Source organism: Heterocephalus glaber, unplaced genomic scaffold (assembly GCF_053883595.1).
Source record: "Heterocephalus glaber isolate CG9 unplaced genomic scaffold, H.glaber_assembly_v1.0 deba00001831, whole genome shotgun sequence".
Classification (NCBI taxonomy): Eukaryota; Metazoa; Chordata; class Mammalia; order Rodentia; family Bathyergidae; genus Heterocephalus; species Heterocephalus glaber.
In genome coordinates this window covers 1,437,604-1,509,692 of record NW_028258491.1, presented here as the reverse complement: position 1 = coordinate 1,509,692, position 72,089 = coordinate 1,437,604, and the positions used below count along the sequence as shown (strand labels likewise).

The 72,089-nt window shown below is 36.9% G+C and overlaps 4 pseudogenes; 1 reads left to right on the top strand and 3 right to left on the bottom strand.

Moving 5' to 3' along the window:
- The first annotated feature begins 3,579 nt into the window (after positions 1-3,579).
- On the top strand, positions 3,580-4,562 carry LOC147820635 (olfactory receptor-like protein OLF2; annotated as a pseudogene).
- Positions 4,563-7,755: 3,193 nt separating this feature from the next.
- On the bottom strand, positions 7,756-14,861 carry LOC147820634 (olfactory receptor 10AG1-like; annotated as a pseudogene).
- Positions 14,862-30,793: 15,932 nt separating this feature from the next.
- Positions 30,794-31,744, bottom strand: LOC101716176 (olfactory receptor 10AG1-like; annotated as a pseudogene).
- A 14,242-nt stretch (positions 31,745-45,986) lies between these two features.
- LOC101718590 (SWI/SNF-related matrix-associated actin-dependent regulator of chromatin subfamily A member 5 pseudogene) lies at positions 45,987-49,165 on the bottom strand (annotated as a pseudogene).
- Between the last annotated feature and the right edge of the window lie 22,924 nt (positions 49,166-72,089).

Below are 72,089 nucleotides of genomic sequence, written 5' to 3'. Positions count from 1 at the left end.
GGCTTTATAACAACTATGCAAACAAAATATTTACCACAACAACTATGATGGTTAAGTCCAAGTAGGATTTTGGTAGAAACACAAGACAACCTGAAGTGTCAGAGCGGACAACCTTGTATATTTCTCACACCCCCTTACTGTGGTTTTTGCATATTTTCATCAATAGGATTTGTGGCAGATAAACTGTACCTATTAAGACTCATGATATGTAGATAATGTTCATGATTATTTTACATTTTCTTAAATATCGACGGAAAACATTTGATCATCACAGATTAACTTATGCTTCTCAGTAGACGACAGAGACTCACATATTATGAAACATCCCTCAGCAAGCAGCCAGGGTACCGCACTCCCTAAGCTGTCAGGCTGTGCCATCCTGACGGATGATGACTTTATTTTCAATACAATTTCTGCACCTGTGCAAGCCAGCAGTCCTCCACATCACTTTCTATTCACATCTATATTAACAGGGTGAGAATGCCAGGTTCGTGTAAATAAACCCAATGAGATGCCACATGCCAGCCCTTCCTATCTGTGTGCTCTGCCCTCCTTCACCTCTGGGATCCTGCCTTCATTTACAAGTGCCCTTGACAGACCTCCGAGGACACAGTAGCTCCATAACTTTGTCCATCTTCAAACATTGCTTTAATGTACTATTATATCACGTGTGAAGACTCAGAATTGTTTGAACCACAAAGCTGTTTCTTTGCACTGGACAGAGCAATCTCCTGTGAGCAATTTTAATCGATTCATTGAGAAAATATCAATGAGAGTCTAGACACTGACTTTTCGCTTCAAGGTTTAAAATTTGTGTCAAATAATAATAAGGTTGCTAGGGACAATTAGGGACATATGTGGTATTGTGTAAAATATATAAAAATATGTGGTAATAGATAACATAAAATGTCTGTAATAAGAAGACAAAAACTGATCAAATTTTACGATCAAATCTAATACTTGTACTTATAGACTATTTCTTAGAATTTACTTCAAAGAAACATTTGTAAATAATACTATTTTGGATGTATGATTTTACTTATGACAGACATTTTATGACATGAAAAAATTAGATATAATACAAATGCCTATAAGTACAAGACAGGTTAAATAAATTAATGTACATAACTAGAAAGAAATACATTGTCTCTAGTTATAATATATACAGTTTTACTCTGACATCACTGTTTAAAAATTAGAAATACAGTAATACAGATAACAAAGCCTGGTTATCTCTAGTGTGTGAAATAAGTGTTGATTTTGCAGAAATCACAGCAGTCTTTGCAAATGTTTCTAGTGATGCGTACTTGTGCATGTGCGTCTGTTTGTGTGTGTACTAGTTTTGTACTTTGGGTTAAAAAAGGAAATACTCATTTAGGGACAGGTGAAATGGAAGTAAAAATGTTGCTTGAGTATAGTCATTTATTCTGGCTAATACGATGTAATAGTGAGCATGATGCTAGATAGGACTAAGAAAATATGGTTAAAAGGCATACACTTTTTTCTCAAACACCCTACTTGTAAGACACACTGGATGTTAGAATGTATTATTGGATGTGTCACTGATTCCTGAGAGACCCGATGTTCAACATGCAGGGACTGGGATAGAAGGGGTCTGGGCCCAGGGTGGGGAGGAGGCACCGCTGCTCCCTTTGCACTGCACTGAGCGCCCCATTTGCTGATGACATCACTGGTGCTGGATCAGGGACTGATGTTTCTTGGTGTTTTTCTCACTTGTATATTTTTTAGGGTTTTTTTGCAATAAACCCTGTTATAAAACCAAATGATACTACGAGACCATGCAAACATCAATTTTCATTACTTTACATATTAGCATTTTAATAGCTATACATAGATAAAAGGAAAGCAGCATTAACATGATTTCAGGGGTGAGAAAGCATCATATATTGTTTTTAATATGTTACTACTATTTTCATACATTTTAAAGAATGTAATCAAACTATAAATGGAATCATCAAAAGATCTGCCTATAGATATTTAAATGAGTTTATGTCAACATTTTGAGACTTACAATTAATCTTTGTATTAATATTTTATCTTTTTAAAATTCATCTTCCTTTAATTCCACCTTTCTTATGTGCCCCATAGACCAGAGAGGGACATGAATAGTATCACGTGATATATGATTTGATTTGTAAAATATAATGGTGAGTGCTAGAATTCATTTACTCTCTTAGGGAAAACTCACTGGTTTTACCTAAACATTGGCAGATTTCATTGGTGGACAACAGAAATAGGCATCAAAGCAAACAACAAAAAAATATAATATACTCTGGAGAACTACTAAAAGGAATGCCTCTTAGGAACAAATTTCTTGGAGGTTATGGGACAGAGAAAGTGTGATTTTTTTCCTGCATTGCCCACTTCTGATCTGTTGTGAATCGATCATGTGGATTTTAGTTGATAAGAGGGACTCATCTGAACCACAGAATTTTGCTGACATTTGCATCTCCTTTGCTACCAATATCTCTGCTATTAGGTTTGAAATATAGAATAACACCTGGACAACAGCAGCTTCAGAAGGGGATGAGGAGCACTAACATATCCATGCTGGCCTCTTAGTTATGCCTCATGGAGACCTCTCCATCTATTTCTAGAGTAAGCACCAACCTGCTTGCTCCAGCGGGTCCTGACCCACAGACACCATCCTTCCTAGTGAGGATGAGGTGCAGGCTTACTTCCGGGAGCTAGACAGGACCTGCATGTCCGATAGGAAAGAGTGAGGATGTAACAGCCAGGAATAGCTCTTCCTCAGCTCTACCTGCGCCATGATTTTAGGTATGAATTGAAAGAAGACAAGATGTATGCATTACATGCACTCCTCAATTAACTATACCTCTGTATGACAAGTGAGACAATGTTTCTACAAAACTGACAAAAACAGTCTTGCCAGAAGATGTGTGGAATCTGGAATAACTAATTATTAGAACTATTACCTTCACTTTTGAAGACATCAATTTCTTCAATTTTAAGAAAGAAATAAAAATGACCCTAAATAATGATACACAGTCCTCTCCCCTTCTCTTCTCTTCTCTTCTCTTCCCCTCCCCATTCCCCCTCCCCTCCCCCTCCTCTCCCCCTCCACTTCCCCTCCCTCTCTCCCTCTCCTGGTTATTGAATCTAGGTCTTTTCCACTGAATTTCATCCAGTCCTTATTTATTTATTTATTTATTTATTTATTTATTTATTTAATTTTGAGCAAAGGGATCCCTAATTCACCAAGTTGGGCTTGGCATTGTTATCCTTCTGCCTCAGCCTCCCAGAAGGCCTGATCACAGGCATGTGTCTCCATGGCTACACAGGTGTAAATGGAAATAGCATGATTGAATTTAGATGAATGTGTGCTACATCAACTACACAGAAGAATATAAATATATTTCTTTACACGAAAATGGGTATATTTCCAATAAGGGCAGCATACTTTTAAATGATTGTTCTGTCATTTGTTTTTGATTATGTAACAAAAGGACCAAAAATTAACTGTGCACACAGTCAGAGTATGAAAACCATCTCGTTGCCTTTCCATTTTTCACACCCAGGAACCTCCAGACCTGAGTGATGGCAGAGGAGAACTGCACTATGTTTGCTGAATTTGTGTTCTTGGGACTTTCCAGCAGAAAGGACGTACAGCAGGGACTCTTTGTGCTCTTTCTCTTTGTTTATAGTGTGACTGTGATGGCCAATCTAGGGATGATTCCTCAACTGTCTCTCCCAAGATGTTGGCTGATTTCCTATCAAAGCAGAAGAGGATTCCATATAATTTGTATGCATTCAAATGTATTTTCTCTGCACCTTTGAGGATGTGGAATGTCTCACGTTGACTGTCATGGCCTATGTATGACCTTTGCAATGCCATTTGCAAATCCACTTGTTTATACCATTGCAATGTCCAGAAGGTTGTTCACCCAGTTAGTGGCCTGTATCTATATTGTAGGCTTGGTGGATTCAGCCATCCACACTAGCTGCACATTCTGGTTGTCCTTCTGCAACACAAATGTCATCAATCACTTTTTCTGTGATACCCTGCCCTTGCTAGCCTGTCTTGCGCAGACATATCCATCAACAAAATAGTGATGTTCACTTTTATTGGCTGAGTCATGGGTTGCAGTGTTGTCACTGTCCTCCTCTCCTACAGCTCCATCATCACCACCATCTTCAAGATGAACTCAGCCGAGGGCAAACGTAAAGCCTCCTCCACATGCAGCTTCCACCCTGCAGCTGTGGCCGTGTTTCATGGTAACCTCCTGTTCATGTATTTCCATCTCAGCTCAAGTTACTCCATGGACACAGACAAGATGGCCTCTGTGTTCTACATGGTTGTCATCCAGATGCTCAACTCCCTGATCTACCGCTTAAGGAACAAGGATGTGAAGGCTGGTCTGAAACAAGGAATGAGCACCACATGGTGCTCTGGGCAAAATCACCTTTCCATACAAAATGGATTGAAAATTCAGAGAATAAATTTCAAGTACTTACTCGTGGTAGCTCACCAATCCAACCTTCAAGATATTTTCCATGACTTATTATGTTGCCTTTATTGAGTGTGAGGAGAAGTAATTTGACTTTGTTTTCCTTCTAAACTAAGGCAGAATAGAAAGAGCATCATTTCACTGGTTTGCAAAAAGGGTTTGGCATGCCTCCCCCATCACATAAGTGTACCCCAGTGAGGTGTCCCTGGGCTTTGCAAACTGCCCCCACACACAATTCATTATCTTCTTTATATGTTTGAAATTTTAAAAATGGGTGTAATACATAAAATGGCTGAGCCAGAAGGAATGTTCACAGAAGGAAATTTAGTTTTGTTTGTGTCCTTTGTATGAAAAATCACCTTGAAAATGTCCATTATAGCAAATAGAAATAAGTATGTAGAAAATAAATGAAAATGAACAAATGATCTCTTGCTTTAGACTCAAAATTACAGGAAGCTAATGCTCTTGCCTTTCCCATCTTGTACTGTTTGGTTTTGTTATCACGATGTTCTAGCTGATGAACATCTGTTCTGATGAATCCAGCTGTATTGTGTACATGTACACACTTCTCAAGATGGTTGTAAAATGCTCATACTGCAAACACATGCTAATTAAAAATCATACATCAAATAAAAACCTAAGCAAAGTTAAAACAAAACAGTCTCACTCTTTTATATTAACATTATTCAATATGAAGCATTCTACACTGCTTTAAAATTTCTTAATTAATGCATTTTCTTAGGGTTTGTTCTCCAAATTTCCAAAACTCTTGTTATTTTCCTTTCTTCTCAAATCCACTATACCTGTCCATTTGATGCCATCAAGTTTGTCTCATGTAAATTATTTCAAATATTAATATAATTAACAATATTTGACGCATACTTAATCTTATTTAACTTTATAAATAAGAAATTTAATAGATACATGATTATATAAAATAACATTTTGAGATAATGAATTCAAATTTTTGTGCTTTTTTGTTTTATTAGTTTGAAACCATCCTTAACAAAAACAGTCTCATATTTCTACCAGAGCTCACCTTCACAAATTCACATTAAGCAGTCTAAGAAAGTTAAATAATATTTTACCAATAAATTTGCATGCTCTTTTTCTCAGGAAGTTGCTTGAAGGCTACAATACTTGTGCTTATTTTAAGAACTATTCCTATTCTTAATATCCTTAAACAGGAATAGTTCCTCTTACCCTGGGGACTTTCTACTCTTGTGCGTCAGTGTATCTTCCGGAAGCCAATTTCTATTTGGTTATTGTTCTGGTTCATTATTGAGAGCTATTTTTTTAATAGAACCTTCATTGCCTTCTTCCTCTCTTTGCTGTCAGCTCCCCCAGTGTAGGGAGAGTTTGCTGGGAGTGAAAAATCACTTGTCTACATTTTGGGGAAAATTTGAAATTTCTTGCTATTCCATTCAGGCCATTTAATAAGTGATATGTAGTTGCTGTGTTTACTTTTATTCTCATAGTTCATCCAAAATCCAGTTTGTTAGAAAAATCTCCTTTGTGTTTTGTAACATACACATGCTACATTGGTTGTCATTGTTATTTGTAGTTGTGAAAGCCTGTTGTTCTCATGGTAGAGTCATGAAGATAACACACATTATATTTATGAAGATTTATTACGCTGAACTTAATACTCAGGTTTCCAGATCACCTAGAATTATTTTGTGGATAAATTAGGTAAACAAGTATCTACTTTTCTTCCTTGTTACATATTTACATCAACTTTAGGGTAGGATATTTTATTAAATGGAAAAATCTATTAAAAACTGACTATATTCTGTGGTTCTAATTTTTTTCATGTTCAAGTGTGACCATGTGTTCAGTGTGTCCATGTGTAGGGCTCTCTGTTATATGTCACTGTTCATGTGTCTATTATAGAATTTTGTTATTTTTCTGAATATTCTCTTCTCAGTACCCACTCCATTCATGTTTTTAAGACCATTTTATTTTTGGCCCAATGCCCATTGAAGAACTAGCAGAATGGTGCATTATGACTATGCATACAATAAATTGTTTAAATCAATGTTGTGTTGATGGACAAACACAAAGTGTTTGTTAAAAACAAGTTGAAAACAAAGCAGATTTTTCAAAACTAACAAAAAACCAAAAACTCAAGTTGCTCCTTTCTTAGTTTGGTAGACAAATAGTGCAAACTGGATGATAGGGTTTAAGACATGTATTCCTTATGAATATTTTTTGTTTCTTCAAACAGTTTAATGATTTCAGTTATGTTTCCTGAGTTATTAGAATTTGCAAGCAGGGCTCTATTACAAAAGAACTGAATTGCAGTGAATTCACCAATATTTCAATTTTAATTTCCATTGATGTTCTCACCCAAAAATTAAAAGGTCAATTTAAGAGCAAAGGTGAATATTTATATATGGTGTAAAAGAATATGCTGTAACCCAGTGTAGACTGCATCTTCATAAAGCAAAGTTGCACCTATTCTTTTCTTTAGTGAAGAACAAGATAAAAACATTTCTGTACTGTCACTATTAATTATTTTGTCAGAAACCATGTCTATAAAGAGAGAAACAGGATGATATGTGCAGAAAATAGACTGGGGAAATGTGAGAGCATCCTGCATTTGTTCAGGCATTCAGCTGTAGTTGTTTCTAAGATTTGTCTCTATCCCTGCCAACTGTCACAGTTTAGGGAATGGAAACACTTTGAAGATTCATTACCATACTTTCCAATCTCCACAGTGTCATCTGTGGAGTCTAAAGTTTTAAACTTTTCCTAGGTATTCCTTAAGTAATAAAGAGCAATTTTCTTTCTTAAAAAAGGTAAAACATCTAAAAATATAAGAAATAGTTGTATAGTTTTTCAACCAATGTTCTCTAAGTGCCATATCTACTACTTTTGACTATAGTGATAACTTTAGGAAAATAATAGTCATATAATGAAAATAACAAAGCATACATTTTTGTTTTTACAGAAAAAATTATGAGACACCAATTAGGAGGTAAGCAGTTGTACAGTTTTTCACACATTCTCAAATCACTAATTAATTTGGAAGAAGTAGACTAGACTACAAAATATGAGACTTGTTGCAAACTTATCTTTAATTGGCAAAATTCTGGTAAATACAACCTTTCTATGAGAAGCCCAGCATAAGAGGATACTCTCTGAAAAGAGGAAAAGGAATCATTAGTACAGCAGGAAAGTAAACCACAGGACAGGTTCTTTTTATACAATTACAGAATTAAATAAGAAATCAGAAAGTAAGGTCAAATCCTCAGCACATGTATTAAACATTAGTTAGCAGTTTCCTCAACTCCATCATGACATTTTTATTCCTCAGCATGTAGATCACAGGGTTGAACATCAGGGTGAGAATAGTGTAGAAAAGAGAAAGAAGTTTATCCGTGCTGGAGAACTGTTTGGGTTTGGGTCGGAAATAGGTAATGATTCCAGATTCAAAGAACAAAACTACAACTATGACATGAGAGGAGCGGGTGGAGAAGGCTTTGAATCGCCCTGTGGCTGAGGGCTACTTCATGATGGTGGGGATGATTCTGCTGTAGGAACTGAGTGTGAACAGAAAAGGGACCATGATAAACACCACAGCAACTGAAAAGAGCAACATCTCATTTATGAAAGTTTCTCTGCACGCCAGCTTGAGTAAGGGTGGAATGAAACAGAAGAAGCGATTGATTTGCTTGGATCCACACAATAGCAGCAGGCAGCCACCAGCTTCCTACAGAGCTTGGCGTTCTTGATGTGGTTGTACTGCAGAGGGTGGCAGATGGCCACATCGTGGTTATAGGCCATCGCAGTCAGCAGGAGGCACTCAGTTCCTCCATACACAAGGGAAAAATACATCTGTGTAGCACAGGCAAACAAAGAAATATTTCCTTTCAGTGTCCAAAGGTTGGTTAGCATTCTAGGCAGGGTGTCAGACACATAGCAGATTTCCAAGAAAGAAAAAATTCTGAGAAAAAAATACATAGGAGTGTGGAGGGCTGGGTCCACCTTTGTTATAAGAATGATGATCCCATTTCCTGAAAGGATGATCACATAGATTAAAAAAATCACAAAAAGAAACTTTTGTTTACTGGGAATATTAAAAACTCCCCCAAAACAAACTCTATCATTGAAATGGGATTTACTTCTTGTGGCATTCTTTAGCTTTCCACCTGTCAAAATAGAAAGATATGTCGCTTATATTCTTGGACCAATTATCAAATTCTCCTGAACTCAGTGATGCTTGGACAATTAGAATATTGGTTTTCTAAACTACATTTAAATTCCAGTTTTTTATAGCAGAGATTCAAAACGCACAACTGAGGCATACCGAAGAATGTCTGCAAATTCTAAAAATATAACTTTCATATCTGCTGTAAGGTTTAATTTGAATGATAGTTATATGACAAATTATACCATTTCCTTTTTTATGTTTGAACATGGAACCAAGCTGCTCTTTTCTACTCATAGTGATAGAATTTTTAGGCAGAATCATTTACATCATATTTTCCCAACAGTACGTTCACTTTCAAATATATAGGTGTCATTTTGGTAACGATTTACTATTCCACAAGGCCTTTTATAAGCATCATTCACAAGCAAGAACACTGTAACACAACTATAGCTCTACCATGCCCACTTGGGCATTGAGTTGAAATTGCATTTCCCTTTCATTTATGCACAAGTAAAACTCAAGCAATGTTGTGATCATGCATTCCACTCCCAACACTTTTTAAAAAATTCTTTTATAGGTACATTTTAGGTGTACAATACAATTACAATTCTCATTGGGAACTTGTACCTTTACATAATGTACCTTGGTTCTTATTTTTTCCCTATTCCTTGCACTCCCTTCTTGCCACCACCCTTCCCTATTTACAAAGACTTTGCTTCATTTTTTCCATTTCTCATAATTTTTCCTTTCCATTCTTTCCTTTCCCCTACCCCTCCCACTTCCGCTACCCATTTGGATATTTTCTTCCAATTTTGCATTATCACTTTTGATTTTAATCATTGGTACATTTTAGGTATACAATATAATGACATTCATCATTGGAAATTTGCACCTTTACATAGTCTCTTTTGGTTCTTATTTTTACCCCTTCCCCTGCCCTTCCTTCAACCACTCCATCCCTCCCTATTTACAAAGACTTTGTTTCCATTTTTTCGTTTGTTCATATTATTTCCATTCCCTTCTTTCCTTTCCCCTAATGCTCCCACTCCCCTTTCCCCTTTGCCTCTTTTCTTCCTATTTCACATTACCTATTACACCTTTTAGTTCATATTGACACTTTCAGTTTCTCACACTAGAGAAACTATTTGATATTTACACATGCATATCCTATTTATTTCACTTAATAATATCACCTAAATGTGCATCCATTTAGCTATAAATGTCTCTAATTTCTCATTTTTGATGGCTGAGTAGTACTCCATTTTATTTTTTAAAAATTTCTTTATCCAATCTCCAGTTGATAGGCATTTGGGCTGTTTCCAAGTTTTAGCTATTACAGATTGTGCTGCTACGAACATGGGTGCACATATAATACTGTGGTTTGATTCTTTTAATTCTTTGAGGAAGATACCCAGCAGGGGAATAGTGGGGTCAAATGGGACTTCCAGTCCTAGTTCTTTGAGGTATCTCCATACTTATATCCACAGTAGTTGCACCAGTCTACACTCCCACCAGCAGTGGAGCAGGGTTCCTCTTTCCCCACAGCCCCGCCAGCATTTGTTATTGATTGATTTCATGATAGCAGCCATTCTTTCTGGAGTGAGGTGGAATCTCAGCATTGTTTTCATTTGCACCTCTCAAATGACCAGTGATGTTGAACATTTTTTCATGTAGTTATTTGCTATTTCTACTTCTTTGTCTGAGAAATATCTGTTCATTTCAGATGCCCATTTTTGGATTGGGACTTTAAATTTGGGAGGTCTGACCTTTTTAAGTTCTTTATAAATTCAAGATACTAGGACTTTGAGGAAAAGCAGGTGAAGATTTTTTCCCACATTTTGGGTTGTCTCTTCACACTGATGGTGAGTTCTCTTGCTGTGCAGAGCTTTTTAATAAGAAGAGATCCCAATTGTTGACTGCTGGTGCTAGTTCACAGGCAGCTGAGGTTTTGTTCATAAAATCATTTCCTACACCAATGTCTTCAAGAGTTCTACACAACCTCTGTTCCAGCTGGTTCAGTGTTTCTATTTTAATGTTTATATCTTTTAATCCATTTCAATTTCAGTTTAGTGCATGGTGAGAGATATAGGTCCAGTTTTAGTCTTTGGTAAGTTGAAACCCAATTTTTCCAGCACCATTTATTAAAGAGGCTATCTTTCCTCCAGTGAGGGTATTTGGCTCCTTTATCAAAGATGAAATGGCTGAGTGTGTCTGGAGCTGTTTTGAAATCTTCTAATCTGTTCCACTGGTCCTCAAGCCTGTTTCTTTGCCAGTACCATTATGTTTTTATCATGGTAGCTTTGTAGTATAGTTTCAAGTTGGGGATTGTGATACCCCCTGCCATGTCTCTGTTACCTAGAATTGCTTTTGCTATTCTGGGTCTCTTCTTGTTCCAAATTAATTTTTGGATTGTTTTCTCAAGCTCCATGAAGTATGCTGCTGGGATTTCAATTGAGATTGAATTGAATCTATATAGCAGTTTATAAGTATGGCCATTTTCACTATATTGATCCTTCCTACCAAGAAGCAGGGGATGTCTTTCCATTTTCTGATATCATCTTCAATCTCTCTTTTCAGAGTGCTATAGTTTTCAGAGAAGAGGTCTTTTATTTCTTTCATTAGGTTGATTCTTAGTTATTTCAGTTTTTTGGATGCTACTGTGAAAGGAATTTTTTGTCCTATTTCTCTCAGCGAGTCTGTGGTTCGTGTAGAGGAAAGCTATTGAGTTTTGTGTGTTGACCTTGTATCCAGCTACGTACTGAATTTGGTGATTAAGTCTAGAAAACTTTTGATGGAGTTCTCAGGGTCTTCTATATAGAGTATCATGTCATCTGCAAATAATGACAATTTGATTTCTTCATTTCCTATCTTTATTCCTTTTATTTCTTTTTCTTGTCCAACTGCCATGGCTAATGTTTCCAAAACTATATTGAACAATAGTGGTGATAGTGGACATCCTTATCTTGTTCCTGATTTTAGTATTCAGAATTTCAATTTTTGACCATTTAGTATGATATTGGCTGTTGGTTTTTCATGGATGGCTTTTATCAAATTGAGGTAGAGACCATCTATTCCAATTTTTTTAGGGTTTTTATCAAATATCCATGTTAGATTTTTTCAAATGATTTTTTTTCTGCATCTATGGAGATGATCATATGGTTTTTGATTTTGGCTCTATTGATATAGTGTATTACATTGATTTATTCAGGTATATTGTACCATCCCTGCATCCCTGGGAGGAATCCCACTTGTTCAGGGTGTATGAACTTCTTGATGATCTTCTGCATTCTATTTGCCAGTATCTTATTAAGTATTTTTGCAGCTATGTTCATTAGTGAGATTGGCCTATAGTTCTCTTTTTCGGTTGAGCCTTTCTCTGCTTTGGGGATCAAGGTGATGCTTGCTTCCAGGAATGAATTCGGGAGTGTTACTTCTGTTTCAATTTCACTGAAGAGTTTAAACAGTAGCGGCCATACATCCTCTCTAAATGTCTTGTAGATTTCAGCAGTGAAGCCATCAGAACCTGGGCTTTTCTTAGTTGGTAAGTTTTTAGTTATGTTTTCAATTTCATTGGTTGATATTGGGTTGTTTAGAACTTTTAGGTCTTCTTTGTTCAACTTTGGTAATTCATATGTATCTAGGAATCTGTCCATTTCTTCTGTTTTCATCTTATTGGCATATAGGTTTTGGAGGTGGATATTGCTGATCCTTGGGATTTCTGCTGGGTCTGTTATAATTTCACCCTTTTCATTTCTAATTGCATAGATTTGGGCCTTTTCTTTCCTTTTTCTGATAAGGTTGGCTAAGGTTTGTCAATTTTGTTTATTCATTCAAAGAATCAACCTGACTTCATTAATTTTTTGTATCATATTCTTAGGCTCCACTGAATTAATTTCTACTCTGATCTTGGTAATTTCCTCCTTTTTACGACCTTTGGGTTTGTCCTGCTCTTCTTTTTCTAGAAGCTTGAGGTTCAGCCTCAGGTTGTTTAATTGGGCTTACTCTGTTTTCCAAATATGTGCATTCACTGCTATAAATTTCCATTGTAAGACTGTTTTCATTGTACCCCATAGATTCCAATATGTTGTATTACATTGTCATTTAATTGAAGGAACTCTCTGATTTCTTCTTTAATTTCCTATGTGACCCATTGATTATTCAGAAATGTGTTGTTCAATTTCCATGTGTTTATGACATTTTTGTGGTTTCTTTTGCTATGGATCTCCAATTTCATCTCACTATGGTCTGATAATATACAGGGTTATAACTTCAGTTCTTTTACATTTGCTTAAACATGTTCTATGTGTATGTGTTCTATTTTTGAGAATGACTCATGTGCACCTGAAAAGAACATGTATTCTGATTTTGTGGGGTGGAACACTCTGTACACATCTGTTAAGTTCATTTGTTCAAGAGTTCAATTGAGTTCTAGTATTTAATTACTTATTTTTTGTCTAGTAGATCTATCTATTTGTGACAGTGGAGTATTGAGTTCCCCTACTACAATTATATTTGTGCATATATGACTTTTCATATCTGTTACCATTTGTTTTATATAGTTGGGTGCACTAGTGTTTGGTGGATAGATACTTGTCATCTCTTACTGTTGGATTGTTCCCTTTACAAGGATGTAGTGTCCTTCTTTCTCTCTCTTAATCAGTGTTGGTTTGAAATCTACTTGATTTGCAAAGTGAATAGCTACTCCTGCTTCTTTTCAGGCTCCCATTGCATGGAGTATTGTTTTCCACCCTTTAACTTTCAGTCTATGAGTTTCCTTTTGAATAAAGTGTGTTTCTTGTATGCATCATAGTGTTGGATTTTGCTTCTTGACCCATCATGCCAGTCTGTTTCTTTTGATTGGTGAAATGAGACCATTAACATTGATGGTTATAACTGATAGATTTTGAGTTATTGTCATGACCTTTTTCTGGATTCTCCCCCTGTAAATTTAATTTCTTGTCATGCCAGATGGGTTCATTCTGCTTTGCTTCCTGGGGTTGTGATCCTCAATGTCTGTTCCTAGGATATTGTGTAAAATTCTTTGGAGTGCTGGTTTGGTAGTCATGAAGTTCCTAAGGTGCTCTTTGTCATGAAAGTATCTTATTTCTCCATCAATTTTGGAAGACAGTTTTGAAGGGTACATGAATCTGGGTTGGAGGCTGTTTTCCTTTAGGGCTTGGAGTACATCATTTCAAGCTCTTCTTGCCTTGAGGGTTTGCATTGAGAAGTCTGCTGTGATTCTTACGGGTTTCGGTTTGTATGTGATTTGTTTCTTTTCTCTAACTGCTTGTAGAACTTTGTTTTTCTGTTGCATTTCTGGAATCTTAACAATTATATGCCTATGTGTAGATTTTTTTTATCAAGGACATTTGGACTCCTGTATGCCCACTTACCTGTATGTTGTTTTCCCCTGCTTGGGAAATTTTGTGCCATCACTTCTGTGAAAATTTTTTTTAAGTCATCTGCACTCTCTCTCTGTTTCTTCATTGACTCCAATCAGTCATATGTTATTCTTCTTTGCATCGTCTAGCATCTTCTGGATTGATTTCTCATGGTCCCTTACAAGTTTGAAGCAATGTTGCTTTTCCTGGTCACTAATTGCAATCTTATCTTGTATATATGAAATTCTGTTCTCACATTGGCTCATTCTGCTGTGTAGACTTTCAATGGAGTTTTTGATTGCCTGGAAATCTGTTCGCATCTGTTTTATGGATTCCATTTGTTTCCTGTGTTTGGATTCCATCATGTTCCTCAGCTCCTCTCTATATTTATTAATCAAGTCTTGTACTACAAGCACAATCTCTGCTGTTATCTGAGAAATTATTTCTGATTTCATTTTTTCAGATCCTTTTCTTGCCCGTTCAGGGTGTCCAGGTGGTTGAGTATCAAAGTGTTCTATCTCGTTTGACTTTCGAGTTCCTCTAGGTAATCTGGACGTTTGGTTTTGATATGTGGTTATGTGTCTTCTCATTTCAATGGGGGCGCGGTGGGTGCTATTGGCACCCACAGGGCTCACCTCCTCTGGGCTGGTGGTGGTGCAACAGCCTGTTGACACTTTTAGTTAGCACCTTCTGTCAAGAAGTGGATATTTAATAGTTTTTTCCTTACCTATCAGCTGGACAATAAAAACCACATGTCAAAAGTTTGGCACTGGTTTACCTGATTTCATCAACTTTGCTTTTTCGATTATGCCCATGGGTTGTGCCATTTGCCATTGTCAGTTATTCTGTTTGTAGCAATTGGGTGCATCTTTGGTGGAGCCTTTCTACATTCCTGGGCTCACAGCACTGAGCAGAGGCCCTGGGAGGCTGGGAGAGGGCAGATGTGGAGGGCAGCTCTCTGTCTGGCCAGGCTTTGTCTCTCTGCCCAATCTTTCATGCTCCTGGAGTCTTCTTCCTTTCCTCCACCTGGCTTCCTTGATGCTCCACATGTGCCTGCAGGTTCATAGTAATGTCCACTGGCTGACAAGCCCTGCAGGCACAGAGTCACCCATGGCTCACGCTGTCAAGCGCACAGAGCAAGCGGGACCAGGGCAGGAGGGTTGCAGCAACCCATCCAAGCAGACTGCTCAAGTCACTTCTGAGACATAAAAACCTATTTGGAAAAGTAAAACTTAACCCTGATCTCATTCTGCCGCTTTGAGGAAACAGAAACTCAACTCTGAAAAACAGAACTGAGCTCAACCCTGCTTCATTTCCTCCCCTGGGTCACCCTTAGACAGGTCTCAGATCCGGTAAACTCAAAGCCCCTCATTCAGAACTCCAGCATCCCAGGCCCTGGGTGGCTCCTGGATGTAGGTCTGGGACCCTGCATACCTGTCTGGCCAAGCCCACAGGAGAGGGAGGAGAGGCCTCTGACACTCTGTCCTGAGCATCAAGAGGGGAAAAGAGGGGACCCCTTTCCTCTTCATGGAGGAATAAGACTGGGTCTGACACAGATGGAAATGCTCAGAGCAAAATTATCCTGGGAGATGGAAACAGTCTGAGCAGCCTGGCCTCTCTCTTCCCCCTGACAACTGGGTGCTTATGTATGGGAAGGAAGCTCTGGATAGTGGAAATCCAGCCCTGATGTAGGTTCCAGGAAAGGCTTTGGGACTGTCCCCTGGTCCCTCAGGAGAGTCCCTTGCTGTGATGTCCTGAGACATCATGCAGGCTCTGGAGGGGAGCTGGCCAGAAAGGGGACTCAGAGCCTAGACAATGCAGGGCACAGCACTCTAGAGAGCACAGGGTCCAAGATGCCCAGACACTCACACTGTGGGACAGGGGTGTTTCCAAGCCTCTTTCAGGGATTTTTCCAGAATGGGATCCCTTTGACTCTGAGGTAAAGCCTGTATTTCCAGAGCCAAAGATAGAACATAGGAACATGCTTTCAGGTATGAAATGAACTTCAAATGGTCTGCAGAGAACACTGGAGTCACGGGCTTTCTGACCTTTGAAATTAGGTAATCCCTTAAACCATAATGAAGGTGCCAGTAGAACAATGAAAATAGAAGTTTACTTTTAAAAATTGTCTTAGAATGATTTCTTTGGAATCAAGTGTGTGCAATTAAGAAGTGCTGCCATTCAGCTCCTGCTGTGATTTGTAGGGCCAAGTGAAAGTAAGTCTACTGTAGACAGCTAGGTTAGGTGGAAATAGTTTAGGCAGTCAGATAGGACTAGGCCCTCCAGGGAGTCAGTGCAGAGGCTGAGAATGGATTGTAACTGTGGATGGAGGTGCATCTGTTGGAGGCCAGGCCTCAAGATAAAACAGAATTACCAGGCCTACGTTCCTCCTGAGGGATAAGCAATAAATTGAAGATTAGACTGTAATTGGAATCACCTGGTCCAATAAAGTCCAGATAGACATCAGTCACCCAGGTGGGTGACCAGGACCTCTGGATCCATCCCATCCTGAAAAGATCCTTGTTCTTTCTATGCACACTTGCTACCTGACCTGCTTCCCCACTGGATCAATGTTACCTAAACAGCTAAATTTTTCCTGCTCTTATCTTTCATTGTTCCTTAGAATTCAGTCTTTAGAAAAGATGAGCTCATGGTATCTGACATCTAGCAGCCTGAGAGTTACATTTATTTACCCTATATTAAATTTATTTAAAATCACTAAAACCTGGGCGACACACCAGGAAATTTGTGAGCATGTTTTAAATCGTGCTTGGAAGCCAACCAAGAATGGAGAAACTGATTCAGGAGATCATTGACATATCCAGTACAACATCAGCTGAGAACACAGTGGCTGACCAGGAAGTTCTTTGTGTGCCTCCAGCTCCCACTCTGAAGTGCTGCTGTCCCACACACTGTCTTCTTATCAGTCCCTCTTCCTACACAGAGGTGGATAATTGTAAAGCTTTCCCACACTACTTTTATAAAGCCTTGCTGTCTTCACTCTGAGCTGTCGCCATTTCTGAATTTTGTAGAACAATTTTGGTCTGCAGCAAAATTTAATTTTTCTCACTGCTTTCCTTCCACCTGAACTGCATTTTCAATGGAGACCCTGTGGTGAATGTTGCAATATGAAATTTAGAATAACCTTCTCACATTAGAAATCCTAGCAGAGCTACCCTTAGTAAAAATGAGATCGAGTCTGCTGTAACTCAGCTATATTGAGGCAAATCAAGTGTTTTCCCTTACAAAAGTTCCCAGGTCCATGCAGTTGAGGTCTCTTTTAAGATTTTTCTGAAGTAACTTATTTAATGATAACTTTAATAAAGGTCACTTAACAGTGTAACATTTGGGCAGAGGATTTAGCTCAGTGGTTCTGCCACCTGCCTCACTAGCACAAGGTTACTGAGTTCGATCCCCAGTACCAAAAAAAAAAGTAAGTTTGGAGGACTCTAGAAGTGTAACTTAAAACAGTCATTTTGGGAATGATTTACTATATCACTTAATATTGTGTGTTAAATTACTATGCTGTGTGCTACTTTAGTGTTTTGGGAAAGTGGAAACAAAATCTGTCCTTTATGATACTAAATATATCTTATTTTAATGTATTAACATAAAAAAATCTCAATTTGAATTACTATATCTAAGAAAAGTATGTGTAAAAGTCAAACTTTTATTATAATACATAATTACTAGACAGTTCCAAAAAAGACCAAAAACAGAACATATCTATTTTTGGTAGAGAATATATGAGCATGTTTCATAGTATGTAATTTATTTCCAAATAGGAAAACATTTATTGGTACATTTTAGTTATACATAATGATAACACTCATCATAGGGAATTTGTACCTGTACAAGATACATCCCACTCCTTCATTCAATAAACTTCTGTCTGATTATTAAGATGTGAGGTTATGTCAGAGTTATAGTTATGCACATCAAGTATTTACTGTAATAATTTCTGTCTTATTTCTGAAATTACCTTCCGAAATTTAATGTTGTTAATGCCCATGTGATAGTTTGCCCATAACTTATTTTATGGATGAAAAAGAAAGTGTTAAAATGCTTGCATATTTTTTTTCTATTTCATATATACCCGAGATTTCAACTCAGGAGTCATATTTCCTGCCTAGACCTGGGTTGTAATTATAATCCCACCTTTTTTTATTTGTTGCCTAGCACAATTATTTGAATTTTCAGTTTATTGTAAAGAATTTTTATGCAAGTTGATGAGTTCTAAAGAGCATATTTATCATTTATTTGCTTTTAGTTTACTATATGGGATTGACACACTAGTGATCGTTCCCATTTGATGAAGAGTCTTCCAAATTGAGCCCTATAAGCCCACAGTCACTGCTGAGTATGTTTATACAGTGCTGACACTCGTCCTTTTGTCTTTACACTAAATATCACCTCCATCTTTACTATATTTGACAATGACTCTTGAAAATATGTTTTGGGGTTTAAGGCAAGCACTGTAAGAAATGCTGTCACCTACTATAAGCAGTATGTTCAAACATGATGAAAAATATCCTAATATAACTGACCATGTCACATTATAAAATGCACAAAGATACTTATTGACATAAAACAAATAAAATGTGTTGAGTACTAATTTATTACAGAAAAAGATGACAGACCCTTGCTTATGTGCTATCATTTTTTCTTTATGTGTAATAAATTGTCAATATTTCTCATGAAGTATTGTCTTAAAGTTTTAGCACCTCATTTTTTAAAAATTTAAATAGCTAATTTCAATGTAAACTTATTTTGAAAATATAAATAGTATTTAAGAAAAGTCTTTTGAGCATAAAATATATTTCCTTAGGACAAAAATTTAAGAACACACCAAAGAGCAGGGTGCTTTTTAGAAGAGCACAAACTATGAATAAGTACTGAATGTTAGAGAGAAAAAGAAGTCTGACTTTGCATTTTCTGTAAATGCATGTTTGCAGCTGCCACAGTGGTGTCTGTGTGACCCCAGCACTTGGGGACCCATAGGATTGGTGCAAGTTCAAGGCCAATGTGAGCTATAGAGTGGGTCAAGACCAGTCTGGAAAAATCCGAGATTTCATCTCAAAAAACTTAGTAAAAGTCAATTAAAAAATTAAACTCATGTTTGTGTATGACCTGCTGCCAGGGTGTTATTAGGATACATTTAAAAATAGATGCAACATTTTTTATAAAAACATGAACAACTACAATATGCTGGAACAAATATTAATATTAATACAAATATTTCAAACATTAAGAAAATTTACATTTTTATAGCTTCTTTATAGTCATTATTTAAATTTGTACTTTTATGTTTTTTAATTAAGTAAATCTGTGAGAGAATAAAATTGAAAAATGACTATGAAATGCAAACTTTTTTGAGAATTATTATTGTAATTATCTTCACCAGCCTGAGTAAGAAAGTGTCTTCTTCAAAATTATATAGACAAGGGCCAGGGATTTGGCTCAGTGGTTCTGCCATCTGACTCTTAATGTAAGGTCACGAGTTCAATCCCCAGTACCAAAAAAAATAAATTATCTAGACAAAAATCACATATTTAGCTTCTTTTAAAATAACATGTATCATTATTTATAATAAACTCTAGAAGCAAATAAAAATAAAGATAAAGAATTTATCATTAAAGAGGATTTACTGCAAATAAAAGTTGTAGTTGTTTATTGGAAGATTATTAACAATAAAGGTGATGTACATACATAGGTTTATGTGTACGAATTCATCGATTTTATTTTAGTTTAATCCCACCCTGTGAAAGTGAGAAAACCAAATTTACAAAGTGTGAGCATAAATTTTGAGCTTAACATTTACATTTTATTTGTCAAATATTGATGATCAGTTTTATATCATGCTAACATTCATAGAGAATATCAACACAGAAATCATAGCAGCATAAAATAATCCATACTTAATCTCTTGGATTTAGATAAAATTCCTTTTTTCCCTTCAACCTGAACCATTGAAGTACATAAGTTCATAACAAGCCATATGGTTTTAAAACATTAACTTCTCTCTACATAACACTGTCTCACATTTTTTTTGCTTTAATTGCTTTCACATAAGTCATCTTAATACTTTATCCAGTGTTTCTGTGATTCCATTATTGTAATTTGGATCATCTGTCTTGCCCAAGTCTGGGCTCCCCTGGTCCTCCTGTGGAATCCGGGTCCCTTGAACCCTCACTCAGCTAACCCACTGGATCTTGGCAGGAGGCGAGTGTTATTGACAGCTCACTTCTGCTTTACTCTCCCAGTATTCACCAGGGAACTCACTCCACATGGAGCCTTTGCTGCCCTTTCTCAATGTTTCTACTTCCTCTTGCCTAACCAGTCCTTGGAATATAGCATTACAAAGACTTGGTAGTTATTTCCCATGTGTGTTCACATATGGATATTTATTTTTTAACTTAACAGTATTCTAGCTAAAGTACTAATGATTTTTATCATGAACAGCATGCCTGCCATTGCTTTGCAGTGTGGGCTAAATACAAACGCTCCTAATTTGGAACATAGGAAAGGTGCTAACATCTCTACAGAACCTTCTCTCAGGCTACCACCTTCATTTTTGAAAACACTTTCTTTAGGGTCACTGAACTGCTGAGTGATTTCCACACTCACTCCAGTGTCGCATTCCAATTTTAAGCCAGAATTTGTTTGATCCAGCCCCCCCCCCATCCTTCTCTCTCTGTCTTCTTATTTGGTCACAAGGCAAAATTCTCATGCTTGCTTCAGCTGATAAGGTTTTAAATGAATATAAAACAAATTTTCTAATTACATTTAGAGAATTTTCCAAAAACCAAATTGCCTTTTTAAAATTAACATTATTGGTACATCTTAGGTATACATTATGACCAAATTGCCTTTTGAATTTGAATTATTATTGTGATAAATTATGTTTCGCTCCAGTGATATTGGGGTCAATGAAACCATTCAAAATTGAATTGATTAATATATTCTAAAGTAATGGACAACACAAACTAGGCTTAGTCCAGGTTACACATGGAGGCTTTCTACTAGTCATGAATGTGTGTATTGTGGATATATATGTAAGTGTAGAATCCATATTTTCTTTGAATACTATGTGTATTTTTCTGCTTCTCATTTGTGCTAGCAATAAAAACTCTTATAATTTAAATTAATAACTTCTGCTGCTGGGGTCAATTTTGTCTCTTATTTCTAGTAGTTATACATGGGCTCTGTCCTTCACCAGATTTGGTTTTTAAAGTTTTCTTCATGTTATACATGTTGCAGTACATCGTTGCACTCATCCACGGAGTCCCTTGTGTGCTTCACCATCACACACCTTTCCCTGTCCACTTCGGTTCCCCTCCCACCCACCCCTGTCCATCTCTTGGCCTCCTTCCCTGCTGCAAAAAATCTCTCATTCTGGTTCCTCTTATCCCTTATTTTCTATTTTGTTTTGTGCTTTTTTTACTGGTACATTTTAGATATATAAAGGATCCTTTCATCATAGGGAATTTGTACCTGTACAGGATTTATTTGCTTCTTTTTTCCCCCATTCCCTTCTCTTCTCTTCAACTCCTCTTTCATGTATTATTTACAAAAGTTTCATTTCTATTTTTTCCTTTTATTCTTTGTTCTTTGTCCATTCTTTCCTTTCCCTGTCCTTCTCCCTTGTTCCTCTTCTCGTTTGAATATTTTCTTCCCAAAATTTATGTATATTTTGGGTTCCTTATATAAGATCAATCATGCTATATTTATTTTTTAATAAAATGCAGTACTACTCAGCCATAAAAAAATGAGAAATTAGAGAAATTTATAGCTAAATGGGTGCACATTGAGGCCATACTCTTAAGTGAAATAAATAGCACACACATGTAAACACTGAATAGTTTTTCTGGTGTGAGAAACTGAAAGTGTAAATAAGGATCAACATATATAATAAATAAGGTGAAAAAGGAAGAAAAGATCCAATCATTCTATATTTAATCTTGTGTGTCTGATTTATTATTTCACTAGAATTTACAACAGATTGCTTAGTTCAATTTTTCATAAAATTGCTCCATTAAATCTTATTGATTTTTTTTTTTTTTTTTGTACCGGGGATTGAACTTAGGACCTTGTGCTGGCAATGCAGGCATGGTGCAACTAAGATAAATAACTGGCCCTTACTGATTCTATTTTTAATATGCTATTCTATTTTTTTCTTTCTTATCATTCTCTCCTGATCTTATTTGTCAGTGTGGTAGACAGAATTGTAAGATGTTCCCCAGGTTTATAATTCCTGTTATATGTACATATTCTCCCCATTGTCCTATCGAATTCTGATCTAGGTGCGGGTATGCTGAGATCATACAGATATAACCAGTTTCCTACTCAATTCACTCAATTACAAAGGTTTTACATGTGATTTTCATTGAATCACAGGGGTCCTCTAAATTTTTATTTAGCAGTCAGAGAGGAAATCAGGGATGGTGTTTGGTCAAAGTTGGAGGAACACAGGAAGGGATTGGGCTTGTATTCTAGAAGATGATTGTAGCACCATGTCTATTGTGGTATTATAGACAAGTCAATATCTAGTTTGGATCTTAAATTCCCCCCTCAGGACAGTGCTTTAAGGCTTCATCTCAAGTTCTGCATTATGAGAGGATGTGGATTTATGATAGGTTTCCAGGGAGGTCTTCTGATCGCTGGATGGGCTGATCTCAATGGGCCTTGTGCATCCTCCTTTCCTTCTCTCCTTTTTTTGTGTGTTCCAGCCATGACCTGAATGATTTTGCTATGCCATGCGCTGTGTTACCTTGATACATGTACAAAAGCCATGGCATCAACATACCATGAACTGAGACTTCTGAACTGTAAGCCAAATTAAACCTTTTCTTCTGATTAGTTGCTTATCTCAGGAAAGATGATGAACACAATGAAGATATGAAAAATACATAAAAATCTGTTTTTGAGAGAGAGTCTCACTATGTAGTTCACAGTGGCCTTAAACTCACTATGTAGTCTAAGCTGACTTCAAACTCACAGCGATACCCCTGCCTCAACCTCCTGACTTAAATATCTTTTGCAAATCAGCCTGGCTTTCTTTTCCAGAATGCAGAGTCTGCCAATGATCAGAGACCTCCCTCAAAGCCCTACCTTCAGTTTCCATGGACTCCTTCTTGTGCTGAGCTGGACATTAAGTTTTTAAAACACTGTCTTGTGTGGGATGTTTAGGATCCACACTATAGGATGGACTGTAGTGTAGAATGGGACAATAAACATGAGTAGGGGAGAAGTGCTCTCTGAAATCCTGGTTTTGTGAGACCCAACTTAGCAACTTAGCAATGTCTACACCATGTTGAGAACATTCTCCTCCATTTTGCAAATGTGTGACTTCCAACCACATTCTGTCTCCCGGGAGAAAACCCCACCCCTAACCGATAAACAGAAACTGTGTTTCAGGTGATCTGCAACAAACCATTACCCAGGGAAATGGGGGGAACTAACTGTACTTATCCTGGCTTCTGTAACCAGCTTCTGCAACAATCTGTAACCCAGGAGAAGGGGAGGAGGGACTTTTTCTGTGGTTTTTCCTTTTAAATATGCAGTCCTCATTTCAGTTGGGGCCTTTGTCCTCCAACTTGGATCGAGTGTACATGGGTACCAGCCAGAAAATAAAGTTCTCCAGTAAGATCCCAAGACTGTGTCATGGTTTGAGAGTTCATTGCTAATCTAATTTAGGGACAAGGTCCAACACTGGAGACCCCAGTGAGATCTCCTTGAGCTGACAGTCTTGGGCCTTACTGCCACCCCAGGCCATCACTGACCTGCCTGAATTTTGGGGAGGCCACCCTGAGGTGTTCCTGGGACCCAAATTTGGCGGGTGTTGACAGAGGTATGCAGAACTTGTTTGTATTGGCACTGGAGAACTTTATTTTGAAAGCCTCTGGAGGTAAGGACCTGATGGTCTTTGTGGGTCTGGACAGGGGGAACAGAAGGAGGTCGTATGCAACACAGACTCCTCTGTTCGGGGATTCACTATGATGACAGGAATTGCCCACCAGGTTAGAGTGACACAGGGGTGGCACTCAGTCGTTTGTCTGCCACTGTGTCTGTCTTGTTTGTCCTCGTGTTGTGTGTTGTGTTGTTCTCTCTTTCCAGTTGGAAGAAGGAAAAAGTTGTGAGAAATTCTAAATCCAGGGCACCTATGCCTTTACATTGTGTTTTGAAAAATTTTAAACAAATATATTCTGAGGATAAGGAGGATAAATATGGGGTGAAGGTTTCCAAGGGAAAACAGCATGCTCTGTGAACTAGAATGGCCTAGATTTAGAGTGAACTGGCTGCCCAAAGGAACTTTTCAGCATGGGGTCTGTTGGGGAGTCTGGGGTGTCATGGCAGGAGACATCAAAACCCCCCTTTCTCTAAAAAAACCCAGGCTCTCATGTCTCTTCTGGAGTCTGTTTTTCACTCCCATCAGCTTACCTGGGATGACTCCCAGCAACTCCTACAAACTCTTTTTACCTCAGAAGAAAGACACTGCGTCCTCCAGGAGGTGATTAGAGCCACCCTGGGACCTGGTGGTGATGCTGCCCCTGTCCATGCCCAATACGTGGAGGCTGTCATGCCAGCAGAGCTTCTGAATTGGGACCCCAACACAAAGGAGGGTAAGAGGGAATTGGACACTTACCGCCAGTGCCTTTTGGGTGGACTCCACTTGGCAGCACTAAAGCCTACTAATTTGACCAAGGTAAGCGAGGTTCTAACCTTGTCACTATTAATCTAGCTTTTGTTTCTCAGTTGGCCCCAGACATTAAAAGAAATTACAGCAATTAGAGGGATTCCAGGGAAAGAATAGATCTGAGCTCTTGGGCATTCCCCAGAAAGTCTTTGATAATAGAGGTACTCCAGAAGAAGTAGGCACCAAGAGGCTTGGAAAAGTAGCCATTGCTGCACTGGAAGTTCATAAGACTAAGACACAGGGAGGAGAGAAAACCACCACCCAGGGGTTCCAGAGGGAGATACAAAATTGTTAAAAGGATTTCATAGCCTCTTTCCTCAGGTTTGGGCAGAAACACACCCACCTGGACTGGCGGCACACCAACCTCCTGTTGTGGTTACCCTCCTGCCGGCAGCCACCATCATCACCATCAAACAATACCCCATCAAGACAGCTGCCAGAAAAAAAATGAGGATTCATTTGTGAAAACTCCTGGATGCTGGAATCCTGAGACCAGGTAAGTCCCCCTGGAATAGTACGCTTCTTCCAGTATTAAAACCAGGCACAGGAGACTATCACCCAGTCCAGGACTTACGTGAAATAAACAAGAGGGTAGAGACTGTTCACCCAACTGTCCCAAATCCCTATACACCGCTGAGCCTCCTTCCACCAGAACGCAAGGTATATACTGTATTGGATCTCAAGGATGCTTTCCTCAGCATTCCCCTGGCACTAGTGACTCAACCTTTGTTTGCCTTCGAATGGGGGAACCTGGATCAGGGATGCTCGGGACAGCTGACCTGGACTAGGCTGCCACAGGGATTCAAAAACTCCCCCACGTTGTTTGATGAGGCTCTGAATCGGGATTTGTCTCCCTATGGAATAGCCCACCCAAATGTGACTCTGTTACAATACGTAGATGATTTGCTCATAGCTGCCAACTGACTTGCAGCTGCAAGGAAGCAACCAAGGACTTCCTTGAACTGTTACAAGGGCTTGGTTATAGGGTCTCAGGCAAAAAGGCACAGATTTGTGTCTCAAAGGCGACCTGCATTTGTGACAGAAAAGGGAGAAAAAGCAAAAGGGGTATTAACCCAAACCCTGGGACCTTGAACAGACCAGTGGCATACTTATCTAAGAGACTGGATCCGGTAGCCGCTGGGTGGCCATCCTGTCTGCGAGCCATTGCAGCCACTGCCTTTTTGGTAAAAAGAGGCTGACAAACTAAGTCTGGGCCAAGACCTGATTATTGTTGCCCCACATGTGGTTGAGACATTGCTAAGAGGGGCTCCAAGTCAGTGGCTCTCAAATGTGTGGTTGACTCAATATCAAGCCCTGCTCCTCGATCATCCTAGGATCGCTTTTGCCCAGACCACGGCCCTCAACCTGGCAACGCTGCTCCCTGATCCCAAATTGGATGCACCTGTCCATACCTGTGAAGATGTCATCTACTTCATAGATGGTAGATGTGAAAGAGGGTACCAGGTATACAGGGGCAGCTGTGGTCGCACCAGAGGGACAGATAAAATGGGCTCAATTGCTGAGCTGAGGGTCTTTGGCATAAAAGGCTGAACTGATTGCCCTAACACAGGCCTTATGGATGGAAAATAAAACTGTAAACATTTATACTGATAGCCAGTATACATTCACCACTGCTCATGTACATAGTGACATCTACAAATAGTGGGTCCAACTGACCTTGGAAGGAAAAACCATCAAAAATAAAAAAGAGATTCCGGCCCTCTTGGAGACAATTTGGGAACTGAAGGCAGTGGTCATTGTCCATTACAGAGGACACCAAAAGGGGGATCACTACAAGGCAAAAGGAAACAGAACACCAGATTTAGCCTCCAAGAGAGTGGCCAAAGAACCAGTGGGGCCAATAGATATCCTACCTGTAAAGCCCCCAGAACACTTACCAAATCAGCCAAACTATGCCCCTGAGGAAGAGGTTCAAAATAAACAATTAGTAGCAATAAAGCAAAGTTCTGGATGGTGGGAGAGACCCAATGGTCACATTTGTTTGCCCAAAGTGTTGGGAAGACAGATTCTTCAACAACTGCACTGTCTCACCCTTTTAGGGGAAAAGAAATTAAGAGATCTGGTAAGCTCTGTTTTCCATCCCAGGACTAGCTCTGTTGGCTCAACATATTTGTTCCAGGTGCCATGTGTGCAACAAGGTAAACCCCCGAATGAGGCCCAGAAACATTGGGACTGGGCTTAGGGGGACCCAAACAGGAGAACACTGGGAACTGGACTTCATTGAGATAAAGGCAAGTAAACATAAATTCAAGTATTTGCTAGTTCTGGTGAACACTTTTTCAGGGTAGGTAGAAGCCTACCCAACCCAGACAGAGACTGAAGCCATGGTCATAAAAATATTGCTCCAAGAGCTCATCCCCCAATTTGGCCTCCCATGCTACCTGGGGTCCGACAGTGGTCTGGTCTTCACGGCCCAAGTATCTCAACCGTTGGTGAAAGCCTTAAACATTAAATGGAAATTACACTGTGCTTATCACCCACAGAGTGCAGAGCAAGAAAAAAGGATAAATAGAACCTTAAAAGAGACGTTAAATTTGTTTTAGAAACTGGCAGAAAGTGGCCCGATCTCCTCCCTCTTGCCTTGCTATGTGTTAGATGCCCCTATATGTAAAAAAATCACCCCATTTGAGATCATGTACAGGAGACCCCCTTCTCTCCTCCCCAGAGTTAATTTGAAACAAACCAATAAATTCACTAATGGTTTTTTGATTCAGTCTCTACAAGCCTTACAAGAGATTCAGTTTGAAAACCATCACCGAGTACAGGCCACCAGAGGGCAACAGCCTTTCGCACCCCACAAGGTCAAACCAGGTGATCTCATCTTGGTTTTCCAACATCACTCATGCCAAGGCAGCAACACCAGAGGATGACCCACCTTCAACATAGAAGGTCCTCAGCCAGTCCAGGGACCAAAAGATAAGACAGGGACAGGAAACAAAGCCATAATTATGCTAATTTTATGTCAAATAAGGTTTCAGAAAAGTGATGCTAGCAACCCCTATGCACCACAAACAAAATTTTAAAAACTTAGGATGACTTCAAGTGACAGAGTGGTCAGCCAAGTTAATAAGGGTCCCGATACCAGCCAAGTTAAATTCAGTTTAAGTCTGTACAGTTCGTTTTCAGAAACATAGAGTCTAACTAGAAAAACAGGAGGGTACACAATTACAAGTTGGATGGAAAGACATCCTGTTCAATTCTATGTTTTTCCGGAAGAGGGGATCTCTGATTGTGGGAAAAAGGGAGATTATCACTGTGGTGCCTGGGGATGTAAAACTGTAGCCCCCTGGCAAGTCCAAGCAAAGGACATTTGGATAAACATCTCAGTTTACTAAAAATTCTGACAGCTTGTTATGTGTAACAGTGTATGTGCTCCCCCAGGTCCTGTATTATAATAAAAAAGGACAAGAACATTTAGGCCCAAATTCCAACCCCTATGGAACACTTTGTGCCAAAAGAGCTGCACTTGATCCCTATACTCCTTGGGTTAGATGTGGCAGGACTGGCAGCCATTGGGACTTCCTCCTTAATATTACAAGATTCTAGCTTCAAAGCCCTCAGTCATCAGGTTGCTCGAGATCTAGGTTATAGAAGATTCAGTCTCCAGGTTAAAAAACCAAGTAGACTCATTAGCTAAGGTAGTATTACAAAACAGAAGGGGTTTAGATTTATTATTCATAAAACAAGGTGGGCTCTGTGTAGCCTTGGGTGAAACATGCTGTTTTTATGCCAACTAGTCAGGGATTATCCATGACACCCTAGCTATAGTAAGAGAGGATTTAAAATACATATATATATATATATATATATATATATATGAATCAAAAAGGACAAAGCTGGTAACAAACTACATTCAATTTGTCTCCTTGGGCAATGACTCTAATATTCACCTTGGTAGGACTCTTGTTTATCCTCCTGTTACTGCTAATGATAGGGCCCTGCATCCTAAATTCATTAACCAATTATACTAAACAACAAGTAAACTCTGTTAAACTAATGGTATTGAGAGGACAATACAATCCTCTTCCTTCAGAAGAAATGGAGGACGAATCAAAGATTTGATTAAATGGACCAGAACCAGTGGGGAATGTGAGAACCAATGTAGCAACTTAGCAATACCAGCACCATGTTGAGAACATTCTCTTCCATTTTGCAAATATGTGACTTCCAGCTGCACTCTATCTCCCGGGAGAAAACCCCACCCCTAACCAATAAACAGAAACTGTGTTTCAGGTGATCTGCAACAAACCATTACCCAGGAGAATGAGAGGAACTAACCGTACTTATCCTGGATTCTGTAACCAGCTTCTGCACTAATCCGTAACCCAGTTGAATGAGGGGAGGGACTTCTTCTGTGGTTTTTCCCTTTAAATATGCAGTCCTCATTTCAGTTGGGGCCTTTGTCCTCCAACTTGGATCAAGTGTACATGGGTCCCACCCAGAAAATAAAGTTCTCCAGTAAGATCCCAAGACTGTGTCATGCTTTGAGAGTTCATCACTAATCTAATTCGGGGTCAAGGTCCAACAGTTTTATTTCCTCTTAATACATACTGATCAGGAGGACTGCTGGATTATATGGTAGCTCCATTGTTCTTTTTTTTGAGGAAAACTCATACTGTTTTCCACAAGGTCTGCACCAATTCATGTTCACATAAACATGTACAAAATCTGTTTTTCTTAATACGCTTGCCAACACCTTTGATGTCTTATAAATACCACACAATCATTTTTTTCAAAGAAAATGTTTTAGTATATGAAAGAAAAGTTCAGATAGACAAGGAGTCAGCAACCTTCCAATGGTAATTATCCTCCAAAATAACCAACTAAAACACTGCATTTTAGGAAAAGATTGACAAAGGGTTTTTTGTTTGTTTGTTTGTGTTGCTATTGTTTTGTTTTTTGATTTGGTTTTCGTTTTTGGTTTTCTTTGTGTGTTTGTTTTTGAGAAAAGGTTTCAATATGTAGTTCGGGCTGGCCTTGAACTCACTGTGTAGCTCAGGTTGGCCTCAAGCTCAAGATGATCCTCCTGCCTCTACCTCAAGAGTCTGGGATTACATGTGTGAGTCACCATACCTGATAACCAAATCTAAACAATAAGAATAATATATAGTCTAAAGAATTACTACACAATGATAAAAATAGTTTTCAAACTTTTATAATAGCATATCATAAGTGTATTTCAAACCCATCAGTGTATGGTTTAAATATGATGTGTGGCCTCTTCCTGTATAATTTCTCACTCTCTAGGAGGCTAATATGGACTTTTGGATATAGTAAAGGAAGGTTTCCATTTCTAGAGAAGATAAGTTCTAATGCCCAATTACTATTCATGTTTGCTATTGCCCCATTGGCCAAAGCTAATAATTTATCTAACTCAGAAGCAATGCTGAAAGGGAAAACAAAAGGCATGAATACAAGAAAGAATGGTTTATTGGGGCCATTATTATGTATGTATAACATAATTTTTATTGACTCCATAATGGAATAAATGTCTAGCATTTACATACTATATTTATTAAAATATTTCTCAATGTTAGCATCCACTTTTTCAATTTTTTTTAGAAAAATAGAACTGCAATACAAATGTTTTTCAATACACATATATATTATATACTAATTAAAGTATTATTTATTGCTACAAAAGTATTTCTCTGCATTCATACTTTTATCTGTAGAAAGTAATTATTTAGTAATAACTGCAAAATCTAATGTGTGAGGTCTCTTCAATAGTGAATGTTAATGAAAATAGAATTTGAAACAGGCATCAACTTAGAACATAGTATGTATCACATCTTCTTGTTTAGTTACAAACCTCTACCAGTTACAGTGAAGAGAAAGACTGACTTTGAGTAGAACATTGTTAATTAATCAACACAATTATCCTAACTGGGAGAACATGAAGTCCTTTAAGTTTAAATTACATCATTAGCTTATTTACACATGAGTATAAGACTGAATTAGTTTGTAATTATTTATGTATACAAATTAAATATAAAACAATACTGTCCCATTCATTGTCTCAGGCTTTGAATAGTTTGGGTAGGAATTTTCACAGTGCCCTGATGACATCTTTGTTCAGAAGGCTGTATCTCATGGGATTGAACAATGGAGTCAAAATAGTGTAGAAAAGAGCAAGCAGCTTGTCTATGCTTTCATACTGACTGGACATGGAATATAAATAAGTGATACCAGCAGATCCATAGAATAAAATCACAACTATGAGGTGGGAGGAGCAGGTGGAGAAGGCTTTGGCCCTTCCTGTGTTTGAGGGCAACCTCAGGATGGTTGAGATTATTCTGCTGTAGGACACAAGGATCAACATAAAGGGCAAAATAACAATCAAGAAAGCCATTGTGTAGACCATCAACTTATTCACTAAGATGTTCCCACAGGCCAAGTTGAGCACTGGAGTGATATCACAGAAGTGGTTGATGATGTGAGACCCACAGAAGGACAGAGTGAAAATCTCCACTGTCTGCCCCATCTGAACTTGGAAGCTTAAGATCCAGGAGCCAGTGACCAGCTGGGTACAGACCTTGAGGTTCATGATCAGTGGGTACTCCAGAGGGTTACAGATGGCCGTGTAGTGGTCATAGGCCATTACCACCAGAAGAAAGCACTCCACGGCCCCCAGCACAAGGAGGAAGCCCATCTGTGTGGCACAGGTGAAAAAAGAAATAGTTCCTTTCTGGGTCCAAAGATCCACAGGAATTCTAGGAAGAGTGACAGACACATAGCAGAGTTCTAGTAAAGAAAAATTACTGATAAAAAAAAAGTAGATGGGGGCATGAAGTGTGGGCTCTAATCTTGTTATTAGGATGATAACTCCATTCCCCAGCAGGATAATCAAGGAGATGACTAAGAATATTCCAAAGAGAAAGCAGTGCTAGTTGGGACTATTAGAAAAGCCCAAGAGAACAAATTCTGTCACAGTAGTGAGATTGGTTTCAGTGATTTTCAATTTGCTTTCTCTCTGTAAATTTGTATTTCATGACTGCATTGTTTCCCTCCTTGAAAACTGGATTAGGACACAAGTTTCAATCTTCATAAATTTTGTTACTTTGTTACTGAACCTTATTTTCTGTGTTTCAGGGAAATTTGATGTGAAACAATCACTATTAAAATTATCTGAGTAAAAATAAAATCACTTTGATGAATAAATAGTTTGACAATGAACTCATGTTAGATTTACATTCTACTCGTATGAATAACTTCATAGTTAAGCGTGGTATTCAGACTTCCAAAGCCAGAAAAGATATAAGCTTTGTCCTCAGGGAAATCATAAAGGTCCCAGCTTCTTCTCTCCCCTTTTCTTAACCTCTAGACTGTGAGTAACTTCCATACATGGCTCCTGTCTCTTTCTAAATGTTATTTACTCTTTAAGTTTCAAATGCTGCATTTTTTTTCGAGAGGGGACTTTTTATTTTCAGTTACATATAGAATTTTAATCTCTCACATCATGGTATTAAATAAAGACTTAGTTTTCCCTCACTTGTGGCTGGTGGAATGAGGTTTGGTGTCCTGCCCCATATTATAGGGTTGTCTTGTTTATTCCACTGCATGTGTCAATCACTGGTCCAGGCATTCCTGTCCTAATTGCCCTGTCTTCCATAGTGATAAATATGTCTGATTATTACTAATCTACAAGTTTAAATCACAAATTTGCCCTCACAGCTGGTATGAGAGTATACACATTTCTTTTCTGCTTTGACATTCTATCACATGACTCATTTGGTAATGAATATAAATAGGTCTCTGTTCTCCTATGTGACTCCACTTGTGGCTTTGAATTAAAAGGAGAAATTTCCATCAGAATTAGTTATATTCTGCAGGACAGGAAAATGGAGAAAGTAAAGTTTGAATTTCCAACGTCAAAGATTGCATTACAGCCTGAGCAACTTAGTGAGAACCTATCTCAAGATAAAATCAGAAATATAAAGCATTGAGCATGTAGCTCAGGGGTAGAGAGCTTGCCTCACATGCACAAGTCTTTAGGTTTAAAGAAAAGATTAAAACAAGTTGTTGCATTAATTGTATTTGTAGGATTAAAATAGATACTGCTAAAACATGTAACCCTGTAGCATTTTACTCTTTTCAATCTTCATAATATTTTGATAATTTTTAAAGAATAAAATAAATATTTACATGAAAAAAATCAAAATAATAAGAAAATATATAGTAAATAGTGAGATATTGTGTGAAACTTTTGACACATTTACAGTCTCATTTGATTTGGGTCACATAAGAAGTAACAGAACATGAGCCATTTAAGTTAAACTAAGTGTTGTCTCTAAGTTATGGAGGTGATAATTTGAAAATAAAGTAATTGCTTCATATTTTCTCCACCAGAAGGTACTATCTATTACTTCTTATAGGAATGATTTAACCTATGATGGCAACATTTCCTATATTAACAACATAAAAATATATTAAATTAAAATACCACATTTTTACTCATTATATTTTTAAAATAGAGATGTTTAGCCTTATTATTAACAATATATAAATGAGAAATTTATATATTTCAGATTCTAGAAACCTTAATTTAACTTTGTAACTCAATTTAATGAAACTACACAGATATGTCAAATAATTTAAGACCACTATATCTTTTATCACTTCAGATGTTTGATATAATTTTGAATCATTATTTTCAAATTAGTAATCCTAAGAGATAGAATACCCATATAGTGACAGCAGTTTACCTTTTTACTTTTGCTAATGTTACATCTTGTGCCTTGACATATTGTATCTTTAAATATTTAAATAGGTTAACATCTAGAGCAACTTTCAGCGAGCACTCTACTTACTCTTGAAACCACTAGTGCTCTTTATAAAGGAAATATAATTTCTTTCTGGTGGGGATGTCTTCTCCCTTGTCACTTCTAAATTGCATGCTAACTCCCTGAGTTTGCAATTAACTTTTGTGTTTTACCAAACAATTCCTCCAAAACAAATGACAGCTTCCTACAGTCACTCCTTGGAATATAATTCCTGCAACTTTCTTTTTCTGAATACTATCCCAGCACAAGAATCTTCTTGAAAAGTAATTCTCAATTACCTCAATTATTCTTCTACTCTTCAGTTTCTTACCTGTCTTACTTTTTATAATTCTCTTGATTTTAACTTTTCAAAAATTGTGTTTCTTGGTACCATCATTAGACACATGCTCAGCCCATTGCCTTACATTTCCTTTAATTTCTCACATTTTTCATGATTGCTTTGAAGTAGAAGATATTTGTGTTTCTGGGGTGAATGTGATGAAAACAAATCATGTTTATTTCAAAATATTAGATAGAGTTCCAACTCTCTTTGAGGGTCTGATATTTGGTGTTTAATAACTTTAAAATACTGTCTTTGAGGGGTATAATTTCTGGTAATTCTAATTAAAGTTCACTGAATATTTTGATCTCAATTGGCCTAAGAATAAAAACTAAGTTTGGAAAACAATAAATACACCATAACTCTGTTTTTTATAGGTAAAAGTGGAAAATGACATCATTATGTATTTATAAGTAATAGGAGAGAAGATTTAATGAATTTTTATTTTGCTATTATTAGGCTTTGCTAAGAACATGTAAAATGTAAGTAAGCAATTCATGCTTTCAGATTTTTTTAACTTATTTATTTGACACTCAAACAGGCAACTTTGTAAGTCATTGTGTTAAACTGTTTAGAAATCACAGAATCTGTCCACATGGATTGGTCACAGAACATGTGCCCCATGTTGAGGTCACCTTTTAGTGACATCCTATGAAAAGTAATGCATTATTCCTGCAGGCAACATTAAACATTTCTAATGCATGCTTTCTTCTCACCAATCCAACTTCCAATTGACCCATAACACATGATTTTACTTTTGTGTAACAACTGAAACCTTTCTCCTTGGTGTGCAGTCCTTGAGTCATGCCAGTGTGTTCTGATATCTGGTGAATGCTCACTTCCTGGTACTAAGCCATGCCCATGGGATTTTCTTGTTCTCTTTAGCAAATTATACCCATATGCTAAATCTCTACAAAACTCTAAAGGTTTATACTGTTTGCTTCTGTTGATAGTGGTAAAATGTAATGAATAGTCATATGTATAAAAAATATAGTTTACTATGATCAAGTTTGGAAGCAGAGAGACTGGTTCAGATGAGATTGCAGTCATCACTGTAGGGGAAGACAGTAGCTAGAAGTAGGATTGAGTAGTGTAAATATTGTAAAAGAGCCAAAGAATTAACACAGAACCTATTCCCAAACATTCTTCTGTTTGATTCTCAACTCTACCACATATAAAATCAATTGCTTAGGAACTCTGACATAGTAATCTGTTTATATTTCTTTTTAACAATCTTCTGTATTTGTTCATCAAATCATGTAGATCCTATTCTCTAAATATTAACCAACTGAGCAAACATCCTTGTAATATTTCTTCTAAAACAGAAACATTTTCTAAAAAGTATTCACTATTTTCTTTACTATCTCATGTTCATAAATCAATCTTATTTCAAAGAGGTTCTTTTCTTATGATGCAGGCTAATCATGCTGTTTTTTCTTCTTGTTTTGTTCACTGGCTCACCTTGCCCAACATAATTACATTGTGCAGTATAATATGAGGCTGAAGACAGATAATCATTAAAGAAATTTAGTTATTTTTTATTTCTGTTCATCTCTATAATGCTGGATTGTGTTTCCCACTCCTCTTCCAGCTTGAATGTCTGCCTGTTACTTCGTTACAATGAAATACCAGAGAAAGCAGTATGTGAAGATGACCTGTCTTGGGGAATCTTCTCCTGCATTTCTCCTTTCAGCTGCTGGCGCAGCAACAGACACAGCAACCAAAAGAAATGTTGCTGCTTCCTGTCCACAATGATTCATGATGACCCATAATGATACACCCTCCATCTGAATGCAGAACTCCTCTCAGGGACATTTTAGAACTTAAAACTGCAGAGGATTGCTGTTATCCAGGTCTGTTTACTGTGTATAAATGCACTGCCTTCCCAGTCATAGTCCTCATAACTCAGCTGAAAACCTTTGTTCACATTCTTCTGCCTTGACATTGAGCACTTGGGATCACACACATCTGGCCACAGTAGCTTACTAAAGCTGTGGATGTTACAGCAGACTTGTTTCAAACAGAATCATTTCCTGCAACATTTTGACTGTGACTAAAGGAAGTCTCCCTCAGTGGGGGGTGTAGCTGTGATTTTTTTAAACATGAGAATTCTGGGCCCCATATTTAGGTCTATACCATGTGACAAAACAATAAAACTGGCCCTAGGGACATGGGGGAAATTACCCAGATAGATGTTCTTAGCCAGGATGATGCAGGAGGCAATGCTCTGTCTTGGATGAGCCTTTCCTTCCAGTTGTTCTCTTGATCTGCTCACTGAGGCCAGTACTTGTAGCCTCGGTGGGTTCATGACACAGTCATTATTCAGGCTGTGTCCTGCTCCAGATGGGGAATGGGATTGACTTGCATTCTGGATGCTTCATAAAGCCATCTGTGATGCTATCACTGTATGCCTGTCCTCAGGAAGACAGGCACACAGGTAGATGCGGTATGTGTGAAACTGTGTATACACTAACAATTGTGTATGAGTGCCGCAGAGATGGGTGGACCCTTGCCATGGCCCTCAGTTTTGCACACTGGGTGGCAGTGAAATCACTTCCAAAATTTCCTTCCCCTTGTGATATTTTTGTACACAGTAGTGAAGATGGATAGTGACCAATAGAAGAAGTAGTATGTCACACTGTATGTAATGATAATCACGAACTAGAGATGCTGGGGAGAGTTTGTGAATAGGGGAAATCCCATTGAAAAAATGACCTCCAACGGAGAGTGGGAAGAAGTGTTGGCTCAGACGGGTGGGAGTCCATTCAGAAAGCAGGGTGGACAGAGGGTGGTGGGAGGGCGAGGTGCAGATCAAAGGCTGGGATCAAAGCTGTTTCCATTCCAATTTTTAAAAATTAAAATATTAATTTTTAATTGCATCAGCTCAAATTTTATCTTTGAAAACACTTCAAATATTTCAAACTTTAGAAATATATTTGTGCCACCAGCTTCGTTCATCTGAAGTACTACACCAAAATACATGTGGAGGTCATTTAAAAATGTAAATTTATTTAGCATAAATCTAGAGCTTAAGAAGTCAGAGGTTTTTTTATATTTTATTTTCAATCCATGAAAATGATATCATCACTGCTTACCTCTGAGAGAAAAACATATATATGTATATATATTCACATTAGGTGACATATGTGAAAATTACATACAAATACATATAATTGTAGGTTGGATTAGAATAAACATTTTATGAATCAGGAGCCCTAGGAGTTGACTCCATCATTACTCTTAATTCATCTGGGACAAAGGAAAGGAAAGAGAGTGAGAAAGATCTAGGATCAGAAGGAGAGGAGTAAAGAACAAACCCCAACCAAGGGAATCCGAAACATATCTACTATAGCAGAGCATTGCTGGTGGTGACAATTGCCGAACTAGATAAAATATATGTATTTGATTCAAAGGATAACAAATAACCCAGTTTTTTCTGGTTTATGACAGCTGCATTTGTGTATTGAATGTTAATAAAAAGCCACACCTTTTTCCTGAGGCCTCTGAAACGGTTTTCCATATGCTGTTTCGCATTGTGTGTTGACCCCCTGTACACTGAGGAAGAACCTCAGCCAATCAAAAGGGCATCCCCACAAAGGGACACATTTACATGGAGGGAAGAAACCTGCCGGAGCCCCTTCACCAGGCCTTTCTGTTTTCTACTTTGTGGCCCAATGCTCTCATCTATGAATACACACAGTCCACTTTCATGGGGCATTGATCCAGGTAGGCTGAAAGGAGCCGAGAGCTCTCAGAGCTGGCATTGTTCCATTGTTCTTGAGGAGAGCAGAGTTCCATGGGGCACACACTGCCCTGATAAATTCAGCACTCAGGAGCCACAGTTTATCATCGAGGTCGCCGGTGACATTCCGTGAATTAGCTATGGCTCCAGTACATCTCAGTGATGAACCTTCTCCTTACTACATGAGAAGATTTTAGACTTCTCAGCTCAGGCCAATCATTATCCTTTCAGAACTTTCCCCAAAGAGGATTTATATGGTTTGTTCTCGGCTATGTGTTTAATATCGATCAGAAAATCTGTAACATATTACATAATGACTAAAGAGTACAACATTTCTAAGAAATAAATTGATTACTGTTTGATAAAATCAAAATTTTATTACCATGGTTTAATTATTATTGTGTACATATCCTGACAAATGTGAAGCAGCTGGCATGGGAACTCTGAATTTGGGTGTGAGAAAGTATTTTCATTTAAGGTTTTTCATACATCAGATTAAAAAATCCACTACAATACAATAAGCAGGGTCTAATAAATACTTCTTACCTTTTTATATATTATGAAGAAATCATTGTACATGCCCTCTTTTAAAAAGAATAAGGTCTTAGATCAATTTTTATTTATGTTATTAAAGTGTCACACAGCTATTGTTCTTTGCTTTTAACACACATTTCTTAAATCAGTAAAAACACATTTGAAATGCTGAAGCAATATAAAACACTTTCATACTAATAATGCTGACGTAATTATTACCAGCAAACATGCACAACAAGAGCTATTAAGGGAAACTTCTTAGGACAGATGGACAATGATATCAGAGAGAAAATTTGATGTAAGCTAAGTAATATAAAGCACTTGAATGAGTGTACAGATGCAAAACAGAAATATGACTTTTAACTCATTTTTTAATTTCCTCAAAGTAACAGCTATGTAAAGCAAAGTAATAATAATGCATTGTGATGTTTAAATTATTTGTAGAATAAAATGCATAAAAATTAGAAGAATGTGTATGGCAGGATACAAGAAGGAAATTGATATCTGATTTTATCATTCATGGTAATAAGTCACATTTAAATATGATTTGAAGGTGAACTATGATCTTATTGATGTATAACATACTCCTACAGCAAAACAAAACAAGTCAACCATAATGTATTTTGGGAAATAGACCTTGGCTAGGGCATCTTGGCTTCACTGACATGATGCATTGCTAAATTCGATGTTCTGCTCCTTAAGGGACAGCTTCTTAAGTAATCAGGGTTTCTGTGAGTGGATCAGGTCTTCCCTGTGATTTCTATCTCTGGGTGAGGTCTGGGGACCAAGCCACCTGGCCACTCTTCCTCCGTGCTTCCTCCTCATCCTCTCTGCCTTTGGGGATCAGCACTCTTCCCATCATTACTATCCATGTTCATCATTCATCTCTCTCTTATTTCAAATATAACTTTCTCTGTGGTAACTGAATCATGTTATTTTACTCCTCAAATCTTTTACTGTTCACCTTGCTCCTTGTGATTTTCATGTGTAGCATAATCTGACAATGGGGACTGAGAGACACAAAAGATTCACTTTTTCTTTCTTTCCACTTATGTCTTTAATATTAGGCTATACTTCTCACTTGTTTAACAACATGCATATCCATGTGGTTTATAAAGATGAAATGGAGAGGAAAGAACATATGAGGACATCACCACTCTGTCTTAGCAGAACACCTCTCCTTGGAATTCCACTTCTCACTCAGCTGGCTTGGCCAGTGGTGTCAAAGCCCTCTAGCTCCTCTCTCCATATATATATATATATATATATATATATATATATATATATATATATATATATATATGCTAAGGACAGCTATACAGCAAATACAATAATACCATATTATAAATAATAAAAATTTTAAATAATATTTCTTCCAGGAAGACATAAATGACTGTCAGTTACATGAAAAAATAATCAACATTAAGAATCTTCAGGAAAATGACAAAGCCACATCATCTAATAGCTGGGAATATCATTTTTTATCAAATGACAGAAAGTGTTGATGAGGACATCGAGAAGAAAGACCCCTTGTTTATTGCCATTAAGAGTGTAAATTATTGGCTGGGGATTTAGCTCAGTGGATCCCTGGTACAAAAAAAAAAAGAATGTAAATTGTTACAAAAAGAAAAATAGAATGCACACACAAATAAAACAAAATAGCAATATCAAATTTCTGATGACTGTAGGATGGATGTAGCTTGCACTCAGGAGTTCCTTGGGAATATTTACCCAATGCAAGAGGCTTGGTGGGCCACAGGGGTTCCATAGAAAATCATGGGGCTGTATCTTGAGAGAGCTAGCAAGATCTCCAGCTAGCCACAGAGAAACCCTGAAATCTTGTTGTCTAGAAAGACAACTAAATTAACTGAAGCAACACATTCTGGCACTGAAAAATCTGGCTCAGTGTGGGAGGGGAACTGCCCTCCAATGTAACAGTAAAGAGAAAAACTAGCATTCCCTCCAGAGCACTGACTCTGCTCCTGGACAGAGTTACAGCCTAAGCAGAATGGAGATCTCAGTACAGCACAGCCACATGAAGAGAGACAGTAATGAAAAGTCCCATCTTGTCTCTCCGATTTAGACAGGGTCTGACTGGGAAGCCATCTTAGAAGCCACAGGTGGAGCAAACAGGAAATGGAGTAAGCAGAATTCAGGTAGGTGGCCATCTTGAGTGTCTCCATCTGTTTAGGTGGAGGGCACCCCTACCTTCTCTATCACTCCAAGATGGAACTGCAACCATGCTCAGGGAGGAAGCCGACACCAGCCCTAATAGTTAGTGTAGGGCCATGGAAAATTTAACAGCACCAGATGGGGAGAAAGGCCCCAGCTCCAGGCTCATGGAATGCCTGATTCTGGGCTGAGAGAATCTGCCTAGGGTGAATGGATAGCATGAAACAGTGTTTGATTTGAATATAGTGTCAGGCAACAATTCCTGGGGTTCTGTGGTGGGAGGAAGTCTGAATCTGGGGTTTCACTGAAGACATAGACCCTGTGTGCCATCTCCTTCAGATTTTCTCAGAGTGAATACCATGGCTCACAGAAACTGGCCAGACGGCCCCTAAAATCACAGTCTGGAGATGTGGGAATCTGGACCTCCCCATGGACTACCCAAATGACAGAGTCAGTGCACGTCCAAGTCTTCCAGCACCCTCATTCCCAGGTATTGAAGAGATTGTTAATGGGGATGAGCCAGTCCCGCCACTGAGGGACTAACCTGAGTACTAAATCCACAGTGGCAATAAAAGGGTTAACACTGACAACCTGGGAATTCTAGTTATAGCCACCCTGCTCTCCATAGATGGCCCCAAGGCTGCAGCAAAATTTTTATGTAAGGCTCATCCATTCTTCCCAATTTAAAAGGTCACCTGCACACCACCTTATCACCTTACTATCTAAAGCTAATGCCCCGTCTTGTTGCTTTGCTGTCTGTCCACCATGAACTGTTGCCCTCTTCCACCCTGCCTCAGGCCCAGCCAAGTATAGACTGAAACCTCTATGAACTGTGAGCCAAATAAATCTTTCCCCCTTTAACTCTGAGTATCTGTATTTTGTTTCAGCAATGAGAAAAATAATTAAGACACACTGCTTGATTTTTGTCTTGGAAACTGGCCCGCTGTCTCCCTTGACCATGAACCTTGACCTGAATACATTCTTGTCATTTTTATATTTGTTGTTCGTGGGCCCAGACTCCTTTGTGCCCTAACTACCCTCTACAGCTTGGACAGAAGTGGTGGAGAACTCAGGAGGAAAAAATGAAAAGATTTTTATTGCCCTCTTTTATCAGGCAGCATCCAAGAACTGGCTCCACAAAATCACATCACAAGGAGAAATATAAATTTGTGTTGTTGTTGGTGGTGGTGTCTGGTATGACCTGGGCGTGGTCAGGAGACATTTGTAAATAACATGTGAGTATGTTACCACTGAAGACAAGCTGGATATGCTATAGCATTTACCCCATAAAAATAAAAACCTGGTATTTTACCTTAATATTCATTGATCAAAATCTTTGTGGCTTACAGCTATATATACAGGTATATATACCTGTATATATATATATCTATGGATCTAGACATATTTTTATATATATATATATTTCTCTAAAGAACTCTTTTAATTCATTAAAGATTTATTTTATTTTTAGGATGTGTTACTGTGTAATTTTTGAACCTGAAGAAATAGTAATATATCTATCTATCCATCCATCCATGTGTCTATCTATCTATCATCTATCTGTCTAATTATCATCTATGTATATTTCCTAAAAAATGATACAGGCTTCCCTAATGGTTGAGACTTTTAAATTATATGGATACATTTGCTTTAAACTGAAAAGGCTTTGAAGTTAAGAGAATTCTATATTGTTTTCTATTCCCAGGATCATCTACCTCTTAAAATAACTAGCATATCTGAGCAGACAGCATTTTTTGTCATGTATCCTGGAAATTCTTTTAGGTTGCAAGGAAATCAGTGGCTTTTGCTTCTACCCACATAGTTTTTCATCAGAGGCTTTAATCTTCCCTGTTTCCAAAGATTCTGATTCTGAACAATATTGATTACCAGCCCCTGAATCAGCTGATTCTAGTGCACACTCAGGCCTCTGACTAACTTCTCTTTTGTCATCTGATGAAATGATCATATGCACATGTGCACACACACACACACACACACACACACACACACACGCTAATGATTCCATTAGAAATAGGGTAAAGGGTCAATAGCCATAACAAACAAGGAAGGGGAAGGTAATTTTCTGACACTTATACCTATCCAGTGGTATTTCATGACACTGTGGTATAATAAGGGGGGAAAGGACATGTTCTTAGTTACAAATATTTTCCTAAACTAAAGAACAAGGATCCATTCATATGGGTGGAAATATGATGGGGGATAAGGTTCCTACCTTGTCTGTTATGTCTTTATTACTGAAAACTTTATATTCAGTGTCTTTGCTCTTTTAAAAAATTCAGTGCCTTATTGTTTAACTTAGTGATATCTCTGAAGAGGTTTGCACGTCTGTGCAACATTTTCTTTGCTTTTCCTTATTTATTTGTAAATTTTTCTTCTGGTTACCTTATGAAATAGTGCAGATAATGACTTTCCTGAAAGGTGCAGAATGGATAAACTCTAGTCCTGAAAATTATACTCTTGACTGCACAACTGAGAAATCTTTGAGAGGACATTCAGGTTATGAGATGTGGGCTATATATTTATATTTTCATTGCATTTATTCTAGTATAATTTTTTGTATATAAAGAACTTTGAACAAATACTTTTTATGTGAATTAAGTGTCTGATAGTATTTGAATTACATATTAAACAGTCTATTTTTGCTTGTGTTGATGTATTTTACACATGCATGGTTTTATTGCATAAATTATTGCAGTCTCCATTGTTAAAATCAAAAATCAAAAGAACTTTGAGATCAAAGATATACTGACGCTCAGAATTAAAAGTATCTAATTATTTTTATTTAAAAGACACATTAACAATGTAATAGGATTTACAATTTCCAGTTACTCATTTATAATTTTTCATTGTGCTAATAAAATATTTTAGAACAAATAGTTTTATCATTATTGGCCTGGTGAATGGAAAAAATTATGAAACCCTGCACTCAAAAATGATTGAGGACAAAAACATTAAAAAATGAGTAGAAAGTCTTGACTATATTTTAAAACATTTGTAAAGCTTTAGTTGTCAGTTTTATAAATGAATAGACCCCTTTTCAGACAGAAACTATTTTATGAATATCATTTATGGAACAGTGCTAATATTATTCTCTAATAAGCTTTGTGTTGTGAAAGCAAATGTATGTAATTAATTACAAATTAAGAACATTTGAAAACATATGCTTTTTACAGGCATCTGTTGCTAAGACATTTTGTGCATTTTTTACATAACAGAATAAACAATATTCTAATTTATTGAATGTCTCTAATTAATTGATTTTTCTTGAGAGTGAATAAGAAATGACATAGTTAGGAAACATTTTGATTAAGAACCTGTATTTTCCCCAATGCAAAAAGGAATACATAATTTTCAAAGGAATTCATTGCACTAACTACAAAAAATTCCAGAGGGGTCCTAATTTCTTCACCATAGGTTCATCAATTTGTTTCCCTCAGTATAATCTTCATTAATTATTCTTATTCCTTCAGTAATAATTGTTCTCTATATTATCTGACTTCAATTTAAAAAAACATGCCAACTATTATAGTTAACAAGACCTACTGGGTATTAACTTTGGTAAATGTCTCTCAGAAGTAGCAACATTAACGCTGGAATTTTGCCATTGAAAAAAGGTGAAATGATAACGCTTTCAAAAATAATGGAGAGCCATCTTTAATGTTCTTATGCAATTTAATGGTCAAAGATTTATCACTGAATTCCTTGTATTTTTGTTCAAAAGATTTATTACAGCAAAGAGATTTTTTAACTTGTCTTTCTTTTTGTAACTAGTGGCTCAAGGCAAGCTAGATATATTTTATTTAGAGGTTAAACCAAAATCTTAGATAAGAAAAAATAAATTTACATTTTTTGTAAGAGTAGGAAAAGTTTATTGAGAGAAAGAAAGCTTCTGTCTTAAGAGAGGCAGAAGGGGGACCAGAAAGTGGGTTGCTCAATAAATTTACCACTTACAATCAAGGCTGATAAGCAGCAGATTCATGATATTCTCTTTAAATTTACCTAAAATGTCACCAAACCTAAGGCACAATTCACTGGAGATAGTAGCTAGAAAAATGAAAATATATATTATATTATATATTATATTATATATATGTAATTACTAAAAGAATAAGATATTAAATAGAGCATCAAAATGAGAAAATGAGTGGCATTTATTACTGCTGCAGAAAATATTTATAGTTAACTCAGGTAACTTTTGGTGGGGAAGTACTTGTAGTACTGTGGACTGATTCAGGAACCAAACAACTTCACACTGAGCTAAATCAGACTCCCCAGTTTTTGGTTTGTGTATGTGACACAATGTCTTGATGAGTCACTAAAATGTTCAAGTTGGACTAAACTCCCAATCTTCCTGCCTTAGACTCCTGGAGGGCTGGAATTAGGGGGATTTACCACCACCTTGCCTTGGTACAAAGAACATTTTAAAGGCAAGAATTTATTAGAAACAACATCATTAGGAAAATAGATCTAACAACTGATACTCCAAATTTTTATGGAGAAAACTATAAATAAACTATTATTTTTTAAGCATTATAAAAGATATTTATTCATGATGCTACATTTATTGCATTCCATTAGAAAAATGAGAACTGTTTGTGTACCCAGTTTGCACATATAAAACCTTATACAAATTATGTGTAGCACATGAAAGGCTTCTGGTACAGCTAAAATCCTAACACTTCGATTTGGGTATTCCTGCTTCTGGGTCTCCAGTTTATCAAATCTGTTCCATAGAAAATAAAAACTGGAATCATACTCAGTCTTGCTGTTAATATTAAAAAAATTTAAATATAATATAATAAAATTTTCATTTATTCTATTAACTCAAAAATACTATAAACTGGGAGGAGATACAAGTTGTTATCAATTTTAATAGTGTGACAAATTCACACCTTATTTTGGCTGGGTCTCCCTATAAGAAAAAAAATCATTTTAGTTCTGACATCCTTCTAAGTTGTGGCTACTTCAGAAGGTCATTTGTCAAAATATTTACCACATACTTTAAAAAAAATTCCTTTTACAAAATGGTGTAACACCTTAAAGAACCAGAAAATACTAAATGTCTTTGGCTGTCACAACTAAAAGGCCATTCTTCCAACATAACAGGGCATATTCACTTCAGAACCAATCAAGGAAATAGCATAACACAAATGTGCATAGAAATCAATTATAATTTGTTTTGCCTTTCCCCCTATTCTATAATAATCAAGAAGAATCCCATTTACATAATCTTTCCAGATGAGACTCAACAGTACTACAAATATACCCAAATTCTTGCAAAGGCAAAGTGAGTTGAAACAATTACGTGACTAATAAAGACTGAAGGGACAACTGTTATTTGCAACTTTTTACTTTCTTGCTTGCTTTCAAGTCTTACGAGTGTAAAAATGATGGCTGATAAAAAGCCACAATCTTCACAGATGGAACTATAATAGAGAAATAAATCAAATGAAACATTTATTAATAAATGAAGCCTATTTTATTACTTCAAGTGTTAATGATAAATTTCAGCACAGCTGTTCCATTTAAAAAGTGAAAGTACATACTATAGTTCTAGCTCAATAAACAGATGAACCTGATGTCTCCGAATGACATAACAATGGAGCATTGTACTGTGCATCTTGTGAAGACCCATAAATGAAAGAACTACTGCTTTAAAGCTAGTGATTATGAAACAAATATGCATTCATAGTTTCAGCTTCTTTTTTCTTCCTCCACTATCAGGTGCTCCATCCATTTTATGCTTCTGTGTTGAAGGCTTTGGCCCTCGTTTCTTTTTCTCTGCCTTCTCCTTCTCTTTCAGCTCCATGTTTTCTCTTTCAATCCATGTAATTAAGGTATTACACCGCCGCTGGAGCTGCATCGCAGTTCTGGACTTAAGAAACCAATCAAATCTGAACTGAGGAGAGTTGCGGATGCACTGCCACAATTCATCATAGACATTTTCCTTGTAAAATCCAAGCTTGTGAAGCACACAAATCAGAAAACGATCCTCCTCCTCTGTGTAGGTTTTCCTTTTGTTGGTACCGTATGATATTTGGAGCTGATGAAAAGGTGCTTTGTACCGTCCAATCTTCGTATCAAGTGCTTTTTTGATGCTTATTCTTCTCTGAATTCTTGCCTCTCCCCTTTCAATCTGTGCCATGATCTTCTCTATGTCCTGGAGCTCACTGCATCTTTCCCAGAACACAGCTGAATATTCAGTGACCTCTTCTGGAGTTTTGCCTTCCACTTCTCTTGCTATATTTTCAATATCATCACGACCCCACTTCTCATTAGCTTTAATAAACTGGTTAAAGTCTCTCTTATTCCAATTGATAAAGCCCTGTGTCAGAAGCTTCTCCTTCTCCTCTAGCTCCTCGTCATTAAGGGGCTCTGCATCATTGATTTTGAGCTGCTCTTCTTTCTGCGCCTGTGCCACATTGGGGAGGTCGGGACTCTGAGGTACCTTGTACCGAATAGTTTTTCTGTAATACAGAATTTCTTTTTCCAGTAATTCAAATAAACGTGGGGGGAAAAACTGAAAATCCTGAACATTGGGTTGTTTTGGAGGTTGAGGAGCCTTGGGTGCTTTAGGTTCACTAACACGAAGCTCTTCTCTGAAATACGCATCCACAGCGTAGTTAGCTTTTCTCTCTCGTTTGGGTGGTTCAATCCACTCAGTGAATGCAATCTTTTGTTTTTCTCTACAGTCTTCCCCTTCGAAGTTATACACATTTGACTCTGTATCCACTGTAAAATTTCTAAGCGAGCTTTCACCCATTTTGGAGAGCTTTTAATTCATCTCAGCAGTCTGCTTTGCCCCTCTTTCCAAAATGCCATCGATATCCTCATGGGTGATCTCACTCTCCTTTGAAGTAAATACGTGTGTTGCCCCATGTCGAATCATCTGCAGCATTTCGTCCTTCCCAATTTTGTTCAGATTCTGGTCCAACAGCCTCCCTTGTTGAATGACAATTGAATCCAGTCTGAGTTTCCTCTCAGCACATTCCACTATTCTTTCTTCTATGGTGTTATCAGTTATAAAGCGGAACACTCAGACAGTCTTGGTTTGTCCATTTCTATGTGGACGGTCCATAGCCTGGGGATCTACTTGGGGATTCCAATCTAAACCATACAAAATTACTACATCAGCAGTATCAAGATTGATGCCAAGACCACCAGCACGTGTGCTTAACATGAAAACAAACTTTGTGCTGTTTGGTTCATTGTATGCATTGATTGAATCTTGTCTCTCATTCGTGTGGTGTCTGTCCATCCAACCTACAGTACTTAATAATTTCTCCACTTGCAGTAATCTACTAAAATGTCCAATGCTCTTGTCATCTGACTGAAGATTAGTACTCGTGAACCTTGTTCCTTTAATTTAGGGAGCGACTTGTCTAACACCACCATTTTGCCACTGTTGGTAACTAGATGCATATCTGTTGTATAAGGTGGACCAGGTTCAGCTCCATCAAAGAGGAATGGATGAATACAGCATTTCCTCAACTGCATCAGGATGTTCAATAGCCTCATCTTGTCCATCTTCCCTGCTGAGTTCAGTATATCTATATCCTTCATTAATATCCGGGTACACCATTCCCTTTGCATTTTGCTGAGACCCACATAGATTTTTACTTCTTTCTTTGGAGGCAAACTCTTTTCAATGTCAGCCTTAATTTGACGAAGCAGAAATGGATGCAAAACCATATGAAGCCTCTCTACTAGCTTTTGATCCCCAAGGCAGTTGTTCATATCAAACCAGGAATTAAAGTCATCAGCTGAATTGAACACATCTGGCAACAAAAAATTAAGAAGCGACCAGAGCTCGTGCAAGTTGTTTTGAAGAGGTGTTCCAGTTAATAATAGTCGATTTGTAGTCTTGAATCCCCTCACTATTTCTGACAACTTAGATTTTTCATTTTTGATCCTGTGAGCTTCATCTATAACCAAGTATCTCCAGTTAAATTTTTTGAACACACACTTCTCTTTAGTAAGCATTTCATAGGACGTTACACATACATCCCATTCTCCTGGTAACAGAACATCTCTGACAAAAGCAGCTCTTTGTTCTTTATCTCCTATCAAACAAACAGATCTAAGGGTTGGAACCCATCTCTTGAATTCACTCATCCAATTGTGTAACTTAGGAACCAAAACCATATGAGGACCAGGAATGTTTCTATAGTGCTTCATGTACCCAAGAAGAGAAATTGTTTGAAGAGTCTTGCCCAGGCCCATTTCATCTGCAAGGATACCACTGATACCATTCTCATACAAAGAAATAAGCCAATTCAATCCTTGGACCTGATAATCCCTCAGTTTACCCCATTTCACATATGATGGAGAGTCTTCAAATCGAGAACAAATATTGGTTGCTTTGGAGCTTCCTGTGAATAGTTCTTCGTCTTCCTCTTGCTCTGTTCTAAGGTGTCGGTAATCGCCAACTGAGAGCAAGTTCTGTTTCTCATCCTTTTTTATTCGTGGCCGCCCTGGTTTCATCCTCAAAGTTGAGGTTGGAGTCTTCTGAGCAGCAGGCTGAGTGAAATGAGCAAACAGCTCTGTCTGCTTTAATAAATACTCAAATCTATTTGCTCGATCAGTTTGCATGTTTTCTTCATAGGTAGGGTCTGGTTCTCGGATTTCTTTTTGCTTCCCAGGTGATGCGTCATCAAATACTTCCTCCGCCTCGGCGTCCGCGGGGCCGGCGCCGGCTGCTGGGGAAAGGCCGGTGCCGCGACGCCCTCGGAGCCGCCTTTAACGCAGCTGGAGCTCCCGCCGCCGGCCGAGGCCGCGCGCAGGCTTGGAGGCCGCTCTCTCGGGGGCCCGGGGCGGCGGCGGTGGAGGCTCGGCCGCGCTCGCCGCGATGCTCTGTCTGCGTCACCCGCTGCCCGGCCGGGGCGCCGATGGGGAGGCGCCAAGGCCCAGGCGCCCAAGGCGCGGCGGCCTGGAAGCAGCAGGAGAGCCGGAAACTCTGCGCACCGCGTGCCTGAGGGCGCTCGGCTGGGCTCGGCCTCCTTCGCGGGGGCCCCGGGTCCTTACCACATAAACCATTATTAAAAGATCATGACATAAATGCACAATGGCAGTATGATATTTTTGACTCATAACTATATAATTTGCATAACATCATTCTGAAAATGCAGCGTAATTCTAACTACAATTTCAAAAATGCTCTGTATTACAGTGATATACTGGTTGTGAGGTTTTGGAGGAATAACCCAGAACCAAAAGAGCCAAAACATTGGTGAAGAAGCATGAAAGTAGAGTACATTGATGTTGCCTTTAAAAAAAAGCTCTTCAACGAAGAAAGTTTAACATTTATTAACGATTGCAACGGAGTCCAGAAAGGTATCCACAGATCTCAAAAAATTTTGAGTCCTTATTAATTCTCATAATTTATCATTTTACATTTTCCAATAGTATATTCCTTGCAATTATCATTAGATAATTTTACATTTTTGTATTAGTGTATTTCATTACTATTCCTTATAATTTTTTAAATTTTGCTTTTGTTTATCTCTGTTGCACACAACCTCAGTGACTGTCAATCCTTGCAATTGTTGACAATGGGAAATACTATCTTTCTCATAATTGTGAAGTACATATCACTAAAACGCTATTTTTTGGTAGAGATCACTCCACATCTAATTGAAACATTAATGTATCATAGGATATTGTTTAAGATACATGGAGAAGATTTGAAAACAAACCAAAATCTTAATGAAAAAAGCTAAAATTCATACTTAATATAATACACAAAATTATTTCAGATACATTAATGTTTAGCAACTTACCCTCCCCACTACACTGACAAAAATGTTTAAATGTTCCAATGTAAAAAGTGTTGGCAAAAATTCCTTACATTTTAATGTTAAAATCTGTATACCTTATATCTAATGGATACCACATCTGGAGATGTACCTGGGTAAAGTTTTCTACATGAGCAACAGGTGACAGGGAAGGAAATTTTAACAGAAGTATAAGTGGTGATAGAAGGCAAGGAACAATTAAGCTATTATGCACTCAGGAGAAAATAATACTATAGATTCTGAATTAAAGAGTGCAGGAAGGTATAGACATGTCTGTATATGCATATGTGTGTATACAGAGTCATATATATGTATATGTCTATATATTAGAGACTGTAAGAAGCACAATATTGTAGTAAATCACAAACAGTATATTGACTAACCCTAAAGCCATAGTATTTATAATGTTCAAAAAATTAAAAAAATAAATCTATTAAATGTATAGTTTGGGGATGTACATAGTTGAATATTTTTGAAGTAAACGTATTGAGTTTGAAGAGGAACTATTGAGTGGATCAAAACCATAATCATTTAGAAGAAGAACATAATCTTTAAATTCAAAGCACTTTATCAATATGTTGCATTGTTTTTTGTTTTGTTTTTGTTTTTACTGGTTGCATAGAAGAATTTAGAAAAGTGTGATTCCATGCTAGCTAGCTATCAACATGTTCCCCTATCTCAAATCAGTGGACCCATAGAAAGCAGGTATATATGGCCCACAGATTTCTGATTGATCTTATTACTTAGAGCATTAATATTGTGGACAGTTGTATTCTTTCATAAGCCATGAGAATAGTAGCTAATCTTGTTCCTTAGAAGTCTGGCACTTAAAAATTTAGAGACGATGTGCTGAACAACATATGCAGCAGGCAAAGGACAGTGAAATGATTCTATGAGTTTGCTTTGCTTTCTTCATGGGAGAGAGGCAGAGAAGGCACCTTGCAGATAGGTGGCTACTTGCCAGGTTCCAGAGGCTGTGCTCTAGGAGACTACATCCAGAGTAGTAATCAGAAATTTAGAAATATAGGGTGGAGTTGTGTGGGACTAAAAAACCAATGACAGATATTTGGGCTCACATGTCTGCTTCTATAAATGACTTCCATTACATCCTGGACCCAAGTCTTGGTGATGTTCTCTGGTTGACAAAACCTCCTTTGCTTCATGTGACAAAACCACAGGCCTGACTCAGTGCTTTCTGTGTGATTCCACTGAGGACAGGTGGCAGCTCATGCCTGCTTTATCTGTAAACCTGTCCTCAGCACCTTTTATCTTCCAATTTCAATCCATTCCTTTTTGAACCAGGTTCACTATGTCATGGTTACAGACAAGTCTACTTTCAGCAAGACACAACACCCATGAACATGACAAAGGACACCGGAGGAGGTCGATTACTTATAGATGAGCACTGAGGCACAACAGCCCCCTAAGCTCACTGTGAACCAGTTTTGTAAGGAAAGCTGTGTGGGGCTAAACAAAGTCTCTTTTGCACATGTCCTGATTGCTCCCTGGCTGAGAGACCTCAGAAAACAGCTCATGCTGGTTTCTTTAGAAGCTTTCCTTAGCAGAAGAACAATATTTCCTTAACCTACACAATAGTGGCCTCATAAAGTGGGAACAGAGAATGCAAGGTGCCCTTTGGCCCTATTGGTGTTTGCTGTATTAAGTCCCTGAAATTGAAGATGTGGGCATGCACCCTCCTCTTGCATAATCAGAAAGTTCATTACTGGCTATGAGAGAAAAGCAGAACAACTGATTCTTAACAATAATTTTGTTGAATATGAAGAAAACTCTTCCTGTGTTGAAATCCTTGCTCCTGTTTGCTTCCCTTTGGTTCTTGACAGTTTTTCCACTTGGTTTTCTAAAACCTTGTTCTTTCTATGTGTTGTCCATTATCTTTTCAGCAAACTTATCTCTTGCCACAAATGAACAAAACTATCTTACTATTGTCCTTGCAAACATCACTCTGTGAAACACAGTAGTGCCCTTAAAGATTAAAAAATGTACAATATATTATGTGAAATAGTAACAAAATGTCCAAAGGAGAAGGAGAAGTGGGAAAGGTAGGGGAAATGAAAGAAAGGAAAGAAAAAAAAATAATGAGAAAAGGAAAAAACAGAGTCAAAGTCTTTGTAAATAGGGAAGGGTAGAGGGGTTGAAGGGAGGGCAGGGGAATGGGAAAAAATAAGAACCAGGATACATTATGCAAAGGTACAAATTCCCAGTGATGCATATCATCATATTGTATACTTAAAATGTACCAATAAATTTAATGAATTAAAAAGGTGTACCCATCCTGCATAGAAAGGTGAATTTTCTCTTTTTTGTTTTTTTTTATATATCTTTTTGAAAAATTTTTGTTAGTACATATCCACGGTACATAATGGTTATATTTGTTGCAGGGAGTTGGTGCATGTATATAACACACCTTAACTTCTTTTTATCCCTTGCACTTCCCCACTACTTCTATCTCTTCATCTCCTTCCCTTTTTGAAAAGTTGGTCTCCCTAGATTCTAATATTTATCTTTTATTTTAATCTTTATTAATAATTTGATTTTCTCATATAAGATAAAATATGCAAATTTAAGCTTGTTTTTCTGATCTTTTCAGTTAACATTATGGTCTCAAGGTGCATCCATTTCCCTACAAATGCCTCAAGTTTATCCTTCTTTATGGCAAATATTACCCCATTGTATAAAAACAATTAAAATTGAAATAATGCAAACTGGAAATTGGTCTATTATATTTTTGCTAAACTCCTGGGTTTATTATTTGTAAATGGAAAACTAAAAAACACAAAACTAATTTGGACACCTTCTCTCACTGAAAATTTTCAGCTATTAATTTCTGATCTACATTGCTTTTCTGATGGTTAGATGATAGCTCTTTTCTCTAAATGCACTGATCTTTCATCTATTAAATAAGAATTGACAAAAATGACTTCACTTATTTTTTTTTCTAACAAGTATTGGGAAAAGACCAATTGTTTGCAATGAGTCTTTGGTCCTGTTTCAGCCATTATGCGATCTCCCTATTTTAAGCATCCTAAGGTTCATATTACATCATGTTGATATGTAAAGAAGTGAAAATGTAGACCTGCATTTTAAATTATTAGGAGATACTACCAAAGGCTCCAGTGTAAATGTTAAGGAAGCTATGAGCCACTAAGTGAATACCATTGGTTAAATATTACTGATATATGTTACCTCAGATCCCACAGCAATCTGATGAAGAGGGATATTATTACTTACAATTTTAAACTTAACAAAAATTAGATTAAGTAAGCAGCTCAAGGCCTGACAACTGTGAAATGGCAAAATTGAGGATCAGCATTTACACACCTGCAGCTGGACATTCAAGATCAGCCCCTTCTAGTCTCCAATAATTGAGAAACAAACATGGAGTGCTCAGGAGGACTCTTCTTAATAGTAAGGAGCTATTTTCTGGAATTTTTTTTTCACATGACAAAATGCTACAAACTATCTGGAAATAATTGAATTAATCAAATTCAAACTTAAAACCAAGAAATCGCCTTTTTCCCACTGATTGGTAGAAGCAAAATTTTGATGCTATTGTATAATAAAAAATGTTCCCTGGTGGCAGAGACTTGTAATGCTGTAGCTGTCTACCCTATATTCAACTCGTTTTATTATTCTTCATCTTTATTTATTCAGTTACAGTACTGGGAAGCAAATGTCTACATAAGGTTCTATTTAGTTTAGTGTTTCTACAGCCTGCTTCGCAAGCCAAGGACCAGAGTTTGATCCCCAGTACCAAAAAAAAAAAGGATAAATACTCATCCCTTTGAAAACTTATTTCTACAACCTGGAGAGACATGTTAATTTGTGCATTATAAGTTCTACAATTCAAAATTCTAAATGGTGCAAAAGTAAGTGATTTATTCCCTAAAGCAAAGGCAAAGTGCCTGCTCTGAATGATATCAACATAATGGATTTACTACAGACAGAATGCAACTTGGCTGAATCCACGAGGCTTTTCTCAATCTGTGTGGGTATTTCATCTTGGAAAGCAGCAAAGCTCAATAATGGTATAAGTTCTTACCTTATCCATAGCAATATTAAAAAAAACTCATGGGCCAATTTGTTATTCACTTTATTACCACAAGAAAGAAGTTATAGAACTTTGAGAAAATCAACAGTCTAATTAACTTTAGGAAATTAAACTGCAAATCTAAAGAGCATATAACACATATTTACCTGAAGTAAGTTTGTTTCATGTTTATTCTTATCAGTATCAACTAGGAAGATAAGCATATCAAATTCAAATATTAAATTGTTTAATAATAAAATTGTCATTGATAACAATTATAATTAATAAAAATTAATACATTTATATGCATCTACAATATAATAAGCCTTGTAATTTTTTATAAGAAATTTGTTAGTTTAGTCTTCATTTTACCCTTATGATACTTCATTATGTTAATTATTCACACAAAGCACTTTAGGCATAGAAAAGTTCAATGACTTCTAGAAGTTAAGATTTCATACTTGAACTTAAAATCGTTTTCCTAACTTCAAGTTCCATGTGCTTACCCCGCAAACACAGTGCCACTTGTAAAAGAGAATGAAATGCATGTCATTGGCTCTAAAATAATTTATAACATATGTACCTCCTTCACACAAGACAAAAATTCGGTACAGATACTTTTTAGAAATGGGTTGTGAATGAGATTTCCCTCAGAATAGGAGGCAGGGGCAGCTCAGTTTAGGGGATGCCCCTCATCTCAGAGGAGAGCAGTGAGTCCTAAATCCTGCAGGAGAATGGAAGTTACTCTGGGGTGTTGAGCCTCTTATTCAATAATAAAATGCAGAGAATCTCTACACGGTGTGGAAGTTAGCCTGGGGACCCAAGGAAAAACAATTGACCCTCCTTGGTCTTATAAAGTGAACAAGGATATAAACGACACTCATAAAAATCATTTAACTTGTTGAATGATCTTTTGAATGTGATTCAGATATCACATTTGCAAACTAAGACTTTGGATTAGATCATTCATAATCCCTCTCCAGTGTTAACATTCTACAATTCCATATCCTATTCTGAAATTCCTATAGTGCTAGAAAACATTTCAAGATCAGAGGCAAAAACTGGAATCTGACTGTTACAAACCTGGGCAAGTTAATTATGCCTTTATGCTTCAGGCATTGTTTTAAAAAGATATATCCTTTTCAAAAGATAATTATGAAAATTAAAGAAAATGTTGCACACTAGGTGTTTAGAAAATATCTTGGCCAGTCTCCATATTTTTATTAATAGTTGTTTTCATCACCATAGTAATGATTTCTTTTTAGAAAATGAAGTGTTACATGAGACTATATTAAGATTCTAGTTAAAGAAAATAGAAGTAACAATGATTCAAAGAAAGGAGAGGTTAGTGTGCATCTTCATTGCTATGTTGTTAAGAAAGTGGTGATGTACTGATTATAATTTATTTCTACCTAGGGAAGTTCTATGGAGTTTTCAAATTTTATTTCTTTGTTCATTTCTTTGCTGTTTCTAAGTGAAGAAATAAGACATATTTGCTTAGAGCTTGTTATTTCATTTTCAATTTTTATTTTTATTAGTATATTTTTGGAGTAGATAATAATTTCATTCCTTCTGGAGAGTTGGTAGATGCACACAACAAATTTTAAATCGTTTTACATCTTCTTTCTCTACCTTCTCTTTCCCCACAACCTGTCTCTTGGTCCCCTTATTTTGTTTGGCAATAGATCCTATTATCTATCTTATTTTCCTCTAAAACTTACTTATACTTGGGCTTTCTCATATAAGAAAATCCATGTGATATTTAAGCTTGTTTGTCTGATTTCTTTCATGCAACAATCAGGTGCATCCAATTTTCTACAAATGACTCAAACATATCCTTTGCACCAGAGAAATATTATACTCTAAGAAGTTAAATAATAATCTTAAAACAAGCAAAAGTCTGCTGAACAAATTGAGAGTTTTTAATTGTGTGCAGCTGAATTTGCCTCTCAGGACATTGTATAATAGTGTGGGTATGATTTAATAAATACAATATGTAAAATTTTACCAATCAAGAAAGAAATCATATAAATGTAAGTTGTTCAGAGCATATCACAGAATCAAAGCCCTGGTCTCTAGATATTTGATCAATTTCTTCATGTGCTGCTCTACTGCTGCTCTCTTGCACCAGCCATTGAAACTCAAAAGCACAAGCAAGTAAGCAGAAAATGTGAGAGCTCTCGCATCTCAGCGCAGCTTGTGCTTAAATCTGAAATACTGATGCTGGTAGTGATTGGATCCAATAATCTCTGGGAGCCAATTGGAGAATCTCATAAATCAGGTTTATTTTTGGTACTTTAAAGTTCATGAGATTAAACCTTTGGTTAGAGTTGACAAGACTGCCAGAGGAACTGTTTTTGTTTAGATGGTCTCTAAATAAAATTTAGGATTCTGCTGTATTTTAACTTTGATAAAAAAGCAAAACTATTTTATGCCAGTCTGACTTTCAAGGAAAGAAAAACAGATCACATCTTTGTAGACTATTTAGTTCACTGTAGATTTTCTTACAGAAACAGTCTGCATTATATGGAGTCTATACTGACTTCTCTCAAAAGTTAACACTGTTAAATTCTGCCCACGGAATACAGAAACGGTAAATCCAAGCAGAGTTGTGGATGAAACACAATTCTTTTTTTTTTTTTTTTGGAGCCTGGAATCACACTTGGGTCCTTGCGCTTGCACAGCAGGTGACGAAACCACTGAGCTAAATCCCTGGCCCTGACACAATTCTTAATTTGATCATAGTATAAGACAACAAAAATAATACTACAAATGTTTGTTTCTGACATTGCTGGCAACTTCCCGAATCTCTTATTACAAGCTGACTTATTCATGAATGCCAAATACTTTAACAATGTTTAGCTCTGAGCATTTTTCATGATGATGTGATGAATAAATAGCAAAATTAATAGAAATAGAAAAGTCCTAACTTCCTTTCAGTTGTCAAAATATTTTTAACAAAAATAAAACACACACACACATATCTTCCAGTTCTGACTTACAGAAAAAGCATATTTCAGAGCCAGTTTGGTGACAAAAAGGTATATATAACTGTGAACAAATGACTTGCTCTCAAAATTATCTATGGGAAAATAAATCCTGATTCATGTGATTTTAATAAATGATAAATTAATCCCAATAAAATTTCTAAAGTCTCACAATGGCTGATTTTCTTGACATTTGTCAGGGTTTGAAGAACATTCCACTTAAAACCTTGTTTTTAATATGAAATTAATAGTCAATATGATTTTTATAAAGCACAGAAGGCTACCAGGAAATAAATTTAAAAATTTCCCATATTTTATGCATAATTGTTTATTAGCAAAAAAAATGCTTTCTTTCTGAGTTTAACATTTAATTGGTGATTTTATGTGAATTAAAGTAAAAAGAAATTGTATATATTTTTCATAGTTTTACCACCTTTACTAGTATGTGAGGACTAAAAATTGTTCTCAAATATATCTCAATATTTTTAATAATTGCATAAAGGTATAATGTTAATTAAAATTACCAATGACCATATGCAACATTTTGCTCAGAATTTGATTTATTATAAGAAATTTATTATAAAAATATTTTAAAATGTGCATGTTTTTTAAAATTTTAATATCAGGCTATTCTTTTTCTCCCCAAATTTGAATTTAGTTATGTTCTAGACAGTATTATTGAAAGAAGTTGAGCCAATACAGGAGCCCCCGAGACAGGGCTTAATTGGGGGAAAGAGCTGCAGGGCTGTCTGGAACAATGGTGAGAGACAGCGAGACTAGCTAGGGTGAGGTTCATATAGGGCAGTGCAGTGGGGAGAGTAGCATGAGAATTGAGAATTGGTCAGGTTGTGGGTCAGGCAACAGGACATCAGGTGATTGGAAGGGGAAGATCACAAGGGTAGCAGGGTGGAGCAACAAGATAGGTCTTGCTTCTCCAGAGGGGGTAGGTTTCATACACAGAATATTACATAATGCATTCATTTTCTCTGCACCAGTATGTCCAAACTTTAATAATAGATGACTGTCTTTCTATGTTTTGCTAAGTTGCATGTCAATTAAGTTCTGGATCTTTAACTTACTCAGTTTGTGGACTAGCAGACATTTTCACATCTGTCTTGACCTTAGCAGTAATATAATCACAATGATTTGTTTTGTTTTCTGGTTGTAATTTCTCAACCATTTTTTAAGATACATAAAAAATTTATTTAAAGATTTATTTTAAAATTTACCTAATAAGATAGTCAGATAAGCTACTATAAATATTTCATAATGACAAATGTTATTGTAAAGTAGGGAATGCCATTTTAATATCTTAGAGGGAAGCAAAATATACCATTTTATGTAATTTGTGGATAAAAAAAGAAAAATGTAGAGGAGCAAATATACTAGACATTGCATGATTAATTTGATATACTTGATATTTACTTGTTTAAATGTACTTAGAGAAAATAAATAACTTGATCCATAAAAATAAAATTTGATATAGCATTGATTTGAATGAAATACATTTATTTTATTTTTTTGTGTGGATATTATTCTTGTACTTCTATAGATCTTCCATTAGATAAACATGAAAAGTTTTGAGTTAACAATAGTAATGTCAAGATTTTAGCTGTCAGCAAAGAGATACACCATAGCAATTATTGAAAGTATTGTGCATATTCCTCTAGATAACTGGTTATTAACACACATTATTGAATATGCCATTTCCTGTGTGATCTTTGCTGCTTTCTGTATTCATTTTAAAAATTATCATCTAATAATTTCTTTGTAATTGAAATCAATGAGATGAATATATTCTCAGTATATGAACAAAATTAATAGTCATTGTGCGTTACTTTGAAACTAAAATACTGTGACTTTACCAAGATGATATCTTTTAGCTGCATATTTGCCAACCATGCTAAAACCATAACTTTATGTGACATGCAAATAACATTCAGCCTCCTATTTCTTTGGCTTTCACCAGATGTCTTTAGATTTGTAATGTTATGTAAAAATAAATTACAGAACTCATATAAGAACCATTTACATTTTATATACATTTTTTTTTTTTGGTACCGGGGATCGAACTCGGGTCCTCAGCTTGCAAGGCAGGTGCCAGAACCACTAAGCTAAATCCCTGGTCCAATAAAATATATTATTGGATGAGAGTAATTTGATTGAAAGAAAGATTGGGAATGAATTTTGAATATGTTGCATTGAGTTAGTTTAAGTCAATAGAGAAATAAAATCTTATTTCTAATATTTTATTTATACTTCTATAACTGTATATTTAAATTTCTCTTCTATATTTCAGGTTATTTGATATTATATGGTTTTATTTTCTAAGTAAATATTTTATTTCAACTTATTAATCTTTCATTATATCATTTTAATACCAGCATGTGATTGTTTAAATTATTTATTTTTCAAAAAGTTTTACTTTTTGTAAAATTATATTTGTTTATTTGTATTGTCTAAAGTGCAACATCTCTATTTTAAGTTATGAATTTATTGATGTATTAATATTCTAAACAACTAGCTTGTAAATATCATGTAAATATTTAGTATATTATTCGAATTTCTGAATCTTTCACAAAGTTATTTCTTCTCCTAAATCAATATTACCTCAAATTATTATTTCTTTTTTCTTTGACACCTATGTTTTTAGAATCCATTTTATAGGTATTCCTGGTTATTTTTCTTTGCAATTCAAATCAAGATTTTCATAAGCATGTATTGTTCAATATGTTGTCTGGGCTCATCTGTCATCACATACATATCTTTGTAATTTCATGTATTTATGATCTCTTGCATCTTTCCTGTCACTTTTATAAGAGGTAATTTTATATTATTCTAATTTGTATGCATTTCTATGATTTAGACAGATTATTCTGGGGTTTTTGGCAACACACTAAATAAATATTTACATTGGCTTTATAAATTATATTTACGTTGCAGAATCTAAATTTTTATTAAATTGAGACTAACATTTTCTTTAAAATATACACTGGAAAGCAATTGTATTAATAAACATGCATATTACAATTCAATGGCAATCAGAAACAAACATTTCAATGACTTGTTACTTTATTAGAGCACTGTATAGCTCATGTAATGGGAGTTATCATTTTCACAAACACTACAAGACTTCATCACACATCTACTTCTGTGATAGTTTTCTCCTTCAGGTGAAAATGTTATACAATATAAATACATTTTTTAAAAGAACATAATACAGCACTGCAGAATATGAACAGCTGTTCTTAATTCTACACAGTTAATGTAGAGATACTAGTAACATGCTATCTTGCTAAACACTAACCACATTTCAGACAGCAACTGAACAGGCTGAAGACATCCAATTCACATAGTTTATCATTACAGAGTAACTCTCAGTTAAGTACTGGCACTATACAAATTGAGGGTCATATAATAGAAAATCATCCAGTTCATATCCTTTTCATCAGAATAATTTGATTCTTAAAATAGGACATATTTACTGTCTACTTCAACACTTTCTCTGTTACTGTCCTGGAATGAGGAATAATCATTTCAGTTTTTAATTATTGCAGTAGCACCTTAGCTGCTCTCTGGCTTAGTCGTTTATGGAGCACGCTGAAAAAGACTCTAAGGGAATGAAGATAAAACACACAGTCTAAGCGCAGTCTCATCTCTACCACTGGACGGTGATATTGCTTCGTGGTAGTGTATCCTTTTCACAAACCCTACAAGACTTCACCACACGAGATGTACACACCTAAGCCTTTGTAAGGACCCAGGCTAAGAAATGACACCGTTCGCTCTCCCTGCACCTCTAACCCTCGCCGTACAGCACTCTCACTCTGGTAGTTTCCACCGAGGGATCTCCTCACTCTTCCCTGGAAATGTAGGTCCCCAAATGACCCAGGACACTTTCAGCGGTCCATCTTCAAACTTTCTCCTGTCAAATATCAGCAATTGAAAACAAGTCTACCCCTCACCACCTTATTTATAACTGAATCTGTCCACATCCCTCTCTGTGCTTTCTTTTCCATAGCCGTTTTTTCCCATCTTTCATTTGGTATCCTGTGCTCTTGCCTTTTCTTGTGTATCTGTTTGTCCATGTGATCACATAAGGCTGTGGCCCCAGATATTTCCTCAGCAGGTAGAGCAGGCTTTCGGGAAGTGTATTTGGAGGTTGAATTTATAGAGGATGCCCCTGAGTGGAGCACAGAAAAGTTAAATAACTTGCATGTGGTCTCTCCACTGGTTACAGCCCACGCTCATTTAAACGTTCAATAAAATGCAGAGTGGACATGTATGGGGCAGCTACCTAAAGTAAAAGAAAACAGTCATTTATTTTATAAAATACAAACACATATATTTTCCCTGTAGGGTCACTGCGTTAGCACACTAGGTACATCCCCTCACTAAATCTAAAAACTCCCCCTGCAAGCCCACACCTTCTTTTTCATCCCACAGGGCAGGAAGGAGTCCAACAAAGCCTCCCACAAGGATCCTGCAGATAGTCAAGGGTGCCTGGCTCAGGATCCTGGGACCTGAGATCCAGCCAAAGACAGGCTAGGAAACACAATGCCCTCTCCGGGTGCTGTGGCCTGGGAGGGAGGGTCCCTAACCCTAATTAAAGAGGCATAGGGACAGAGGCTTGCGCCTGTTCATCTTTTTCAAGGCCCTGGGTCCTCTCCAAGGCAGCTCATTTCTGTCTGCTTTCTTTTTCTTCCTTCCCATGAATAAAACATCTTCTTTTCTTAAACTTCTTCCCCATAATTCATTATTGGTCCTTAGTTTTTGATCAGGCTGGCTGCTCATGCTGGATACAATGCTCCCATAATAGAATCATGCTTTTATTTACAATATATTTCCTGATGAAAATTTTATCATTCCACCCATGATAATGTCAGTCATAAAATAAATTTGTCCCTGGAAATTTCATCTGCACTCACTTAATCAACAACAACAACACAACACAAGAAAACAAAGCACAATGCTGACACATCACTGTTAAGTGTAGACATCATTCTTTGCAAATTTAAATAATTACGTGACAAATTAAAAGTAAATAAATTTTAGCTACAACTCAGAGTATCATGAGGGAATGTGTTTCTGCTCTCCTGTGGAACTTTCTAGGGAAAAGGGGAAATCCTTTGCTCATTTTCTCTTAGAACATTGGTCCTTTGCCTCATGCCCAGTGTTCATCTTGGATTGGGGCACAGAGGGCGACCATGTGCTACAGGGCACTGCGTGCTCCTTGGTGGGCCCTGGAAACACCAGGTAGAGAAGCAGGGTGCACAGTGCTCTGGTCAATTCTACCCTGGCTTGCGGGAACTCATTTCAGACAAGACTTCCTGGCTAAGTGTCCATCTGATCAAGGCCTGAACAAATCTACTAGGGTCTTTTAATTTACCTGAGAATTAAAAAAGAGAAATTCCCCAAAAATGCACAAAACGATTTTACTTATATAAAAAAAACTAATTTGTATCGAGGAAAATAAATATTTAACATCTCAGGTTCTTATATTGTTATCATCTTTTCTGTAAGAAAAAAATTTGTAATTTTCAAATTTCTAGACAGATGGTATAGAAAAAATTGTTTTCACCAACCTTGAGTCACAGTATTATTTTTAGAATCAGAGTGCTTTAAAAAAGTTAAAATAAAATGGGGATTTTGTCATAAGGATATGCATGTACATACATTTAAACTTATGAAAGTAATATTAGTATATTCAAAGCAGGAATAGAGTGATGATAGAATTGTAATCAGAACTTCAAAATGTAACCTTAAAGCTTAGATTGTTTTTTCTTTTTCTTTTAGAGAAAAGTGGCTTCTGAAAGCCAAAAACAAACAGTCTGCTTCAGGAATGTGGAGCAACAGCCTATGTTTAAAAACATCTTACTATTTAAAATGTTTTTTGGGGTTTTTTGGTGGGGACCTTGGATCAAGCTTGGGTCCTTGTGGTTGCAGGGCAGGTGGCAGAACCACTGAGCTAAATCTCTGGCCCTAAAATATTTTTGTAACCCCCCATTCTTCATAGATATATTCAGCAGTTCATTACTATGTGGAGTTTATAATATATGTGGGCCTCACCTAAGTTTCCTAAAATGTGAAATTGATTTGTAATTAATTCCCAATAGCACTAGGAACTAAATAAGAATGAAAGGTAAACTGAAGTTATTTTTTTTATAGTTTATTACATATCCTTGCTCAAGTCTGCAAAAACAAGCTGTAAACAGGAATAGAGAATTTTTAGCATTCTCTCAGGAGGCAAAATATCTTGGTAGAATTCCAGTGATAAGAAGTAACCAGGCCAATGCATAGATACTGGGCCTCCAAGCACCCAGGAGCCACACATGGGAATTGAGGCACTGGGGCCATGGTCCGGACCTGCACATAGATTATGCAGACAACGCATTTTCCCCTCCTGCTGGCTCCCAAGAGCAGAGGGGATTAGGGCAGCCATGATCCAGGGCAAACAGAGCAGAGGACAGAGCTCACCATAGAGGTTGGAGCTCAACTCCAGACTGCAGGACATGGCCTCTCCCACCTGGACAGAGCCTGAGAAGTAGACAAAGGAAAGACAACCTGATTTCCATGTTGCTCCCTCTCTTAGGCCTTGTCCCAAGTGGAATTCTACAGTTAATGCTGGTCTCCAGTCCAGATGCCCCCCAAGGAGGCAGAATCACTCTGTGGGATTTTGTAAGCATTATGCTGTTGTGTGCACCTACAGGCTCTCACCTTGCTTTGTTTTGTCCTCTCCTGCCAAGGTTATTTCACAGGCTTTCTAACATTCTGGCACATGTGCACCTGCTAATTCTTTAACTGGATCCACTCTTCTTTACTTCTCTCCTTTTTAATTTATATTCCCCTCCTTTCTTTTCTTTATTCCTCCTACTCCCATACATCTTGAGTATCCCCTCTGTCTCTATTTTCTTCTTCTTCATCGTCTTTTTCTTTTTCTTTTCTTTTTTTTTTGGTACCAGGGATTGAACTCCGGTCCTTGTGCTTGTACAGCAGGTGGCGAAACCACTGAGCTAAATCCCCAGCTCTCTATTTTCTTCTTATATGTAAATGTTCTCATTAAAGCCTTTCCACCCAGCCCAGCCCACCTCCTTCCTCCCTCCTCCTTTCTGATCCTAAATTAGCAAAAATGTTGGAGAGTTTCTCAAACAAGTTATAAATTGTACATTGGTGAATGATTTGTTCTCTAGATTTTGACACTACTGATGATTATTCTGTCTTCATAAAGCAGTTGTAAGAATTCAACCTCACGGAAAAGTTCTGCAACAAGACCCTAAACCTAACTCTCCCTTAATCCTTAATAAAATATTTCAGCTTTACTATTATGCTTAACATTATTGTTCTTCTCAAGACAACATCTTACATGACTATATATAACAAAGCAGTATTTTCCCACTAATCATTACCAATTTTGTGGTAGTATCCAGGCTGGTTATGTCTTTGTGCTTGTTTTTCTTTTATAAAATAAAAAAATCAGGTACACTAAAATGATAAAATATATTTCATGAATGTAGCCTGTAGATTAAGTTATCCAGATAGAACAGAATGTAGGTTCTTCCCATTCCTGTGGGGCCTGAGGATGCCTATTTATCCAGTCAGTTTTGTTAGTGAAGGCTGGAGTTCTTTCCAATGCATGAGACCAGAGGGGGATCCTGAGTAATAGGCTAGCATACAGAGTCCTGGCAGAATATATTGAGTCAAAAATTAGGATTAAAATATTCAATGCACTGTAGTATAATAATTATGCAAACTTAATGGTACACAACCACATTAGGTTTTTTTTCAAAAAAGAGTGGAAGAAATTACTATTACATAAACAAAGTGTAAGAACTCTTGAATTGCTTTATTTTTTCCTTGCATTTTTAGGATTTCTACATTTTCTTAATTTTCCTAAAGTGTTATGTCTATGGCCAAGTCATTCATTTAAGTATAAAACTCTTCCATTTCAAAATTTGTTCCATCCTTCAATTGTAAAGAAAGTATGACTTGGGTAATTTATCTCTAACTTCCCAGTCAAAAAATCTTGATTGATCACTAAAATGTTAACATTATTTCTGGCAAGTTTATATAACTATGTGTCAATTTAAAATGAAATTAAATGATGTTCAGCAGAAACTTGGACCATCCCATGAGAAGAGGAAGTGTATATGTTCTAAATGTCAGACTTCTAAGGGACAAGACAAAATCTAGTGCTCATTAAATAATTGAACTTTTATCCTTGGAACTGGGCCAAGAAATCTTCCCTGGAAATTGCTCCCTGAGGGTAACCAAAGGCTACAGTGTTCTGAATGCACAGCACATGAGGCCACCGGGGAAGAGAAGCATACAGTGCTCTGTTTCCATTCACAGATCCTCCCTCAGACTCTTTTCAGAGGAATCTTCTGGGAGACCTTTTCATTGTATCAAGACTTGAACAAAATTTCTGGGGTGATACAATTTTCCTCAGAATAAAAAAAGGAATGCAGAAAAGCATAAAGATAGAAAAACAAACTACAATAGTTTTCAGCTCACTATGTGGTTTCCTCTTTTATTTCTGAGAATATTTTGTGCTTGACAAATTTCTAAACAGACAACATTGGAAGACAGGTCTTTCTTAGAAACTTTTGTGCACAGTAAGTATCATTCTGAGAACTGGAGGAGATTATACTAGATAAAATAAAGGGGATTTTACAAAAACTGTAGATGTATACATTTTGTACCTCACCATGAGTAATGCTAAGATTTGCAGAAAAACATATATACCATTTGTGAAATCAAAGTACACAAGGAATGTACATATTATAAAAAGATAACGTTGCCCCATGCCATCCTCACTGCAAAGGGCTCAAAGGTAGCCAGTTGGCAGAGCTACATGGGTAACTTGATGTGTGATGGCTGCTGCAGGAGGCTGCCACTGCTGGGCAGCCCAGGCCTGGGACGTCTTCCAGAGCATTACCCAAAAGAAATAGACATAATTATAGGAAAAGACCTGGAAGGTTTGTTTAGCAACGATTTGACTCTTGACACAAAGAAGTGTTCAGTGAACAGATTGGACAAAGAGTCAAGGTGGGGAGCCAACATACAATGTTGCAGTGAGCAGAGCTGGTAAAGTCTTGGTTTTTGTAATGGGAAAAGAAGTGGTCCATAGAGGCAGATGGAATAAGAAGGCATACTCAATGGCAAAATACTTGAGAGATTTGGTTCTAGCTGCTAGGCAGATTGTTAAGTATTAGGGGAAAATTGCTCTTAAATTTTCCTAGCTGTAAGCTTAAGTCTTAATTCTGGAAACATTATTAGGAATCCAGGGTGATGGTGTACGAAGGTGTGTCTTCTTTGTATCCCTCTGTTTGTGTGGAAAGGTGTCTTTCTTTCTGCCCTCCCACCCTTAAAAAATTCTGTTCAGTTTTGTTTTGTATCCTTGTGTACACCAGCATTGGTTACAGTCACAGGAAGGGAAAGTGTCCACAGAGGCACACTTAACAAGAAAGCATGTGAACTCACTTTATGCCTGAGGAGGTCTGATGTGGAAGCAGCCTCTCACCGTCTACATAGCAACTCTCTTCATCACCACCCCAATTCTGGCCACAGTGCTACCAGACTATTAGATGGTAGCAAGTTTTCTTTACCTATTTTCTAATGCCGTGATTCCTGCTTGTCCAATGGATCATTTGTATTTTAACCACTGTATGTAACCAACCTTTATCTGGCAACATAATTGCAGCACAATAATGATTTGCATGATACCTTGAAATGAGGGACAGTGGGCATGTTAAATTGGGCATCACTTTGTCTTATCAATTAATGGGATATTGATTACTAAAATAAGTTAATATTAATCAAGGTGCTGGTTGTACAATCTCTAATTTGATCAACTTCTTTTCAGCACTTTGAACATTTATTTGGCTCATTTATTCTTCCTTTTGTAGCACATGGTGGGGAGGAAAAAGTGCATGCAGTTTTCCTTTGCTCCTCTTTTCTCAACCCTTCCTTTGCATGTAAAGAATTTGGTTTGCTTCCATCCTCTTTTTAATGTAGTGCCTGGTATATTTAACCAATTCATACCCCCTGTGTTGACGAGCTATTGAGAGCTTCAGTAGTTTGCTTTTAGTACTGTGGTTGCTCTTTACATTCTTTCATAGTATCTGTAGGACATTTGAAGAGTGTGACTAGGAAAGAGCAAAAGGCGCTTCCTCCCATGACCTTGTAGTAACCATGCTGATTGAATCCCCAGGGACAATCCAGGACTTCAAGAGCTCACATTTTTGTCCTGTCTTTCTCTTTGCACTCCAGCTTGCCTCTTTAGTAAAATTATAAATGCTGCTATTCTAGATATTAGGTATCCCACTATAACCATCTGGAGCGTGTCCAGTTTGTTCTTCACAGGACCAATTTTTATTTGCAGCTTAAGTTTTTATATGAAGTTGCATTATTGTGGACTTGGCTGTCTTGTGATGAATTTTTTTCTTATGTATTCTGTACTATACTATTGTTAAAATGAACTGTTGCTATTGTGAGATGAATTTTAACTGACCTATTAAGGGTTTCTTTTGAATGGCACTAATTAAGGGACATTCTAGTATTTGCTTCTATTGTTTAGGCCTTGTGGATAATGTACAGATTTTAAAAACAAATCTTGTTGCTTATTTGTCCATTTCTTTCTCTGTATTTTGTAACATCTGGGATACAATCTTAAGTCATCCCAATTAATATGCACTTAAAAATGACATAACTATTAAACATCTTGTTTATAGACAGATGAAATAAATTTATTCCAAACAACAAAAGAAAATATAATGTTTAGAAGAAAATTGATTTTGAATGGACAAGTTAAAAAATACACTGTTACCAGTGGTGAAGGTCCAACTTGCCTCTGGTTTCCTCAAAAAAAGTTGGGAAAAGTCATTTCAGTGGAAAGAAAAGGGTTTATTTACTCCACAGGAGAGACAGGAGCCTCTGCTCCCCACAAACCTGGGTCTCCCTGTGTTAATTTCTGCCAGGGCTTTTCTGTCCAGGTGACTCCAAGCTCCCTGCCTCCCTTTTCCAAGTTAAAGCAGACCTTGACCTCCTGGGGTGGTATCTGAATGTTCTTCTCAGGCAGTCATGATAGTTCTGAGACTGAGCATTCATTCTCTGTGCAGTCATTAAGTGGGGACAGGAAAAGGATTTCTGCTCTCATCCACGGGAAGCAGGAGAAGTAGCCTATTTTTAAAAATTGAAAAGATTTAAATATGACTGTTTTTGGTCTCAGTTACTATATTTTCAGGAATTTAAATTCATGTGAATCACCTAATTACCCAGACAAAAATTACTTTAATTAGTATAATGAGTCATTTTGGAGAAAAGAAGAGTGAATAGTATAATAAAAATGGTTTTTGGCATGGTTAATTATATATCCTCATTCAGGATTGGTAAAACAAGTTCTGATCAGGAACTTGTTCCTGATTGTAAGTCCTATTGTAAGTCTGTTCTCTGAAGTCAAAATATCCAGGTAGAATCAGTGGCAATATGTAACGGCTCTTTTTTTTTACATAAGTAATCTCTGTGCCCTTTTTCTAAAGTAAAGGATGTGGTTAAGAGTGCTTATGCTATAATGTTTCCTGAGAATTGAATGTGTTAATAATGGAAAGAGTTTAGAATAGCATCAGTTTCATGCTAAAAACAGGATGTAACCTTTCAATACATCAGAAACAAATGTCATTTTGTACCTATATCTATACATGGTGAGTGTACTTTTTCCCACTTCTTCACAATAGTTTTCACCAATGTCTAGGAAGGCTATAAAAAATACTGAGCAATTCCTGGAAATGAAAATGTTTTTGGAGATATGGTAATTATTAAAATTTATTATTCAACAGATAAGCGCAGCAGGACAGCATGGATAGATGGAACTTCACCAGTGTGCAGGGCTTCATCCTCATGGGGCTGACAGACACTGCAGAGACACAGCTGGTCCTCTCCATGCTCTTTCTCCTGTTTTACCTGATCACAGTGCTGGGGAATGTGGGGATGATACTGATCATTCACCTCGATCCCCAGCTTCACACCCCCGTGTACTTTTTTCTCACTCACCTGTCACTTCTAGACTTCAGCTACTCAAGTGTCATCACCCCTAAAGCCTTACAGAACTTACTGACTTCCACCAAGAGCATCTCCTTCCTCGGCTGCTTCACTCAGATGTTCTTTTTGTAGTTTTTATTGCTGCAGAATGTTTCCTTCTCTCCTCCATGGCCTATGATCGCTATGTAGCAATTTGCAGCCCCCTGCACTATCCAGTCATTATGTCCACAGGACTGTGCTGTGCCCTGCTCACTGGTTCCTATGTTATTGGCTTTGTGGATGCCACTGTGAGTGTGATTTTCATGAGCCAAGTGCACTTTTTCAGCTCCACTGTCATCCAGCACTTTTTCTGTGACTCATCCCCTATTGTAGCCCTGTCCTGCAGTGACACTTCTGAGGTTGAAATCATTATATTCATTTGTGCTGGATCCAATTTAGTACTGTCCCTCAGCACCATATCTGGATCCTATCTGTCCATCCTCTCCACTATCCTGAAAATTAATTCCACTGCAGGAAAGAAAAAAGCCTTCTCCACCTTTGCCTCCCATCTCCTGGGAGTCACCATCTTCTACAGCACTGCAATCTTTACTTACCTAAAACCAAAGATGCCCTACACTTTGGGAAGGGATCAGGTGGCTTCTGTGCTTTACACAATTGTGATTCCCATGCTGAACCCTCTCATTTACAGTCTCAGAAACAAAGAGATAAAAAGTGCTGTTGTTAGAGTCCTGCAGAAGAGAGTGGGCTCTAGACAAGTACAATAACAGTGATGCTAGGCATATACACTTTTCCCCTTGTCTTTTTTCTAAGAAATTACTTGGTCTCATTCTAAAAATATTAAAACTTTTTTTTTTATCTTTTCCAGATGCTCTTTACTTAAGAAACACAATCTTGGATATTTTGAGAGACAGATACTTACAAAATTATATATTTATGTGGAGTCATCAATTAAGAGTTAAATCTAAGGTGTTAAAATCTGCCCTAATAAGGAAAACTTTTATGCAATAAGTGAAAATTTATGTAATTTTATAAACCACGTCAATTTAGTATTTCTGTAGACCTCAATTTCAAAATAATTTTACAATAAAAAATCAATTCATTTTTAATTTGACATTCTGTTTATAGTGATTTTCAGCTGCAAAGTTTGGAGCACTTGCTTTCAAGTCAAGATTAGTGCATTTCGATTATACATCTGGTATTTCTCTAGAATTTGACAAACACTAATTCACTGAAATAATAAGGTCTGTATGCCCAAATGCATGGTATATAATAATTCCATGTCTCTCTCATCAGAAGATGGACATAAAACTTTTAGGACAATAAAATAAGTGCTGGCCATTATCACCAGAAGGCTTGGAATCCTATAGTATTTTGATATTATAAACACTACGTATTTCTGAATAGTGTTCCTTTATGTTTTACAAATCTCTATTACTCAATTTAATTTACAAACAAACACACAGCTAAAACAATAGGGCAGTGGTTCCCACTTTAGGATTAGGTAATATATTGAAGTAGGATTAACTGATAGGAAAGTGATATATCTTAATGTTGAAGAGAATTTGGAAAATGGTGATTATATATAAAAGAGAATTATAAATCCACTGATGCTTGTTCTGTGCATGTTTTTCTAAATCAGTGATTATTAATATATGTCTCTCTATATTTAATAAAATTCCTGTCATTTCTTGTATAATCTTTGCCACTTTCTTTATTCACTTTAAAGTTTACTATCTATCTAATAAATTCTGTAAGATTACCATGTTCTCAGCATATGAAAAAAATTACTACTTGCATTGTATAGTGCTTTGAAGTTGAAATGTACTGAGTTTACCAATTTGAAAATCAGTGAGCAATCACAGCTCTTAGGTCTATTTTTGTGAGCCATGTGGAGACCAAACCTTTCATAATTTTAAGTTTCTAAAGTGCAACATTTCTATTTTAAGAATTAAGATTTGTCAATAATTTAATAATTAAAGACTGTTAATTATTTTATGCAAATAGTTTAAAATGTAATTACTCATATTTCCAAATCAGTGACAAAATTATTCCTTTATAAACATTACTTACAATCTTTTTATTTATCTTCAATATCTGTCATTGCTAGAATATATATTTGTAGATATTCCTGGATGTCTTCCTTTTATAAAATTTTTTTTATTTTTTCCCCCATTAACTTTATTGGTACATTTTAGGTATACAGTACAGTTACATTCATCACTGGGATCTTGTACCATTACATGAGTCTCTTGGTTCTTATTTTTTTCCCCTTTCCACCCTTCCCTATTTGCAAAGACCTTGTTTCCATTCTATTCCTCTTCTCATATTTTTTCCTTTCCCTTTTTCCCTTCCCCTACCCCTCCCAATTCCCCTGCTCTTTTAGACCTTTTCTTCCTGTTACACAATATCAGTTATACACTTTTAAAATTACAATATTAAGATCTAGGAGACATTACCACAGATTTTACAGAATTTAAAAGGATATAGAAAGCATATTACAAATATATTTTTTGAAATAAATTTGACAACTTCTAAGAAGTAACTTAGAAGACAAAATAATGAAACTAACTCTGGAGGAAATATAAAATTTGAATAGCACCTATTAAAGAGAGTATATACCTAGCTTGAAAACCTACCTATATGACAACAGCGGGAACATAAACATTTGAACTGATAAATTATATCAAACAATTAAAGCAGAAAAAAAGAAGAAACACTTCTCCCCCCATTTTAGGAACTCAACATTGTGCTAATCCTAAAATTGGATAAAGATAATAGAAGAAAAAAGTATGAACATGAATAGAATTTTTTTTAACAAAACAAACTATTAGAAGTCAGATCTGGCAGTACATAGAAAGTGGTTTTGTTATAGGGATGGCAGTGTTGGTTCAGCATTGGAAGATCCATCC